At 48.3% G+C, this 70,850-nt stretch overlaps 1 protein-coding gene across 2 annotated transcripts; it reads left to right on the forward strand.

Annotated features, from left to right (window-relative positions):
- Nucleotides 1–3,784: 3,784 nt before the first annotated feature.
- Nucleotides 3,785–48,987, forward strand: FBXO21 (F-box protein 21). 2 transcript variants are annotated; one of them, XM_080821269.1, is made up of 12 exons: nt 3,785–4,043; nt 4,930–5,065; nt 7,136–7,230; nt 14,158–14,279; nt 17,145–17,291; nt 17,585–17,721; nt 18,663–18,799; nt 27,307–27,486; nt 28,578–28,710; nt 36,119–36,330; nt 37,817–37,974; nt 46,572–48,987. In XM_080821269.1, exons 1-12 carry the CDS (start codon nt 3,805–3,807, stop codon nt 46,757–46,759), a joined length of 1,884 nt encoding a protein of 627 aa, XP_080677395.1. In that variant the 5' UTR covers nt 3,785–3,804; the 3' UTR covers nt 46,760–48,987. The 2 variants fall into 2 exon arrangements, with proteins under 2 accessions (XP_080677395.1, XP_080677396.1); XM_080821270.1 differs by having other exon boundaries at nt 36,140–36,330.
- Nucleotides 48,988–70,850: the final 21,863 nt, after the last annotated feature.

The following is a 70,850-nucleotide window of genomic DNA, read 5'->3' on the forward strand; positions in this document are numbered from 1 at the left end:
CAAAGTCTGAGTGTTATTGGGGCTGATTTCACATTCTCTGAGCCAGGGAGAAAGCCAGGGGAACATTCAGGGGACACGCCGGGGACATGGATGGGGACCGTGGCTAAGGAAACGGAAAGAGACAGATTGATAACTATTAGGAGTGATGTTTGAGAGAAGAAAATTGCTTCCTTATTCAAAAAAAAAGAAACAAAAGAAATTTTTTCAAAGAAACTGAGGCAGAGAGAACATAACCTCTGTTTGGGCATTTAAGTAGGGAGAGGGCTTCCCAGCACACTTAAGATCCCGACCCCTTTTTCAAGCACTGCAGGATCTGACAGAGGTAAGTACACTTAGTGTTTGAGAGCATGGAATCTGGAACCACCGCCCCGTTCCAATGCAGAGCTGCCCAGCTAAGACCTTCCCCATTCCTGGTCCACAAAATCCAGAGCATAAAAACAAGGTGGTTTTAATGCTGCTAGGTGTTGGGTTTATTTGTTATGTGGCCCAAAGTAACTGACAAATATGCATTGTTTCATTTAATAGGAAGATCTGTTGTTATCCCCGTTTTATAGAGGAGGAAACCGAGGCACAGGAAATTAACCTCTGTTGGGCATTCAGATGTAGATGGTGAGGGAGAAGGAGGCGCCAAGGATAGTCACACAAGTTCTAGTTTTGCAGAGATGGATGGATGGCCAGCCGTTCCTAAGGCAGGAACCACTGGGAGAGGACAAGTTGCTGGAGGATGTGCGTTTTCTCCTGGACACAGTGAGTTTTAGGGACCCAAAGGGGATGTCAGGTGAGCAGGTAGGTCAGCAAGTCTAGATCTCAGAGGAGTGAACTGGGCTGCAGAGAGAGTGTGAACATTTAAAGTAGGTTTGGATCGTCACTCAAGGTGTAGACAGGGTGAGAGAGTGGAAGGAGGGGACTGTGGCTGAGGTCCCAAGGTACCCCTCCTTCTCCCACACCCCCCCAACAGGCAGCCACCCAGAGGGAGAACCAGGAGAAGGTGAGGAGCCTGCATTTCCAGAAGAGGCTTGGTGAACAGTGTCCACCTCTGCCACTGGATTTTCAGGAGGGAGGCCCAGATTCTCTCCCAGATTTGCCACACTCCAGGGGCTGCTCTAAACCTCTCCGTTTTCATGACTGTGGTAGCAGCAACAGCTGCAGCATTCCCTACCCCCCAGACTCCTACGTTGAAGCCCTAACCCTTCAAGACCTCAGAGTACGACTGTATCTTTGGGACACCTGGCTGGCTCGGTAGGTAGAGCACACGACTCTTGATCTCAGGGTTGTGAGTTCAAGCCCCATGGTGTGTGTAGAGATGACTTTAAAATAATAATAAACCCACTTAAATCAATGAAGAGAGGGGCTTTAAAGTCATCAGGGTGGCCCCGTAATCTAACAGGACTGGCATCCTTCTAAGAGGAGATGAGGACACAGGGAGGGCCATGTGGGGACACAGGAAGCAGGTGGCCATCTACAAGACATGGAGACCGGCCTCAGAAGACACTAACCCTGCCTGCACTCTGATCTCAAACTTCTAGCCTCTAGAACTGTGGAAAGATAAATTTCTGTCAAGCCAATCTGGGCTGCTTTGTTATGCTGTGCTAGCAGACTAATACAAGCAGTAACACCCTTTTGAACAAATTTATTGAGGTGAAATTCACACAACATTCAATTAAATGTTTTAGTTCATTTTAAAAAAATATTTTATTTATTTATTTGACAGAGATCACAAGTAGGCAGAGAGGCAGGCAGAGAGAGAGGAGGAAGCAGGCTCCCTGCCAAGCAGAGAGCCCGATGTGGGACTCGATTCCAGGACCCTGAGATCATGACCTGAGCCAAAGGCAGAGGCTTAACCCACTGAGCCACCCAGGTGCCCCCATTCATTTTTTTTTTTTTTTAAGTGAGCTCTATGCCCAACGCAGGGCTCAAACCCACAACCCAGAGATCAAGAGTCCCACGCTCTTCTGACTAAGCCTGCCAGGTGCTCCTAAAATTAAACACTTTAAAATGAACGATTCGGTGGCATTTAGTACATTCACAATGTTGTGCAACCACCTCCTCCATCTAGTTCCAAAAATATTGCCATCTCTCCAAAATAAAACCTGTACCCAGGAAGCAGTATCTCCCGATTCCCCCGGGACACCCTTTTACCCAGCACTTTCCCTGTGTCAGGCTCTGTGCTATGCACTTTACGTCAGTGTACTCACTGAATTCTCATGACCATCCCAGGAGGCCAGCATTCTTCTTATTATCCCTATTTTACAGATGAGAAGCTGTCCCTCGGAAACTCTGACCTGCTCTAGCTAAACAGCTGGTTGGACAATTGCAAATAACAGGTAATTATTGAGGATCTGCTATGTAGGGGGCCTGAGCCAAGTCACGCGACACCCACCCGTGAATCAAATACAGTCCTGATGCTAAAGTTGCTTTTGATCTAGCAGGAAAAACTAAGGTGGAACAGTTATATGTTAATTCAGTAAGTAACGATAAGACTGAAAAGTGCTGGGAAGGAATCCTATCTGGGGCAGCAGGGCTGAGGTGAGGGAAAGGAAGTCATCAGGAGAGGTTAAACCAAGGCCTGGAGGAAGAGGAGAAGTAACTAGAAGGAGGACATTTTAGCACAAAATATATTCCAGGCATACATGTGAAGGCCAGAAGTGGAAGGAAAGAGACCAGGCTGGCTGGGGTGTGACTAGTGAAGGAAAGAATGGCCTCAAATAGATAAGGAGAGGTAAACTGGGGACTACCCCTTTGCAACAACGTTAGGAATTTCGGGTTCATTTCTGAGGCCAGCAGGTGGGCCTCCAAGGACTGACAGCAGACCATACTATACCTTCGTTCCCCCTGCCCCCAACTGGACTTTGAGCTCCCATGAGGCAAGGGCACCATCTTACTCACATCTGTACCCCCAAGGCACACAACACAGGGCTCCAGTTAAAAATATTTATTTGATATTTAATAATAACAATTATATTATAATGATAATTATATTTAATAATTTTATATATTTAATAATAAATATTATAATAATAGGATCACTGCTGATCCATCCTGCATGCTTCTAATAATAATAATCATCATTATTAGTATTAGTATTGGTGCAGGCACTGAATTATCTGGATGGTAATTCCTGCTTGAAGGGTTCAAAGCCAGGATCTATCACTTTCTGGATCTGTGACTCTGAACCAGAGACTCCCACCTTTATGAGCCTTGGTTTCCGTATTCGTAGAATAGGTTTAATTACAGCATCCAACAGCGAGGGCTCTACTAGAGGAGAAAGAAATGTAAAATGCTCGGCACAGCACCCACTCAAGAATATTAAATTGGCTGTTATTACAGCATACTGGTTTAGAGCACAGTCAAGCAGAAGTCAAGTGGCTCTGAATTAACATCTAGTACACGGGATTCTGAGCAAGTCCCTTTAGCTCCCTGAACCTCAGTTTCCCCATGTGTAACTCGCGGAGGTAAGATTTGATGGGGTTATTGGGAAGGACCGCTGAGCTCATGCACAGCAAGCGCTCCGGCCACACAAGATGGAGGCTGCTACGACCCCCTCAGCCCCCCAACCCCCCACCCCCGAGCCCCTCCCCACCCCGGTTCGCCGCTCCCGGACCCACCGCACAGTTGACAAAAACGGGTTTCCCTCCGCGGGCCGTAGCCTGCAGCCCGCAGCCCGCAGCCGGCAGCTCGGGCCGAGAGGGTGTGGCCAAGGGCGTGGGCGGGGCGATCCGTGCGCCCGCCCCTCGAGGCGGGTGGGCGGGGCGAAAGAGGCGCCCTGGCGCGCGCGCGCGCGACGGGCCCAGGTACGCGGACAAGATGGCGGCAGCAGTGGTCGACAGCGCTATGGAGGTGGTGCCGGCGCTGGCAGAGGAGGCCGCGCCGGAGGCGACGGGCCTCAGCTGCCTCGTCAACCTGCCCGGCGAGGTGCTGGAGTACATCCTGTGCAGCGGCTCGCTGACGGCCGCCGACATCGGCCGCGTCTCCAGCACCTGCCGGCGGCTGCGCGAGCTGTGCCAGAGTAGCGGGAAGGTGTGGAAGGAGCAGTTCCGGGTGAGGTGAGCCCGCCGCCCCGCCACCCAGCCGCCCGCGCCCCGCCCCGCGACCCCCGGGCCCGGGCCTGGCCGGCCAGAGCCGCCGCCTCCCAGCCCGCGCGCGGACCCCCTTCCCGGAGGCCACCCCCGGACCCCTGCCCGCGGAGCGACAGACAAAGGCCTCCAGGCCGCCGGCTCCCCGGGCCCCTGAGGTCCACGCCGCGCGGACCGGCCGCTGCCCAAATTCGCATCGGGAAGCGCCCGGCGGCCGGGGCCCGCCATAGAGGGTGACGACGGTAGGATCGCTGCTGATCCATCCTGCGCGCTTCTTTGTGCCCGACTCCGAGCTAAAATGTTTACATGGCTCTGGCGATGCAGTGATCCTAGCAGCCCTTGGAGGAAGCGGACGCAGCATTCCCGGGTTGCGGACTGAGAGCACAGATTTCGGTGTGGGGACCCCGGATAAATCTGGCCCTGGCACACTTGCCTTATGACCTTGGTGGGGTGGGTAGCGACTTCCCTTTCTTTTGAGCCTCATTCATCGACTTTCTACGGTGATAATCAGACCTACCTTTCACTGTGGTTATTAAATGAGATGATGTGTAAGGAGCATTTACGCAGGGCCTGGCCCTTGGGAGGCGCGCGATCAATGTTAGCCCTTGTCGTCCCTGTTATTGTTGCTGCAACTGTCCCCATTTTACTGATGGGGAGTGAAGACAGAGCCATTCCTCTTGCTCCGCCAAGGTCACGCCACGAGCTGCGTGCCGGGTGGAGATTTGAACGAGGGCCACCGCCGAGGCCCGTGGTGCCACTAAACCATAGTGTTTGCCCTGTTTCTCAAGGCTGCCTTTGATTCCTGTGTCTGCCTTTGAGTCTCTGTTAAGCTGAGAGGGTTTTTCTCTCCTTGTAGGTGGCCTTCCCTTATGAAACACTACAGCCCCACCGACTACGTCAATTGGTTGGAGGAGTATAAAGTTCGGCAAAAAGCTGGGTTAGAAGCCCGGAAGATTGTAGCCTCATTCTCAAAGAGGTTCTTTTCAGAGCACGTAAGGATCCGTTGATGTAGCTCCCCGCTTTTGCCTGCTAGTGGTGTCTGGGTCTGGGTCTGTAGGCATTAGCTCATCTAGCTCTTTCTGATACTCCTTTTTCAGTTCTCTCACAATCCCTGACTCACTTAGATGGCCGCGAGAGTCATTGTGTCCTTCTTCTCCCATCCAACAACACGAAGCCATTTGTCCCTGCCAGCTTTACTTTTCTAAAGCCAGAGAGAGAATGGGGAGTGGAGAGGGAGGGAGGGACCCGCCGCACAATGTAGAGGGAATCCAGATCAGCATTATTTCTCCTCCAGGAGGTTAAACGTATTTTTCACAGCCTCCGCTTGAGTTAGGAGATCACCAGTGATCGAACACTACAGATTTTGCCCAGTTGTTTTCCCAGAAGGGTTGACGAAATTCATACGGTTTTTCTTCTCTGGCTTTGCAGGTTCTAACTGACCAGTAGTGAGTAGCATTGTTTCTTTCTTAAGGTAACAAGAGGATTAGAAGCTGTCTGCAAATCAGAATTATTACTCCCTCGGTTAAATTATCTTGCATTCATTATCCCTGAAAAGTTTTTTGTTTTTTTATTATTGCTGAAATGCATGTTTTTTTTGTAGTTGTTTTTGTTTTCACACAAAGTGTTTCAGAAGTTTATTAGGTCATGATTCTTTTCGTAATTCTGGGACATAGTTCACGTTCCTATTTTAAATTTATTTATTTTTAAAAAGATTTTATTTATTTATTTGACAGAACCAGAGAGCACAAGCAGATAGTGAATGGCAGAGGGAGAGGGAGAAGCAGGCTCCCCACTGAGCAGGGTGCCCCATGTGGGGCTCAATCCCAGGACCCTGGGATCATGACCTGAGCCAAAGGCAGAGGCTTAACAGTCTGAGCCACCCAGGCACCCCATAAATTTATTTCTGATTGAGGGCCTAGAAGTAAAGCCAGTCTGATTTATTTATTTTGGGGGCTTGCAGTTTTTTTGTTTGTTTGTTTGTTTTAAGTAAACTGTATGCCCAGTGTGGAGCTTGAACTCGGGACTCTGAGGTCAAGAGTCACATGCTCTACTGAGTGAGCCAGTCAGGTGCCCCTGATTTATTTTACTACCCTGGTTTACTGAAGATTAATTCCTCTTTTCTTATTCTCTTCCTTTCTTTTTAAGCGTTTCTGCACTCAGTGTTTGTTGATACTAAGGTGGACAGAATTTATGTTCTATTCTGGATACGCCTTGCCCTGGCCAAAAGCATTCATATCACATTTTAAAACCGATACAAAATGTTTGTACACACATATTTGGGTGCCAGATGTTTTTGATGCACTTGGTCATGACCTGCTAGTTCAAATCCTCTAATTCTAGTCCAGCTGGTTTTGTGTGCATTTCTAACAGCCTGTGTATTTGTGTAGTAATGATGAATTATTGTGTTTTTTTCCTTAGCTCCCTCTTTCCCTGTACGATTGCCTAATTAGAAATATGTCAAGGACTTTGAACATAGCAGGAATAGACTTAAGATTGATCTGTGGGCAGATGATTACTTTGGCTCAGGACCCTTATATTCTTGCGTGCACACAGGTTGATATGAAATTTCCTGCCTACTTTCAAACAAAGTGGGAGAAGTAATAGAATTTTAAAGCTCATTGGTACCACCACCTCAATTTACCTAGGAGAAAATAGGCCCAGTGGGTTAAGTGAATTGCCAAGGTACTAGGCTTCTCTCTGGCCCGTTGCTCCAATTTGAGTACAACATAAATTGCATGAAATCACTGTTGTAAATTACGATATTTTGTATTTCTAATCCTTGTTTCAGAGCTGGTTTTCCTCACATTAGTACTCTGAGTAATTTCAGGAATTCCAGACTATGAAAATATAATTAATTTACAACTGGCAGTAAGATCTGAACAAATTATTGTTACTCTCCATGTCACTTTCCACCCATGGTGGGTGGTGCAAGCTAGTGTAGGACAGCTGTTACTGCTTCCACGCACTTGAGCATCTCTGTTTGCAACTCAGAATTGTGTGTGAGAGTGACAGATCATTCATTGCCTGTTATTGAGGCCTGTTTGTATATGTCTCCTTCATAGGTCCCTTGTAACGGTTTTAGTGACATTGAGAATCTTGAGGGACCCGAGATATTTTTTGAGGATGAATTGGTGTGTATCCTAAATATGGAAGGAAGGTAAGTCATGGTTTTAGCAGGGATTGTTTTTTGTTTGTTCATTCTAATAATGCCCAGAATTAACTGCTATAATTTGTATGTGGCTGAACCCTGGGATATGTTTTCCAAATATTTCATGTCTTACCATAGTTATATTTTTTAAAAAAATTCTGTATAAATAATGTAAATACACTGAGACAATTGATATTTAAAGAAACCTTGCAGAAATCCTTTTGGGAGGAAAAGAGAATTAGTGTTTATTCCTGCTATGGGTTAAATACTATGCTCGGCACTCATATCTATTATGTCATTTAGTAATATAAACTACCCTTCCTTTATGATCGCTCCACCTACCATCACCAAATTTGTCTGTTACGGATTTTTTCTGATTTCTTAGGCATGTTTTAATTTAATGGAGGATTTTTTTTTTATGATTTCTGAATTTCATTAAGAAATAATCTTACTTTGGCCATGAACATTGTTGGCATCTGATTGAACCTCTCTCTCCCCTGATCAAGAAGAATCCATCATCTTTTGTTTGTTGTTTAAAATTTTTTATGCCTCATATTTTTTGCTGCAAAGGTTGTTTTCCAATTTACCTAAAAGATGACTTGGCTTCCAGTTTAACATACCTATGAAAAAGATTTTCTGCTCTGAAAGTTCTGGAAACTATTAGTGATAGAAGATAAGAAGGCTAGCTTAGCATCTTCCTTAGAGCTTACTGTGCAGTATCTCACAAACAAGTTGTAGGATATGTTCCTTGTTCTTTTTAAAGGGGTTTATGAGAGAGAGCTATCTATCAGTGGAACAACTGTAGGGGAGAGGTAAGATGTGCCACTATTCTAGGCCTTGGATGAGTTCAGATGCACAGGTCATTTTTCCGTTTCTATTTTGGTTTATCTATAAATGAATTGAAGTATGATCTAATAGTCAGTATTGTGCAGCCTTAAAAATAAAAGCTGACCTGTCTTTTTTACATATATATGAGTATACTTTCAAATACATAAATGTAATGTCAAATATATTAAATTTATTGGTTTAGTTTTGATTTGATGTTGAGTGCAGACTTTGTTTTTTCTTGCTTACACTGTTTCTCTTTCCCCCCCACTCCCTCCATTTGCATTGGCTTTCCCTGTCCCACCCCTGTAGTTAATGAGGACAGCTTAGCCTATGTTCTGACGTGCTCATACACATCAATATATATGGGAATGGAGGGAGATGATTTATTTCACAGAACTGTGATCATAAAATAGGTGCTTTTCTGTATCTTTTTTTTATTCAGCATTACCTTGTGGAAATCTAATCAACTGATAAAAAGTCAAATTCACTTTATTAATGGCTGTATACTGTTTTACAGCACACACTGTAACTTATTTAACTATCCCACTGTTGATGACCAACCACTTTCTTCTCCATCTTATCTTATTGTGGAGGGTGATGGTTTTGTGGTCTAATTTCTAAGTAATAGGCTCCTGGGAATGAGTGTCCAAGGTCAGACTATAGAATGTTATGAAAATCATAAAAGATAGCATGTCCTTGACTGGGGAGACTTACCGTTACAAAAATGTCAGTTCTTCTAAAATTAACACATAACCCTGGTGCCATTCCAATTAGGATCCAAAAAGAGTTTTTTTGTTTTAATTGGATAATATGCTGAGAAGAATAAATTCACTAGACAAGCCGAAAAAAATTTTTTAAAATAATCACATTGTAAATTTTGCATCACTAGGTAATAGGACATAGATGAAGCTCGCTATAACCAAAACAGTGTTTAAATAGAAGTTGAGAGCTACATCAGTGACAAAGAAGAATTCAGAAACGTGTCCCAGCATAGAAGATAATTTAATATATTTAAAGGCAGAGGGGGAAAGGTGCCATATTTAATGATTGTTATTGGAAGTAACTGAATATTCATCTAGAAGAAAGTAAAACTGCTATCATATATAAAAATTAAGTTCCAAAAGATTAAATAACCTAAATTTAAAAATTATCACCATGAAAATTCCTCAATAAAATAACAGACTTTGTGTCTAATCTGGGGAGACCTACTTAACTAAGACCAATGATACAGAAACAATACAAGAATATAGACAGGGTTTTTTGTTTTTTTCTTAAGATTTTTACTTTTTTTTTTTTGACAGAGACACAGTGAGAGAGGGAACACAAGCAGGGGGAGTGGGAGAGGGAGAACAGGCTTCCTGTAGAGCAGGGAGCCTGATGCAGGGCTCGATCCCAGGACCCTGGGATCATGACCTGAGCCAAAAGCAGATGCTTAAGGACTGAGCCACCCACGCACCCCTAGACAAAGAGTTTTGCAATAAAAAATAAACTTCCTTTTGACCAAAGAAACCATTAAGAAGTCAGTAGAATTCTTAAAATTTCTTTTTTTTTTTTTTTTTTAAGATTTTATTTATTTATTTGACAGAGAGAGACAGCGCGAGAGAGGGGATACAAGCAGGGGAAGTAGGAGAGGGAGAAGCAGGCTTCCCGCTGAGCAGGGAGCCCATGTGGCACTGAATCCCAGGACCCCGGGATCGTGACCTGAGCCGAAGCCAGACGCTTAATGACTGAGCCATGCAGGTGCCCCAAATTCTTAAAATTTCTAAGAAGAAATTGAAAAAGGTACAAAAGAGGAGGACATTCACAGAAGAGCAGATCCAAAGGGCTGAGAATCCTGTAGATGTTTAAATTCACTCTGCAAGGAAATCTTAAATAACAACGAAATACTGACTTTTTTACTTAGAAGACTGGCAAACATGACTAAACATGTGCAGCCAGCTAAAAAGCACAGTTACGGTCTTTTTAGAAGTGAGTGTCATAGATATGTCACCTCTTGTCCTGACACATATTTTGAGCCTAAAATGGTTATTTTTAAATAAGAGGGAATACTCACATTTTAAAATATTTTCGGATGCTGGTTTTGTTGAAGGACTGTGTTTGTATTCATTCCTGGCAAGTGCTTATTGTGCAAATATGGAAAGCATCGGAAGGAAGGATAGTTTTCCATAAATGCTGAAGCACCAATCTCGATATTTGAAAACAATTTGCATTTATGGTGTTCTGTGTGATCTTTAAAAAGAGTACATCTACAGTAAAGATTTGAAACAACCTATTAAAAATGGCATATGCTGTGCCTGAGGAAATGACCCAGAGTGACCATCACTGAGACATATTTCAGTAAACCTACTGGATTTTAAAGACAGAAAAGTCTTTTGGGCATCCAACCAAAAAAAATGAAGTCACTTACAAGGTTAAGAGAATCAGAGTATCATCAGACTTCTCAACAATTGCTCTGTGTCAGAGGAAAAAAGAGTAATGTATTTAAGGTGCCGAAGGATCAGAAATGTCAGCAAGGATTTTTATATCCAGCCAAACTGACTTCAAGTACAAAGGCTGCAGACAAACTTAACCAACTTGCGGGGACTTGGGGACTTTTGAGTCCTTCAGGAGAAATGTGCTAGAGAATGAGCTTCAAACAACCAAAACAACCAGAGAGACACTGGCACAAGAACTAATGGTGAGCATTAAATATATATTTGCTTTTAGAATTCAATCCAAGTGACAGTTAATAGGTAGAAAGTATTGTATGTAATGGCCATAAGCCTTTTCAGTATAGATCCAGTACAGTTGTTTAAAGAAATTAGCAGAGAATAGGGGAGAATGGAAACAAATATTTAGCTGTTTTTAGTACTCATCAAGGTGATGAAAATATTGGTCTTGTTATTCTGAGGCTGGGCATGTGTTTGCTTCTAAGCTGTGGAATAAAGCAAACGAGTACCTGGGTAATATTCTAATTCATCCCTGGTGTTCTGGAGAAGCAGGATATTCCTGGAAGAAAAAAAGTTAGAGGCACAAAACAGAAGATGTTTAGTTCTGAATTTGATTTAGAAGTGTCGGCATGAATTCATGAGATATATTTAAAAATATGTAGGAGTGTGTATGTGGATACACACACATAGATACACTAGACTTCCTATTTCTGTCTGTTGGAAAGGTCTAGAAACAATAACCAATCTAAGTAGAAATGATGATCCCTAGTACCCAGAAGGCGATCTTGATACACCCTTTCCCATCAAAAGAAGCCATGGTTTTGGGGAAAGGGCTGATTCTAGGTCTGATTCCAGGTCATTGTAAAAAGATGAGGCTGGAGCATCTTGGAAGTCTGGAACCAGATAGCAGTAGAAGTACCAGTATTTCATGTTGTAAGTGTTCAGGGGCCAACATGGAGAGGCTTCCATTGGCCAGAGATGTGATTTGAGCAGCAGTGTGAATAATAACTGGGATGGGTTGGATCACACCAACTGTGTATAGCTCTGTTAGTTCATAATAATACTCAGGAACAACTAATTGTTCATCTTTGGAGGATAATAAGAATCCAAATTATTTTGAAAAACAAAAGGAAAGACATGACCATTTATCCTACCTTTCCTAAATACTGTGCCACTGGGGGAATCAAATAGTGGATGAGGGGAAATTATTCCTTATAGAAATGCTCCAGCTAATAAATGAAGAAAGGATGGTGGAATTAGAATATCACCACTTTGCAACTTCTAATGAATTAATGGACCTGGGCACTAATGAATTAATGGACCTGGGCATTGAGGAGCAGTGGCTGCTAACATCACCGAAAGGGCCAGCCAAGGCATGATTGCCTCCTGATGGAAGGACTTCACTACCACCTGTGAAGTAGTCTTGCCAAATAAATGGAATCTGAATCTGATCAAGCATCTACATCCAATTTACAGGAAATTCTGAAGACAGAAGATCATGTGAAACCATACCTTGTGGAAGCAATCAACCAATTCCAGACTGTGGGAAACTGCAGGTCACACAACCAGGTTTCTTCAACAAATCAAGTGCAAGGGAAAGAAAAGATGGAGGGGGATCCTGTGCATTAAGAGACTTGAATGACCTCAAAATGGGCTAGACTATAGTGTTCGGGGATATACGTTTGGTGAGGCAATGATGAGCATGGAGGTGTGGGTTGTGATGGTTGTAGATGGGAGAGAGGGCCCTGGAGGGCTCTGGGGGGTCTGCGAAGTCGTTTCTTAGCCTGATGGGTGGATATAAGGATGTTTGTCTTATAATCACGCGTTGAGCTTAATTCATGAAGCTGCTTGTTTGTTTCATGCAGTTTTCTAGATTGGCATACCTTACAACTCAAAGGTTAAAAGACTAGTAGAACCTAGCTCTTCTGACTTTCATTTACTAACTGAAGAGTGAGAGTTCGTTCTTTCTTTTCTTTTTAAGATTTCATTTTTTTGAAAGCGATCCAGAGAGAAAGCAGAAGCAGGTGGCGGGGGGAGGGGCAGCACAGAGGGAGAGGGAGAAGCAGGCTCCCCACTGAGCAGGGAGCCCAGTGTGGGTCTCAATCCCGGGACCTGGAGATCATGACCCGAGCCGAAGGCAGTTGCTTAACCGACTGAGCAAGCGAGGCGCCCCATAGAGTTCTCTGTTTCTGAAGCCACACTGATAAACTAATCAGTCTCCCTCCTATTTCCCATGATCCATGTGTGCATTTGGAATATCTGGTGAAGCATTTCATTTACTTAGCAAGTATTAAGCATCTGCTGTGTACCAGGCTCTATCTCAGGCACTGAGAATACGCTCATGAACAACACAAAAAGCCCTGTCTTCATTGGGCTTCCATTCTTAGTGGGGGAGATAGTCACTAACCAAGTTAAGATGATTGATTACATTAGAAGATGCGAATTGCTGTAAACAAATACTAATCAAGGAGGGATATTTGGCTTGGTGGTGAGAGGAGAAGACCTAACTCGAGATGACATTTGAATGAAAACCTGAAGGAGGCGAGGGTGCAGACTGCAGATCCCCAGGGAAGGAGTGTTGTAGTCAAGGAGCTGAGAGTGCTGAGGCCTGAGGTGAGCACCACCAGGTGTGGTGAAGGAACGACCGGGAAGCCGGTGTGGCCAGAGGCCTGGAGGAAGCAGGGAAGACCAGAAATTGAGGTCAGAGGGGCCATGGGGCAGAGTTTAAAGGACCTCTTAGGTCATCGTTAGGAGTGAGGCTTTTACTTTGAGAAAAGTGGAAAACCCATGCTGTGACCTGTGCTGTGACTTACCATGCTAAATGAGGCATTTGGACTGCCATGTGGAGGGGAGACTATGAAGGGGCAGGGTTGAAGCTGGGAGCTCAACTCAGGTGCTTTTATAACACAGACAGAAGATGTTGGGGACTTAGTTGAGTGAGTGAGAAGTGTTCACATGTCTGGTAGACTTTGAAGATAGAACAAATAGCACGGGTGGATGGGTTAGATGTGGCCTCTGAGAGCAAGCGAGCAAGGAGCTCAGGAGAACTGCAAGGTTTTTGGCCTAATTGCAGTGGCAGAGTTGCCTTTACCTGAGGGGGATGACTGGGAGGGGACGCATGCATAAGGAGTTCACCAGACACCCTTGTGGGGATGTGGAGTAGCAGTTGGATATACACGTCTGGGGTTTAGAGCAGAAATGCATACTGGAAAATAAACTGAGGGCTGTCAGTGGAAATAACATTTGAAACCGTGAGATGGGATGAGATCACCATGGAATAAGCGTAGAAAGAGAAAAGCGTTAGCCCAAGGCCTGAGTTCCCTAAGGCAGGTGCCCAGGGGCCAGCAAAGGATTCCAGACACCTCACCCCTGGTTTGTGAGCCTCAGCCAGCTGCCCCGGCTTTCAGGTTTCTCCTGGATTTCTTTTTAGTAAATCTGAAGCCAAACAGGTCAGTGTTTCTTGGATCTCAGCACGAATAATCTAGTGTTGGTGACATATGCAGAGTCGTAAATTGTGCTGTCTGCCTCCATGATAACAAGTGCTGTGTGATCACGAAGCAATTATATTTTTCTTGTTAAGTAGGCTCTTTACATCCTTTGATCAGTGTGAAATAAAAAATAAGGTAATCAAGGTGTTAGTATCTTGATTCTCATTGACTTATTTTTGTTTGTTTTCCAGAAAAGCTTTGACCTGGAAATACTACGCTAAAAAAATTCTCTACTACCTACGCCAACAGAAAATTTTAAATAACCTTAAGGCATTTCTTCAGCAGCCTGATGACTATGAATCGTATCTTGAAGGTGAGGCTCTGGCGGTGATCTTTCGACTGGCAGCTGAATTGTCGCTCAGTACAGTAGTGGAGACTGTCCTTGAGGGCGTGCTTATACGGTCTGATCAGTTAGACAGGCAGAACTGCTAAACGCAGAGCTAAGATTTTGCCAGAGTGTTTGGCTGTCAGCTGAAGAGACAGTTTTCTAAAGATGTACCGTCAGTTCAAAGCACGAGGCTGACAATTGAACTAATGAGGTTAAATTCCCATTTTCTGAGCTTTGAAGCATCATTTCCAAATCAGAAATAAACTTGTCCAGTTTTGTCTCCGTGTGACCTCGGGCAGATCCCTTCAGCTCCCCTCCCTGGTTGGAGTTTAATGAGGACCCAGTGTTCTTGTGCATCAGTGAGTCTGCTTGTCCATGACAAGAAGTGAGGAGAAAGAAGTTGAGTGGACAGACACGATGAACAGAATGACTTCGTTCCTGCTAAGTCAGACAAGAACAAAATGTGACTTCATTTTTTTAAACTAATTTAAATTTCTAGCGTATTGCATAAGCCCTGCTATAAATTACGGTTATGAAGTACAGATACGACTGTTCATTCACTTTCATTCCCTGCTCCCTATGACTTACCCTGTTCATCAGTTTTCTTTCTTATCAGTGCTGGCATGGTTGTGTCCCCATTTTATTCCTGTGGTCATGCAGGCTGTCACCGCCTCTCCCAGCAGCCGCTTTCTAAGCGGCACTTGCTTTCCTGAGCCTCAAGGCCGCTGAGACCTAGCGTCAGTCCTTCCTGAAACTTGGCCTTTTTTTTTTTTTTTTTTTTTAAATTAACTCTGCCTGCTTTTTAGTGCCTGCCATAATCTGGGATCCCTCCTCCAAACCCCGCCAAAGCCCAAACCTTTGCCTGTTAGTCTCCAGAACACCCCCTTTGCTCCAGCCAGGTCATTGTCTTCCCATCTTCATTAGTGGTATTCATTTTTCTTAGAATTCCCTCTTAAGTCCTGCTCGCCCACAGGAGTGCAGTTCAAATTTAACTTCCATTCTGCTGATTACTGCAACGCTTGCAGATTTACTCACCTTAGGAGGCGTGCGTGCAGTAGCACTGACTAGTAGACCATGGCATGGTGTGTTTCCAGTGTGTGGATTTTGTTCTCCAGCTCATCATGAAGTTTCTTGTGTCCCTTGACCTTAACATTGTTCTGATCACTGTGTGATCCACAGTGCCTAGTGCAGATTCTTGTTGATGGTGTAAAATCTCATCATCCAGAAGGAAGTGAAAAATCTGTTCCAGTTGATGAAACTCCAACAGCCTCACCACCCCAGAATCTTCTCCTGTGCGTCTTGTAGTGGAGAGTCACCCTACCTGTTTTTTCCCAGTGAGGAATGACTTGATAGGTTTTGTTTTCTGTAGCTTATTTATGAAGACGATGATTTCTTTTTCATCTTCCAAATATAAAGTCATAGTACGATTTTCAGTAACTCATCCAGATCAGTGCTATAGGCACTGGGTAGCCATTGGAGGTTTTTGAGCAAGTAGTTGAGCAAGTGGAAGTTAGCTCCAGGGTTTTGATCCTTGGAGACTAACAAGAATAATCTGATAGGACTAATGCAGTCTAGGAATCATAGCATCAGGATGGATTGGACTTCAGCCAGCAGGTGAAGAAACCATCCCAAGAAAGCCCAGGAGTCTGTCACTAGCTAAGGGGCAAAACTGGGACTGGGGTCCGGCTCTCTTGATGCCTGCTTTCAGCTCCTTGCAATGTAAGTAGGGGGTCAAGAACCTGACCCCTTGAATTTAAAATGACTCCCCCCAAAAAAGTCGTAAGTGCAGCTTCTCAAGTGAAAAGGTCTTATAACCAAATGATCAAGTTAGCCCTTTGGCATCTAGTTAGAAAATGCCCGGGCGCCTGGGTGGCTCAGTGGGTTAGAGCCTCTGCCTTGGGCTCGGGTCGTGATCCCAGGGTTCTGGGATCGAGTCCCGCATCGGGCTCTCTGCTCAGCAGGGAGCCTGCTTCCTCCTCTCTCTCTCTGTCTGCCTCTCTGCCTACTTGTGGTCTCTGCCTGTCAAATAAATAAAAATTTAAAAAAAAAAAAAAAAAAAGAAAATGCCCCAAGGCAGTAGAGAACCAAGCTGGATTCCAGAGACCGTGTCTCTGGTCTACTTTGTCTAAGTCTTCAGCAGCAGGTTGGCCGAGTGTCACTATTTCTCTGATTTGAAAGTACAGTCTCCTCTCCAAAGTTCATTCACTGTCTCATCTTTGAGGGGTACACATTGTAGAAATCCCTCATTGAGGGTTTCAACTTTTTAAAATTTTTTAAAGATTTTATTTATTCATTTGAGAGAGAAAGAGGGAGAAAGAGCGCACAAGCGGGGGGAGAGGCAGGGGGAGAGGGAGAGGCAGATTCCCTGCTGAGCTGGGAATCTAATGCGGGGCTCGATCCCAGGACCCCAAAGAATGTGACCTGAGCCAAAGGCAGACACTTAACCATCAAGCCAGGTGCCCCTCAACTTTTTTTTTTTTTTTTTTTTTTAAGTAAAGTGATTGTCTTATGCCATTATGTTTTCAGACTTCCTGAAATGAGCTCCTTTATAGCGTTTATTTTTCTTTGTAATAGAATATGGGAATATGATTTGTCTCATGCCCATTTTTGAGTCCATAACCTTTGAGAGAGGATTTGGTTTATTTTTTTAAAATAAAGTGTTTAAACTCCTTTGTTGTGAGAATGTGACTCCTTCTCCGTGTACTAGCAGCAAGGTCTGTCCTCCACGAATGAAGCTTACCTGGGGAGATGATGCAAAGAACTGTGGCCCCAGGTGCCTGGGCTGAATGAGCAACTGAGAGGGAAAGGGTAAAAATAGGAACTTATTCAATAATCCCTGTTCATTTTCAGGTGCTGTATATATTGACCAGTACTGCAATCCTCTCTCTGACATCAGCCTCAAAGATATCCAGGCCCAGATTGACAGCATCGTGGAGCTCGTTTGCAAAACCCTCCGGGGCATCAACAGCCGGCACCCCAGCTTGGCCTTCAAGGCAGGTGTGGAATTGCTTTTGATCCAGCTGTATTTGCAAAAGAGAACCTAGCAGAGCAATTGGTTGATTTGAGAAGCTCTGCAGGGTGTTGCTGTGAAGCAGTTAGTGACACTATCACGTGCTCACCGGGAGATGCGAAAAGACTTCTGAGTTCATACTCATTTCTCCACCCTGGACTGGCAGTACCTGCTGGGTCCTGTTGGGGCACTGCTAGTGTCTGCATGGTGCGGGTTGTCGGGGACGATGGTCACAGCATGGGGAGTGCTTGTGTCCTCAGAGTAGATCTCTGTGTTTCAGGCGAATCCTCCATGATAATGGAGATAGAACTCCAGAGCCAGGTGTTGGATGCCATGAACTATGTCCTTTATGACCAGCTCAAGTTTAAGGGGAACCGGATGGATTACTATAATGCCCTCAACTTGTACATGCACCAGGTAAATGTGGGCAAATTAAAATGGAACAATACGTATTTTTTAAGCTCATTTCTGGCCAATTGTGTCAGCTTTGAGGGCAAATGTATTGTCTTTTCATCTCTCAATGCCCAGGGAAACTCATTTTTGCCTCTACCATCAGGATATTACTCTGGATTTTTATTTCTTAACTCTGTGTGAAAACCCTTGAGATCATTTCCTGTCTGGAAATAGGTATTTCTCTGACTTTGGTCAGTTTGTATCTTACAAACACAAAACTGTTAAACTAATCAGGTTTTTTTTTTTTTCTGCACTGGCCTTTCAAAGGGTCAGAAGAAGCTTGGCTGGCCATATCATTGATATTTAGTTTTTATGTCCTTTGTCCTTGGCACTGTTTTCAAATCTGTTCTTTTGCCCTCTGTGCTACCCTGATTTTTTTCTTTCCTTGGAATGGCCTTTTATTCTTTTTGGAAGACGAACACCCTAAATCCCAGGTCTGCAAACTTTCTCTGTCAAGGGTCAGAGGTTTTGGCTCTGCAGGCCATATGCCGTGTGTCCTCAATGCTCAGGTCTGCCACTGGAGTTGAAAGGAGGCATGGACAATGCAAAAACAAAAGAGTATGTCTGTGCTCCTATGAAACTTCTGTACGGACACGGAAATTTGAATTTCATGTAATTTTTATGTATCACGAGATAGTATTCTTTTGACTGTCTTTTTTAAACACTAAAAAGTGTTGACACTCTTCTTATGCAGGCCCCATACTGAAACAGGCAGTGGCGTAGATCTGTCCCACAGACTGCAGTTTGCAGACCCCTGATCTAAATAAATCAAATATTCCTCCACTTAAGCCACAAAAACCTAGTGTCATTCCCAATGCACAGCGGGTGCCCCATAGCACTTACATTGTAGGAACGATGAGGTGTGGTTCCTTTCCATGAAGCTGAAGGATTTTTTTCTCCTTTAGGTTTTGATTCGCAGAACAGGAATCCCGATCAGCATGTCCCTGCTCTACTTGACAATTGCCCGGCAGTTGGGGGTCCCACTGGAGCCTGTCAACTTCCCCAGTCACTTCTTGTTAAGGTGGTGCCAAGGTGCAGAAGGGTGAGTCATTAGGCCACGTTGTGACTGGGCCTCAGCATTCACTCCCGCGGTGGTGAGAGGAAGCGCAGGACCTGAACAGAGGTTCACCAGAGCACTGGGGACGGGCCAGCTGTCCGATCCTTGGCCATCCGTGTCAGGATTCCGATGCTGGGAGAAGGGCACTCTGGATCTTTCTGTATTATTTCTTAAAGCTGCACATGAATTTACAAGTCTCTCAAAGTATGTATAAAGAGTAGGACTAGGAGTTCAGCATTTTAGGTGGATCTCCAAGTCCCTTGTTACAAAGCACAACAGATCGAAGAGGTTTTTGTTTTGTTTTAAGGAATTTTGCTTTTTATTTATTTATTTAACAATTTTATTTAAATCCCAGTTAGTTCACATACAGCATACTGTTAGTTTCAGGGGATTTGGCACTTCCTGTAGAATATCCAGAGCTCATCACCATAAGCCTTAATCCCCATCACCTATTTCACCCTTCCTACCACACCCCACCCGCCTCCCCTCTGGTAACCATGAGCTTGTTCTCTGTAGTTAATAGTCTGTTTCTTGGTTTGCACCTCTTCCCCCCCACTTGGCTGTTCTGTTTGTTAAATTCGACATATGGGTGAAATCATATGGTATTTGTCTTTCTCTGACTGACTTATTTTGCTTAGCTTTATACTCGCTAGATCTATCCATATTGTTGCAAGGGGCAAGATTGCATTCTTTTTGATGGCTGAGTAATATTCCATCGTGTATAAGTGTACCACTTCTTTCTCCACTTATCTTTTGATGGACATTTGGGCTGTTTCCATGGTTTGGCTGTTGTAGATAATGCTGCTATAAACATCAGATTGCACGTATCCCTTTGAATTAGTATTTTTATACTAATTTTGTACTAATGCAATTGCTGAGTCGTAGGTTAGTTCTATTTTTAATTTTTTGAGGAACCTCCATGTCGTTTCCCACAGTGGCACCAGTTTGCATTCCCACCAACAGTGCAAGAGGGTTTACCCTTTTTCCACATCCTCACCAATACCTGTTGTTTCCTATGTTACTGAGTTTAGCCATTCTGAGAGGTGTGAGGTGATAGCTCGTTATAGGTTTGATTTGCATTTCCTGGTAATGAGTGATACTGAGCATCTTGTCATGTGTTTGTTGGCCATCTGGATGTCTTCTTTGGGAAAACATCTATTTATGTCTTCTGCCCATCCTGTAGCTGGATCATTTGTTTCTTGGGTGCTGAGTTTTATAAGGTTTTGTTTGTTTGTTTGTTTTTGTATTTAATAATCTCTATACCCAATGTGGGGCTCAAACTCACAACCCCGAGATCAAGAGTCGCACACTTCCCTTTATATTGGTGCCCCAATATAAGTTCTTTGTAGGTTTGGGATCTTACCCCTTTATCAGATTTGTCATTTACAAGTATCTTCTCCCATTCCATAGGTTGTTTTTTGGTTTTGTTGTTTCCTTCACTATACAGAAGCTTTTGATTTTGATGAAATCCCAGTAGTGTGTTTTTGCTTTTGTTTCCCTTGACTCAGGAAACGTATCTAAAAGAAGTTGCTGTGGTTGATGTCAAAGTGGTTACTGCTGTTTTCTCTAGGATTTTAATAGTTTCGTGTCTCACATTTAGGTCTTTCATCCATTTTGAATTTTTATGTTTGATTCTTTTGCATGTTCCTGTCCAGTTTTCCCAACACCATTTGTTGAAGAGACTTTTTCCTCACTGGATATTTTCCTGCTTTATCAAAGTTTAATTGACCATGTAACCGTGGGTTTATTTCTGGATTTTCTGTTCTGTTATATTGATCTACGTGTCTGTTTTTGTGCCAGTGCCATGCTGTTTGGAGATACTACAGCTTTATACTATATTTGAAGTCCGGAATTGTGATGCCTCCAGCTTGGCTTTGCTTTTTCAAGGTTGCTTTGGCTGTTCTTGCCAAATGGATTCTTGCACAGAATGTCTTTTCATTTCTTTGAGTCTTCTTCGATTTCTTTCATCAGTGCTTTATTGTTTTCAGAGGACGGGTCTTTCACTTCTTTGGTTAGGTTTATTCCTAGGTATCTTACTGTTTTGGCACAGTTATAAATGAAATTGATTTTTTTTTTAAAGGAAATTGATTTTTAATTTTCTTTCTGCTGCTTCATTTTTGGTGTATACAAATGCACCAGATATCCGTAGGTGGATTTTGTATCCTGTGACTTTATTTAGTGGAATCTTTTGGGTTTTCTATATAGAGTCTTGTGTCATCTGCAGATGGTGAAAGTTTGACTTCTTGCCTCTTTGGATGGCTTTTATTTTCGTTGTCTGATTGCTGTGGCTAGGACTTCAGTACTGTGTTAAATGACAGTGGTGAGAGTGGACATCCTTGTCTTATTCCTGACCATAGAGGAAAAGCGCTCTGTTTTTTCCCACTGAAGATCGGTTTTTTTGTATATGGCCTTTGTATTATGTTGCGGTATGTTTCCTCTAAACCTACTTTGTTGAGTGTTTTTATCATGAGTGGATGCTGTACTTTCTTAAATGCTTTTTCTGCATCTGTTGAAGTGATCATCTGGTTCTGTTCTTTTATTACTGTGGTGTATCACGTTGATTGATTGTGAATATTGAACCACCCTTGCAACCCAGGAATAAATCCCACTTGATTATGGTGAATGATTCTCCTAATGTGTTGTTGGATTCAGTTTGCTAGTATTTTGTTGAGAATTTTTGCATCCATGTTCATCAGGGATATTGGCCTGTAGTTCTGTTTTTGTTTTTGTTTTAAAATTTTATTTATTTGAGAGCGTGCACATGCATGCACTAGTGTGGGGGGGGGCAGGAGAGGAGGGAGAAGGACAGGCAGACTCCGTGCTGAGTGTGGAGCCCAACTCAGGGCTCAGTCTCACAACTGTGTGATCATAACCCCAGCCAAAGTCGAGTCTGATGCTCAACTGACGGAGCCCCCCAGGCACCCCTGTAGTTCTCTTTTTCAGTGGAGTTTTTATCTGGTTTTGGAATAAAGGCAATGCTGGCCTCATAGGAGGAGTTTGGAAGTTTTCCTTTCTTTTCTATTTTTTGCAACAGTTTAAGAATAGTAGGTAGTAACTTCTCTAAATGTTTGGTGGAATTTACCTGTGAAGCCATCTGGCCCTGGACTTTTGTTTGTTGGGAGATTTATTTTTATTACTGATTCAGTTTCTTCGCTGGTTATTGCTCGTTCAAATTTTCTTTTTCTGTTTGTTTTTTGGTACTTTGTTTCTAGGAATTTATCCATTTCTTCTAGATTGTCTGATTTGGTGACATAGTCTTTCATACTATTCTCTTATAACTGGATGTATTTCTGTGGTGTTGGTTGTTACTTCTCCTGTCTCGTTTGTGATTTTATTTTTGGGGGGTCCTTTCTCTTTGCTTTTTGATAAGTCTGGCTAGAGGCTTATCAGTTTTATTAATTTTTCAAAGAACTAGTTACTTGGTTTCATTAATCTGTTCTATTGGGGTTTTGTTTTGCTTTTCTATATCATTTACTTTTCTTATTTCCCTTCTTCTGCTGACTTAAGGTTTCATTTCTTGTTCTTTTTCTAGTTCCTTTAGGAGTAAGGTTGGATTGTTTGAGATTTTTTCTTGCTTCTAATGTATTGTATCACTGTATTGCTATATACTTCCCTTTAATGACCACCTTTGCTGCAACCCAGAGGTTTTGGACAGTTCTGTTTCCATTTTCATTTATTTCCATGTATTTTTAAATTTCTTCTCTGATTTCCTGGTTGACCCATTCATTGTTTAGTAACATGTTTAATGTCCACATATTTGTGGTCTCTCCACATTTTTTCTTGTGGTTGGTCAGAAAAGATTCATGGTATGATCTCAGTCTTTTTGTATTTGTTGAGGCCTGATTTGTGACCCGGTACGTGATATATTCTGGAGAATGTCCCATGTACTTGAAAAGAATGTGTATTCTGCCGTTTTAGGATGAAATGTTCTGATATATCTGTGAAATCCATCTAGATCAAAGAGTTCTTAAAGTCTTGCTTTGTAGTCTTCCATAAAATCTCCCCCCCCCTTCAACAGAGAGAGGAGGAGGAAGAGGGGGAGGGCAAGGAGGGAGGTGGGGGAGAGGACAGGGTGGCCACGTTCTCACTCATGTGCAAAGCAAATGCTTGATTTCTTATCAGCTGGAGCTTGGCTTTTCTGAAAGAAACAGTTCATCAAATAGGCAGAACTATCTTCTCATTGAATGTGCCATTTATTTATTTATTTTTTTAAAAAGATTTTATTTATTTATTTGAAAGACAGAGATCACAAGCAGGCAGAAAGCCAGGCAGAGGGAGAGGAAGGGAAGCAGGCTCCCTGCTGAGCAGAGAGGCTAATGCAGGGCTCCATCCCAGAACCCTGGGATCATGACCCAAGCCAAAGGCAGAGGCTTTAACCCACTGAGACACCCAGGCGCCCCTGAGTGTGCCATTTAGAGGAAAAAGAAACATTATTTAATCATATCCTGTTCTTTGGATGACTATGATATCCTTTGGTGAATGGAATAATAGAAAATACCTGAGCTTTGAAGTCGGGCAGGGTTCAGACCTGCTTCCTCTGAGTCTCAGCTTTTTACTCTGTGAAAATGGGGCACGTGTTTTTCAAATGGTTTGGAGGATTGAGATGACCCAGTGCTTCTACGCACCTAGTAGAATTGTGAGACCTACCTAGAAGAAAGTTATAACTTATTTCTGTGTTTCTTTTTTTTTTTTTTTTAAGATTTATTTATTAGAGAGCATGCATGCATAAGTTTGGGGAAGGGCGGAGGGCAAGGGAGAGAGAGAACCTCAAGCAGACTCCACGCTCAGCACGGAGCCTGACTCGGGGCTCCATCCCAGGACCCTGAGATTATGACCTGAGCCGAAGTCAAGAGTCAGACATCTGCTCAGCCAGCTGAGCCCCCTGGGTGCCCCACTCATCTCTATTTCTACACCTTGTTCAAGAAGTAAAACACGTATTGTTGGAACCTTCTGGGTATCCTTCCTTATCCCCTTCTTCCCCCCTGCTCTGCAGAGATATCCACCAGTTATCTGGAAGTTTTCTTACTTCCCTGCAAATTTTTATAGTTCATCACATACGTATATTTCCTTAAATGGTATGTATGGGCTTCCTTTCTTTTCCAATATCTATTTCTAAAAATGTGTTGCATGACTTCTTTTTTGGATAACAGACACCCATTTTCCGTTACTGTAAATGGGAAGTATGCTTTTTCAGCCCATTCTCTCTCCCTAAATAACCCAACCAATTTCCCCAAATACCTCATAAATGCTCTTAAATGGCCATGTAATAATCCACCAAGGATCTCTGCATGATATAAAGCATTTAAAACTAATTACCATGTTATTTGCCATAGTAACTTATTGCTGGGTACAGTTGTGCGTGGTAACTGTCATTTTTCCTTAGGCTGCAGCAAATGCACACTAGCAATGCAGCCGAACAGTGAAGTAATTTGTTAGCACCGAGGCACCTGGCAGAAGTAAATACTGAGCCTCCTGGCTGGGTCCTCAGGAAAGAGAGGAAGCTGGTGAGAGTAGTGGGGGGCACACCGCCTCTGAAGCACGCACAGGGCTGCAGGCCCTCCAGGTCCTCACTTCCACCCATGTTCCTTGTTAATCTGGTCTCCGCTCTGTCCTGGCACCAAGACCAAATAGTCTACTTACTGTACCTCTGTCATTAACTAGTATCTGCTGGCCAGACCCCCATCGAGTTCTTCAAAATTCTCTTGGCTATTCTTAGCCTTTTGCTCTTCTATAGTTCTAGAATCCATTTAGCAGGGGTGCCTGGGTGGCTCAGTTGGCTGAGCGTCTGCCTTTGGCTCTGGTCTTGATCCCAGAATCCTGGGATCGGGGCCCGCATCGGGCTCCCTGCTCAGCGAGAGCTTGCTTCTCCCTCTCTTCCCTACTTGTTCTCTCTCACACTATCTCCGTCACTATGTCTCTCAAATAAATGGAAAAAAAAAATCCATTTACCAGACTCCTTCAGAAGCCCATACGGATATTGACTGGCACTAGAGCTTATCTTGGATTGGAGTCATAGATGAATATGAGCGGTATCGTCAGTGTTTCACCAATGAGTCTGTGAACACGATACCTCCCTAAACATTGGTCTTTAATGTCCTCAAGAAGGATTTATTTATTTACTTACTTACTTATTTTCAGAGAGGGAAGGGGGGAGAGGGGAAGAGAATCGTAAGCAGGCTCCATGCTCAGCTCAGAGCCCAACGCAGAGCTCAGGCTCATGACTCTGAGGTGACCTGAGTCGAAATCAGGTTAGACACTCAACTGAATGAGTCAGGTGCCCCCTTAAAAAGATTTTATTGTGTTCTTCATGGAGTTCTTTGGCTTTTTGCTAGTTTTACTCATTAAGAACCTTAAATTTTTGTTGCTATTATAAATGGTAGTTTTTAAAAATTACATTTACTAAGTGTTGATGTATAGGGACATGATTGATATTTAGGTATAGATCTGGTAATCCGCCCCCCCTTTTTTCTAAGATTTTTATTTACTTATTTGACAGAGATCACAAGCAGGTAGAGAGGCAGGCAGAGAGAGGGAGGAGGAAGCAGGCCTCCCACCGAGCAGAGAGCCCGATGTGGGGCTTGATCCCAGGACCCTGAGACCATGACCTGAGCTGAAGGCAGAGGCTTTAACCCACTAAGCCACCCAGGCGCCCCCGATAATCCCTTTGCTGAAGAAATTATTGGAGCTGATTGTCAACTCTTGGGTTTTCTGTGTAGAGCATCATATTGCCCGTGAATCATGACAGTTTTGTTTCTTTTCTTTCTAGCCCTTGTACGTTGTTTCTTGTACTTACTGTGCTGACTGGGTCCTCTTGCACAAAATTGAGTAGAAACAGTGATAGCGGGTACCCTTGTCTTAGGCAGGACTTTCGGTAGAATGCCTTTCTTCACTTATTTATTTTAAAAGATTTTACCCATTCAGGGGCACCTGGGTGGCTGCCTTTGGCTCCGGTCATGATCCCGGGTTCCTGGGATTGATCCCTTCATTGGGGTCCTTGCTTGGCGTGGATCCTGCTTCTCCCTCTGCCTGCTATTCCCCTGCTTGTGCTCTCTCTCTCTCTGACAAATAAATAAATAAAAGCTTAAAAAAAAAGATTTTATGTATTCATTTGAGAGAGTGAGCACAAGCAGGGGGAATAGCAGAGGAAGAGGGGGAAGCAGGCTCCCTGCTGAGCAGGGGGCCTGATGTGGGGCTCGATCCCAGGACCTGGAATCATGACCCGAGCCAAAGGCAGATGCTTAATATACTGAACCACCCAAGCACCCCTAGGTGGAATGCTTTTAAAATTTCATCATCAAGCATGATGTTTGGGGTATTTTCTTCCATTGGGATTATCCCAGCTGCCTTCTAAATTTATAGTTTGCTTCAGTTTTATTAAAAAATGGGCATTAGATTTTTTTTTTCCAAAATATCCATTCTGTGTCTGATATAATCATGTAGTTTTCTCTTTTAGACTGTGTGCTGAAATAGATTTTTAACGTTCAGTTCTCCTTTCATTCTTGGGGTATATCTGTCTTAATCATACGGATTTTTAAAAACACATTGTTGTATGATTTGCTCGTGCTTTATTTAGGATTTTTGCCTATAAATTTGTGTGTATATGCGTGGTTCTCCTAGACTCATAATAAGAGTTGAAGAGCCTTCCTTGTTTCTGGAACATTCCATCTGTCTTGCCACAGAAGGGATATTGGTAGGACTCTAGGAAGAAATCTGACTGGGCTTTTTAAAGAAGCCAAAGAGAAAATCTCTTAACATGGTTTGCAGTGGGCATAAGATCAAAGTGGAACAGTCGCTCAAGAAAAAAAAACAACTATCTCTGAAACAAAGACCCACTGAATCTCTCAGGAATCCTCATAGAATGTTCTTGGTAATGTGGGAAGGACTTGCTTTGTGTGACCTCCTCCCACTGCTCCACTCAGCGTGGGCCACCCTGTTCGAGAGCATGGTTCACAGGAGGAACGGTGTGGTTGAGTGCCAGGGCCCTGCTCTCTGGTCTGGCGCAGGCTCCCAAGCCGAGCTGACCGCCTGAATGTGTCTGCAGACTTAGGGGCAGGGCTCCATAACTTTCCTCACAGCCCCAAGCCTCAGAGCCCACAGACACTGTGCCAACTGCGGGGTGCACAGAGGGCCTCGGCCTTCCGTCAGTATTGGTCTCAGGCAAACATTGGATTGAGTGTCTTATAGACCACGTCAGTGAATTCTAGTTTGTTCTCAAACTTAGTTTAATCTGGCCTAATTGCCCCCCAAACTGTATTTGATGCCATACATCAGTGCTGTTCCTTAAACGTCTGTGTCTTGCAGTCTTAGCACAGCAGGGCAGGTAGATTTTGAACTTTAGACAAGGCTCTAATACTTGTAACACTGCTGTGTTCGTACTCAGACTCTAATTTCAGCTACTGAAATTAGAGGTGGGGGGGGTGGGCGGTGGTTAGATAAATGCCTTGTTCATCTCTGACCCGAGATCTGGCTGACTACGTGTGCCGTTCACATAGGGCGAGCCTGGACATCTTTGACTACATCTACATAGACGCCTTTGGGAAGGGGAAGCAGCTGACCGTGAAGGAGTGTGAATACTTGATTGGCCAGCACGTGACAGCGGCGCTGTACGGGGTGGTCAACGTGAAGAAAGTGTTACAGCGCATGGTGGGAAACCTGTTAAGCCTGGGAAAGCGGTAAGGTTTTCTTGGTTTTCCAGCACTTGTGCCGAGTGCATGTCTTTGGAGGCGTGGATGGCCTTACAGAGGATTTTATTCGATGCGCAAATGGTGGATTTGGCGAAGCCGTGGATGCTGTGGGGCACAGCTGGGATTATCTATAGCTGTCAACCCACTGCGGGAAGAAACTCATCCCCGTGACACGGTGCCGTCCAGTTTAAGATGTGCTAAGTGATTCTTTGACACCTTCGCAGTCCGCTCGTGCAAGCTGTCCATAATACTGAAAGCATTCTTGAGTAACAAGGGTATTTTAGATGGGTGAAGGTTATTTTTCGGGGGCAAGATGTTCTCACGTCCAAGTGCTTTGTCAAGTCCCTTGATTTATACATTTCTATCACTTAGATAAGAAAAGTATGAAACTATTTTGCTTCTGAGTCAAAGGAAATTTGTCTTACAGGGAAAATAGAAGGTTGTTGAAGTCATAGTTTTGTTTCTTTTTAAATAGATTTTATTTTTTTAGAGCAATTTTAGGTTCATAACAAAATGAAGCAGAAAGTACAGAGTTTTCATATCGCCCCTGGCCCTTCTCCCTGCCACAGACTCTCCCACTGTCACTGTCCCCCATCAGAGCGGGACGTTAGTTGTGGTTGATGAACCTCCAAGGCCAGGTCATTAACAGAGTTTATGGTTCACATTCGCCTTCACTCTTGTAGTGTGCCTTCTGTGGGTTTGAATAAATGCATCATGACATGTGTCCACCATTGTGGTATCGTACAGAACAGTTTTCCTGTCGCATAAGAGTCCTCTGGGCTCTATCTATTCAGAATTTATTTTTAATTATGTACAAGGTCACTGAGGTGATTGTGTAGGGAATGCGATTGTGAGTTTAGTTTAATGCCCATCACCAAAGCAGGGTACAAAAGTTCTGTTTCTTTGGGGACTATCATTATTACTAAAATCATTGTAGCGACGTGCTGAACAGAAAGGAAGTTCTAGAATTAGAAAAGGTGTGGCATTTGTGTCCATTACTTTTATAACCCGGGCCTTGAAATGGAGGGTCTCAGCTCAGAAGCAAGCAGAGTAAGACGGTGATTTATGTCCCCTGCCAGGGAAGGCATCGACCAGTCCTACCAGCTCCTGAGAGACTCGTTGGATCTCTATCTGGCCATGTACCCGGACCAGGTGCAGCTCCTCCTCCTTCAAGCCAGGCTCTACTTCCACCTGGGAATCTGGCCAGAGAAGGTAATTATTTGACTTTGCTGCTTTGCTCTTACCTTAGAGAGGGAAATTCTAGCTTGAAAAGGCGGCTCTGGGAAGTTTATCCTGTATCAGCCTGGGGGGTAATAAACATAAATTGATTCACTCTCCCAATCTTGGCCCCTCAGTTAAATCTTTTTTGTCTCCTTTATTCTAAAACAATTGCATATGCTGCTAGGAGTTGCCTCTTCTCTTTGTGGTCCGTGCCTTAAGCCCCTAGAATCACCAGGCCTCAGCTCTGCGTCTCACCTGCTCTTGCCCAAACGTGTTTGCCCCAGGTCACCCCGGCTCCACAAAGGGAAGCAAAACTCTAAATGTTCCCCATCCAGCTGTGCCGGTAGTCCAGAAAGGGACCGCACATAAACACCCCTGTTTGACAAGGAGAAAATGGATCTTCCATGTATTCGGGTCCCTCTGCTGGCCTTGAAGGACTGGCTCTGTCTTTGAAAGCTGTTGAATTTTGAGCCGGGCCCACTTGGGCTTCTCCGTGTTCTAACAGCCCCTGTGGCCAGTGGCAAGCCCTTGGAAAGGACCACGCCGTCTGCGATCGGAAACACTCCTCAGCGAGCTGGGGGTGCAGCAGGGAGGGGGCCCGGTGGCTGCAGCATGGGAGCAGCTGCGCATTTCCATCATGCCCTGGCTTGGCCGTGGGAATGTGCTAGTAATCCATTTTGTTTGTGTAGAGCAGCCTGCCGAGAGAATTCTCGTACTGAGTGGTCACAGGGACGTTGCCATAAAATCATCTGCTCATGTTATTAGAGAGCAGTACATAGTCCAACTCCACATTGCATGGAATTAAACTGGCTTATTTATTCCCCACTTCAGTGGTCTAACATAGTTCTAAGAAAGGGCACATTAGTAGGAAAATCCCAAGGGATCTATCTTAAAATGCCATGTTGTCCAGCTAACAGATGTCCTCTCAGAACATCCCATGATCTGGTAGAACTAGATTCTCTGCTGAAGTGACCGTCCACTTCCCAAAACCCCCTTGTCCAGAGTTCAGTTGTTTTTTTTATTTTTTCACTTTATTTTTGAGACTGGGGTCTACGTAACTTGTTCCTGTCACTTTTTTCTTTAAGGAATTTTGTGATAATTTATAGAATGCAGAGACCCTCTCAAAGCGTGGTTTTTTATAAGTGAATTCTGTACTTTAATTACACATGAGCCATAGAAGGGGTAAGGTGAAACTCGGCTCTGGGGGAGAGTCTGCAGGAGCTCTCACATCCTTAACCTTTGATGACGGACTCAGTGTAGTGCTCACATTGCCCACTGGGGAGGTAACTTCGTATCCTCCTTGGACGGTCCAGGAACGCCATCCTGCCAAGCAAATGTCACAAAAACAAGTTCCAGATTGCTTGTGCACAGAAAATTTTTCCCACCATGACCATTCATTTGCTTTTGGGCTCAAGCACTTAGATGCCCCCTAATTTGGGAATCAGGAGTGCAAAGTAGCTCATTCTCTGCTCCGGTGACTCCCCTCCGTATGTGTGTCCTTGAGCTAGGGGAGCGACCTGAGACGGAGCAACAAAACTGGGGCTCCTGTGTGGGAAGTATTTGGGGGACACTGAAGCAGTTAGAAAAGGCTCCTCTCCAGAACAAGGGTTTGAGTTGGACCTTGGAGGGTGGGAAACTGTTTCAGAGGACAGAAAAGTAGGTTATTTCCACCTATCTGTGGCACAGAGGTGGGCCAGCTCGGTGCCACAGGCCCAACTGATGAGGGTTTATACACATAAACATATGCATATGAACGTGAGTGTGTGTGTGTGTGTGTGTGTGTGTGTAAAATTTTTTAGATCAGTTTCTGGAGGACTTGGAATTAGTTTGGCCTTTTTTTTTTTTTTAAGATTTTATTTATTTATTAGACAGAGAACACAAGTAGGCAGAGAGGCAGGCAGAGAGAGAGGAAGGGAAGCAGGCTCCCCGCTGAGCAGAGAGCCCGATGCGGGGCTCGATCCCAGGACCCTGAGATCATGACCTGAGCCGAAGGCAGAAGCTTTAACCCACTGAGCCACCCAGGCGCCCCTTAGTTTGGCCTTTTTAGGTAAAAGGGAAGTATTTCCAAACTGGGAAGACGGGAAAGTCACCTTGTGTTCATTTGAAGTAAATCAGGAAGAGCTAAGAAACACAGGTCCACTGGGTCACTGTGGCCAAGATCCAGGGCTACTGTGGCCATGATGGGAAGAGAGAGTGTAGGATGGTCACATTTTGAAAAGTCGCTGGTGCTTATCAGACACATCATTCCAACCCTGTGGGATGGATGCTGGGGTTTTGCCATTCTATAAATGATGAAACCGAGGCAGCAGAAGTCGGGTAACCTGCTGAGGCCACCTGCACAGGCTCAGGAGTTGTGGGAGAGCAGTTTGGTGCCTAAGCCCACCCTTATGCCTCACCCCTGTGCGCCAGCAGGCTCAGGGGAGAGGGTAAAGCCTGTGCCTAGGCAAATTCTGCTTTCTGCTGCCGGACTTCCTGCTTATTTCGACCCCTGGCCCTGCCTTCCCCTTTCTTCCTCTACATCTCGCTGGAAAAGATGTCCTTCCAGTTTTCCAAGGCAACCATCTGTGCCCTGGATCCCACTCTGTTTTCCTCTGTCTACAACTCCTGTTTCTGCTCTCTGCCATCAGGATTCTACTGATTCGAGTATCTCTCATCCTTGGAGAAGAAAACAAAAAGCACTCCCATGACAGCCCTGCTGGCATTCCCCTGCGGCTGCCTCCTTATCTCTCTCCTCCCCCGCAGGGCTCAAGCCCTGGCCGGCTGTGCCTACGTGAGACCGTGCGGAGGGATGGCCACCTGCCTTGCCTCCTTCGCGTGCGCCAGAACACGGTGATCATTCCCCCTTCACACACACTGCTCTTGCCAAGGGAGCCAATGACCCCTTCTTACTGAGACCATTCTTGTTGCCAGATCCACAGATAACTTGTCTTTCCTTATCTCTCTTGATCACTGGGGCTGCTCCTGCTCAGAACGCTCTGTTCCTTTGACTCTGTGGCCCACGGTTCTCAGGCTCTTGCTAGTTCCTTGTCCCGTGTTTCTTCCCTAGAGGCTCCTCACTGCGGGCTAGTTTCTTAGACTTCTGCTGACTCTACTCCTTTCCCCAAAGTGATGCCGCTGGGCCTCCTTGCTTCAGTTACCATCTGTAGGCTGACCGCTCCTGACCGACGTCTTGCCTAGACCCTGGGCTCCAGACCCACACCCCCCATGTGTGCTGCACATCTGCACATGGCTCTGTCTCCTAGAGTATTGCAGAGGCTGCCTGACTGCTCTTCCCTCTGCCCTTAGACCCTTTGAACCCGTTTAACACACTGTAGCCAGAGTCTTCCTTCCTCAAGTGCTCAGAGCCCTCTGAGTGGCTACCCCAGTGCCTTGCAGATCCGGCTCATTGTCTTCAGTACGGCTTACTAGTTTCTTGGGGGTCTGGCCCTGCCAGCCTGAGCTTCTCAGCTCTCACAGTTGCCCCTTTGGTGCTACACTGCCCAGCCATGTCCTCCATTCGTCCCTGTTCTCTTGCCTTGATCCTTGGCGTGGCCCACAGCACTGCCTAAAACACCTTTCCTTAGTCCTCAGTCCCATGTGTCGGCTACTTTTGCCAAACTTCACCTTCACCTCTGAAAGCTCTTCCTTGGCCCCTCCATGGCAGTCAGCTTCCCCTGGCCCAACAACCACGTGCTCGTCCTTTTGAAGAACTTTCTGTAAGCATACCTTGGCTGTTTGTTTACTGTGCCTTCGCCGTGGACTAGGCTCTCTAAGGACAAGGACCACGCTTTGTTCTTCACCATAGCTACTTCCCTTGCTTTTAGCACTACGGTGAAGTGAGGTGTTCCCTTGCTCCCACAACATGATAGGCGCTCAAGAAAGATGCTGGAATGAGTGATTAAGAAGTGACAGAACTGGGCGCCTGGGTGGCTCAGTTGGTTGAGCGACTGCCTTCGGCTCGGGTCATGATCCTGGACTTCCGGGATTGAGTCCCGCATCGGGCTCCCAGCTCCTTAGGGAGTCTGCTTCTCCCTCTGACCTTCTCCTCTCTCATGCTCTCTCTCATTCATTCTCTCTCAAAATAAATAAATAAAATCTTTAAAAAAAAAAAAGAAAAGAAGTGACAGAACTTCGGGATGCCTGGGTGGCTCAGTCAGTTAAGTGACTGCCTTCAACTCAGGTCATGGTCTCTGGGTCCTGGGATTGAACCCCGCAGTAGGCTCCCTGCTCAGCGGGGAGTCTGCTTCTCTCTCTCTCTCTCTCTTCTTCAAATAAATAAATAAAATCTTTTTTTTTTTTTTAAGATTTTATTTATTTGGGGCGCCTGGGTGGCTCAGTGGGTTAAAGCCTCTGCCTTCGGCTCAGGTCGTGATCTCAGGGTCCTGGGATCGAGCCCCGCGTCGGGCTCTCTGCTCGGCGGGGAGCCTGCTTCCTCCTCCCTCTCTCTCTCTCTCTGCCTCTCTGCCTGCTTGTGATCTCTGTCAAATAAATAAATAAAATCTTTTTAAAATTTTTATTTATTTATTTATTTGACAAAGAGGGAGACAGCGAGAGAGAGCACACAAGCAGGCGGAGTGGCACAGGGAGAAACAAGCTTCCCACCAAGCAGAGAGCCCAATGTGGGGCTCCATCCCAGGACCCCGGGATCATGACCTGAGCCAAAGGCAGCTGCCTAACAACTGAGCCACCCAGGGGCCCCAAATAAATAAAATCTTTAAAAAAAAAAAAAAGTGACAGAACTTCATTAGATAATGAGGGAGAGGATGTCCAGCTTTTCCACAATGTTTGGCCACATAAAGAGTGAGTGTTTGGAGAGCAGACTTGTTTCAGAGACAGGAGAAGGTGTCCAGTTTGGGGCATGCTGGATTTGATACAGTCTGGGGCCATCGAGGGCAGCTGAGGGCATTCGGCAGGGGCTCCTCATATCAGCACCCGGTGGCCGAAGCCCCAGAAGCAGCAGAGGCCACAGGCAAATGGATATCTGAGGCCTGGAGCCAGGCGCATCATAGAGAGTCTTGGGGGAAACCTGTAGTTATGAGAACAGAATAGGGCTGGCAGACTCTGCTACCTGGCTTTGTCACGTTTCTTCAAAGGCATATCTCGTAGAAGGCCCATTTGTTTACTCTCCGTCTCTGGCTGCTTTCCAGCCGCAAGGGGCAAAGAAGAGTAGTAGGGTCGTAGACCATATGGCCCACAAAGCCTGAAGTATTTGTTCTCTGGCTCTTTACAGTAAGGGTTGCCAAATGTGAGTGATAGACACTTCCACCCCTCGTTCTAAGATCTCTACCCCCAAATCTGTGGGCTCCTGGGATTATTGGCCTAGACATTTGGTTGGAGACGTCACGGCAGCTCACCGTCACTGCTGTTCTTCAGGAGCGCGCCAGGGCCCCAGCCCGCTCTCTTTTCTGTTTCTGCCCTCTCCCTTCACCCTGTCATCCACACATCAGGAGAAGGAGGCCGTAATTACCCCTGGATCGTATCTCCTGATCCTCCACGTGAGTCTTAGAAGACTTACATCTGTTCCACTTATCTGCCGGGGAGGGGCTGCTAGTTTGGGAGGGGAGCTGTGTCTGCAGAATGTCACGGAAGTGCAGTTAAAAGTAACTGTAGTCGACCCTTGTGCAACCCGGGGGGTTGGGGTGCTGGCCCCCGATGTGGTTAAAAATCCACATACAACTTGACTTCCCCAGAACTTAACCAGGAGCCTGCTCTCGACCAGAGGCCTTACTGATAGCAAGTAGTTGATGAACACATACACGCTATATGAAAGCCTACTGTGTTCTTACAATAAAGTAAGCTAGAGGAAAGAAAATATTACTAAAAAAATCACAAAGAAAAAATAGATTTGCAGCCCTGTACTAGAAACAATCGTCACGTAAGTGGACCCACACAGTTCAAACCCAAGGGTCCGCTGTGCTTGGAACTGCATGTGGGAACACAAGGGAAGCCATAATGCACACAGAGGAAATAGAAGCTCACCATTCAAATCCCATGCTTTTAGCTAAAAAGTATACATATTGTCCGTGTCCCCCCCTATTAGAGGTGGGATGTGGGAGGAAACTGGCACTCAGGTGCTACTTGTTGAAACTGGATTTGAGGTGCTTAGGGTTGTACCATCTGGTCCATTTTCCTAACAGTGAATTAAAATGCTCCTTGTCTCGCTTTGGTAAGATGGTGGTTGAGACCTGATACTGAAAGTCAGCTTGGGGTCCACACCTCCCTCCCCTCACAGCCCGGGGACCTCAGGCAAGTTCCTTAACTTCATAGTGCCTGACTCCTCTTCTGGAAGTCCTCGCTGATCGTACTGCTGACCTTCAGCTTGGGAGGAGTAAATGAAGTAAGACGTGGTGGGCTGGGCACAGTGATCAGCGGAGAAGCAGCATTCAGTAAATACTGAGATCCTGGAAGTCTCGATCTGGAAGACAAGATCAGGTTTCGGAGTAACATCCTTCATTGTGAAAAACTAGTCTTCACAACACTTTTACTGGGTCAAAATGTATCAGGAAATAGGACAGTTATTAATCATCTTTTGGTAAGTGAATAAACTAGACGTAGAAACAGCCAGTTTGATGGATCTGGGACTAGAATCCAGGTCATTCTGTCTGCTCGAATGCTCTGTCTCACGACTCCGTAAAGAGGAAGAGCTCCTGTTCCCCCAGGAGGAGCACGTCCGAGAGCCTCTGCTGAATGCCGTAGAACAGGCACTGGATGATTGTGTGTGTGTGTGTGTAAAGCTTCATTTGAATCTGCAGTTTTCCTTAGAGGCACTGTGTACAGTAGGAGGAACCGTGACCTTGGAGTCAGACGGTTCTGCTGCTAGTGGCTTAGTGATTTCTATTCCACAGAGATGTGGTCTCTCCTTGCCCCTCAAGTACAGCGTTCCGCTGGGAGTTACAGTAATTGAAGCGATGCGTATGCTTCCAGAACCCGAGACCCGTTTTCATCAGCTCGGCTCATTCGCATCACTCGGGTGTCTTCTCTGTCGCCCCTTGTGCAGCAAAGGCAGCTCTGTCCCCTTGAGCTGGACCAAAGCAGCTTAGCAACTCTCTTACCCCCCCAGTTGACAAGTGGCAGATTATAATTGTCTCCTTTCGGTGTATGAAAAACTGAATCCCCACACTGACCAAGACTGTTAGAACCTTTTAGAGTTCCATAATCCAGATGTGCCCGTGGGTGGCCGGCCCGGGCCTCCTCCCCCGTGCTTACTGCAGCACACTTGAGTTTCTGAGTCACTCCTCTGTTCCTGCTGGTCGGATTTGAAGGTCTGGGGCCAGTGCCCAGCCTTTGAAGGGCGACCAGCAGCTCACAGACCGCGGGGGCCATCAGCACAGCCCCGCCTTGCCGTCCTTCGCCAGGTTATGTAGCTCTAAATCCCGTGCCGTGAAAAAGAAAAGGCCTAAATGAAAATATTATCTCCTAGTCTTTCTGTCTTGTCTTGAAGGTGCTTGACATCCTCCAGCACATTCAGACCCTAGACCCCGGGCAGCACGGGGCGGTGGGCTATCTGGTGCAGCACACATTAGAGCACATTGAGCGCAAGAAGGAGGAGGTGGGCGTGGAGGTGAAGCTGCGCTCCCACGAGAAGCACAGAGACGTCTGCTACTCCATTGGGCTCATTATGAAGCATAAGAGGTGAGTGCCTGTGCCGCCCATCCCCCGCGCCTGCAGAGGACGCCCGGCGTGCCCCCGGAGCATGCTTCTCAGGAGCCACTGCGTCTGAGTGTCCACCACGAAAACCACCGAAGGCTGAACTGGTCTGAACCGGATCCACTCTTTTTGTTCAGTCAGGAGGATCTGTAAGCCGCAGGGTTCTTTTCCCTCTCATTTCCTCATTGTTCTGATGCTGCTTTTCATCTCCATCCCCTTGCGTCTGAGTCGTGGGTAGGGTTTGCTGGGTAGTAGGGCATGCGGTGCTGGAGTACTAGGCGAGATGCAAGTGTCTCCACGGCAACTGTGCTGAATGCCCCCCTACCCCCTGCTGGCTGGGAGGGAGGGTGCCCGTTCTCACTGGCCTGTGTTCTTGCCACACTGTTGAGAATGCACTTACTTACGTAGTAAATGGCAAATAATATTTCACTGTGGTTTTCGTGTGCATTTCCCAGATTGCAGTCTGATTATGCAGAGTGACTCGTAAATGTACAAAAAGAAGCTTCTTCAGGTTTCCTTTTATGAAGCATCTCTTCTGGTATTCTTACTTTTCACCTGAGTCATTTGCCTTTCTTGTTGGTTCGTAGCCATGTGCCCTGCTGCTAGCGTCTCTTTGTGTGTACGTGGCAAATACCTTTGCCTGGTGTGGTGCTAGCATTCTTCATTCTTTTATTACTTTTTTTTTTTCAACTTCATTATGGAAATTTCAGACATACACCTGTGGAGATGGTGTAGCAAACCGGGGCATGTGCTCCCATACCCAGCCTCAGCCGTTGTGAGGGTTCGCCCTCACTGTTCCTCCCCCAGCCCCACCACACACCCACCTCCCCAGGCCCGTACCAGACGTCATTCCCTCTGTAGCTGTTGAATTTCGTGTCCCTAAAAGGTAAAGGCTTGCTCTGTTGCTTAGAAGTACATTTACCATCCTCTTGTCACACCTAAGGAAGGACAGTTCCTTCACCTCGTCACGTCAGTCTGGTCAGAGCTCCTGTTGCCCGGTGGCCTGTACGTGTTTTAACAGTCTGTTTGGATCTGGCGCCTGTAATACTATTGAATGGATTGAGACTCTACCCTTAGGGACTGAATTGTTCCTACCTGGCTTGAGGAATCTTAAACCCGTCCTGTGTCATGAAGCTATCTTAAGAATTCTACATTTTATATCTAGGCCTTCGTCCTGCTAATATTGTGCATTGCTCTCAGTCCTGAGTCTTGATACCCCTTCCATTCGGATAACCAGTTGTCCCATGACGGTTGGTTGAAGTTTTTTCTTTTCCAACTGCGGTGCTATGTTGATAATAAGAGTGGCTTACAAAGGGGGCCAAGAGTGTCGTGAAAAATGCTTAACAGGGATAAACGCAGGTAAGTTTGTAAGGACATGAACTTAGGAGAACCAAGCCATTATTTATACATCCCATAGTCACCGTGACAGGGTCCCGGGGAACTGATTTGCCATTGCTCTTATGTTAATTAGGTATGGCTATAACTGTGTGATCTATGGTTGGGACCCCACCTGCATGATGGGACACGAGTGGATCCGAAACATGAACGTCCACAGCCTGCCTCATGGCCATCATCAGCCTTTCTATAATGTTCTGGTGGAAGATGGTTCTTGTAGATATGCAGCCCAAGGTAAGTACTTAGTTCTTTGTGTACCTGTAATGACACGCAGGGCATCTTTTTTTTTTTTTTTAAGATTTTATTTATTTATTTGACAGAGATCACAAGTAGGCAGAGCAGCAGGCAGAGAGAGAGGGGGAAGCAGGCTCCCTGCTGAGCAGAGAGCCTGATGCGGGGCTCAATTCCAGGACCCTGAGATCATGACCTGAGCTGAAGGCAGAGGCTTAACCCACTGAGCCACCCAGGTGCCCCAGGCAGACGCATCTTAAGCACACATTTGAGCACTCTGATATTGTGGGCACAGCCATCAGTGTTATTTAGAGATGACAGTTGACAGTTGTCTGATGGCTAACCTCATCAGGGCCGATACCCTGCTAAACATGGATAGGTGTGCCCTAGTATGGCCATGCCATGGGTTAATTAGTCACTGCTCCCAGATCCCCCAGATTCTCCCCTCCGTCACCACCACACCCAGACCCTCTTCCAGGGCTGTTGCCAACCTCTGTTCTGATTGGTCATTACCTTTGCCAATCAAATTCCTGAAAGTCTTGGTTGCCAGGCCTTATAATTGGTTCCCTCCAGGCAGAGAGGGCCAGCCTGTGCCATGTGCTTATGGCCTGTCTGAGCTGGAGGGCAATGAGTGGATACTGTTGGGGGGTCTACCCTAGCAGCCTCTGGCACCCTGAGACTGGCCTCCGGTTGTGCTCCACCCCCTCCCCCGCCCCTGTGGAGACTCCCTCAAGTGGCCATGATGGGAACTGCAGTCCACAGCTGTTGCAAAAGGCAGTAACAGATACTGGGTGTGTAAAAATCTCAGAAGTATCAAAACACTACGAAGTTTCCTGTTCGTGTTGATTCATCAGAAGCTGAGAGAGAGTTGTATACAGAATCAAGAGAAAGTCTGTTCGTTGAGGCTGGAAGTCACTTAACCTCCATCAGTGTAACGGGGCACTTGTAGGAGAGTGTGTGTGCCCGTGTCAGAGCAAGGGGCCCACAGGAAGGTTATCTGACTTTGAAGTCGTGCCATATAAAAAAAGAAAATCACATAGGGGCTCCTGGGTGGCTCAGTCAGTTAAGCGTCTCGCTTCGGGCTTGGGTTATGATCCCAGCATCCTGGGATTGAGCCCCACATGGGGCTCCCTGCTCAACGGGGAGCCAGCGGGAACCCTCTCCCACTCTCCCTGCTTGTGTTCCCTCTCTCACTATCTCTCTCTGTCATAAATAAATAAAATCTTTTAAAGAACTTTTTAAAAATGAAAAAATAACATAAAATGAAATAGGCTTTTCAGAGTCGATTAAACTGGGTATTTGGTTTTAGGTGTTCTGAATTTGGTGTCTGTTGAAGATTCAGGAATTCGTCTCTAACAGATCTAAGTAAACATGCAATGTAAAATTTAGAGTTATGATATGGTAATGACTTTGCAAAAAAAATAGTACACTTGATATCTGGTTGCAGTTTTACATCCTAAAACTGAGATTGAGTGAAGTGATTGTGGGTAATGTCAGCAAGTTGCCTTTTTTAGTTTTAAATTCTGAGACTTTCAGAACATTTTTGACGTGAACAGCTGGAATTCCCCTGTGAGAGCGGACTGTCTTCTCCCAGGGTTCCCATCGGCCTGCGGTTTCCCAGGAGTCTGCTGCGTGCCAGGTCGGTGCAGCATCGCGGGTCCAGGCAGCACCGTGGTCCTGTGCACTTGGACGTGCTCAGGGGTGTCTCAGGGGTCTTGAGTTCTTGTGGCAGCATCTCTGACTTCTCTGTCTCTCCCCCTGCTCCGTGGTCCCGGTAGTCCACAGATGACACCAACTCCATCTCCTGAATGTCTGTCACTCGTGTTTCCATCCACTAGTGGCTATTCCTGGCACCTCTTCCCCCAGGGCTACAGGTATTCCTGGCGTGCACCATTCCAACTTTCTCAGTGGTATCCCCCCCAGACTCCCCTGCAGGGCCCAGAGGTGACCTGGACCCTCCCTCACAGCCTCATCTCTGTTCCCAGCCCTTCAACCTTTGTGGTTCCTTGAGACCATCCTACTTGCAGGTTTTCACACAGGTGATTGTCCCTTGCGAACAGGCTCTTTTCTCCCCGCTACCACTCCCCCAGAGGCTCAGATCCGGTCATCTGCCCCTGCTCTGAGCTCGCTGACACCCTGCCCCTTCTGAGTCCTCACACCTTTGGGAGAGTTGCAGTGTTTCCCGTCGAACCATCTGGCTCTCAGTCCAGTAAGCTCTGTGAGTGCAGAGCCAGAGCCCAGTCTGCCTGTCCCATGATGAGTCCCTGTAGATGTTCACATCTTTGACAGAGCAGCCTACAAATGGAAGTGCATGATAATGAGATGCGTGTAAGTAGCAGGTCACTAATCAGGTGCTAGCTTTTTTTACGACTTTGTTGAAGTTAAGCATATTTGAAAAATATGGTTAAAACATCAAATACCCCATACACCTTCCATTAGATTCAATAGCTAGTATTTAGCATCTGTGTTTTATCTGTACGTAGAGATTTCAGGTTTTTGCTGAACCATTTAAGACTCTTGCAGACATCAGGACTTAAATGCTGAATCACGCATCTTCTAAGAATAAGACTCTTCTCTGCGTTACTGTAGTTACATCACCACACGTAGCAAGTAACAGTGACCTCCTGTCTCATCCTGGGTCAGTGGTCACATCCCTGGTTGTCACAGCGTAACTTTGATAGCTGTTGGTTTGTTTTCACACCATGATCCAGCCAGGATTCACACAAATGATTCCGCACTTGGTTTCTGTTGTCTCTCTAAAGGCGTAGTCCTCTCTTAATAAAACCAGTTAGTTCCTTATTCCTCACCTTGTTTTCTTCCTTTTTCATGTGACTTTCATTTTCTGAACTCTCCAGGCCGGTTGCCATAGAAATTGCCTAACATTCTGGATCTGTCTCACTGTTTCCTTATCTGTATTATCTGTAAACCGGAAGCCAATCAGGTCTGAGGCTTGATTAGATCAGGTTAATATTTTTGGGCTAGAATGCTTCCTGTCAGATGCGTGTCTGTCACGTGCATCTTCTCCAGAGCCCCCGCTGATGTCCCACTGTCAGTAGGTGGAGTTTGGCCAGTTGGCTAAGATCCGTGTAAGGGAGTTTTCCCTTTGCAACTAACACTGATGTCCTTGCCTAAATTATTATAGGAGAGCTGCAGAATGATGATTTTTACTGCTGTTTTCCCTGCTTCTGTAAACAAGAGCTTTCCTGCCTTCTGTCCCCTCATCCCCTTCCCCTTTCTCCCTCCCCACTTATCCCTCTACTTTCTGTCTCTGTGCCTCTCCTCCCATAAATTCCTAGATTTTTATTTAGTCAATGTGTTAAAATCATTTGGGACAATTTATGCTCAGATTAACCCATGTTTAGCCAAACGTAAACCTTGAGAGGCTAAATTTCAATTTAAAAAATACTGGGGCACCTGGCTGGCTCAGTTGCTAATGCAGCTCTTGACCTCGGGGTCCTGAGTTCGAGCCCCATGTCGGGTATAAAGATTACTTAAAAATAAATATTTTTAAAAAACCAACTTACTTCAGTATGTTTTTGAACATTTCTGGGTTAATTTATTTACATCAGATTATTTTGCTTTTAAATTTTTTCTTGATTTAAATTTTCAGCCTGTGACTCAGGTACTCCTTTTAACTTGGGTAGAGCCCACTGATGAATGCCTCCCTAATTATGCCCTTCACAGAGAGTTGAGAGAGTGAATTATAAGCCACGTGCATGCATGAGATCCTCAAATAGTTTTAGTCTACATAATTAAGAGAATTTTTCTCCCAATATGTTAGATTGTACTTAAGTCCAAATGGGGTGGTAGACAGCATCTTGCATGTGTTTAACTTTTGTTCCCACTAGGGGGCATGCTTTAGTACTTTGGACACCACGGGGGAGCAGCGCGTCCTTTCTCAGCTTCCCTCTGTACTTCTTAGATACTGCAGAAAGTGAACATCACAGGTGGTCAGAACCAAGTCAGCTGCCCATATCGGAAGACCAGTCATTCCCTGCAATTTGAGAACCCAGTTCTTACGTGTGTCTTGTGTAAGAATGAGCACGCGCCTCAAGAGGATGCTTGGTGCACGGTAGGCCTCGCCAAGCGTCAGCTCCCCTTTCTGTCATTCGTCTTATGCTTCAGAACGAGTTTCCACCCACGAGCAGTCCGTGGTAGTCTGCACGTGCTGGCGTGCGGGTGGAGTATACATTTCCAGCCACTGCCGAGCGGGGTATGGCTGTTTGTTTTAAACGGTGACTATCTCGAGTGCCCATTCTGCCGTGTCCCAGCAGTTCCACCCCGGGTCCGTCCACTGGGGACACAGTGACACAGGTCTGTGTGTTCTTGTTATACTAGGACAAAGGTGTCATTCGTGCGATGCCCCTGGTCCAAACTCTGGAATGCTAAGCTGCAGTCAGTCCGTTGCTGGTAAATGCTTACAGTGTGGTATACATACTGCACACACACACATGCGTACATGTATGCAGTTATGCTGTACACCGAAAACAATGCCACATTCTCTTTATATGTAGTTATGTTTAGCTTCTTCTGTCTGTGTTCACAGAAGAGGATCTGGAAGGACACACTCACAGTGGGTGGTTTCTTCTCAGGAGGGGATGATTCCACGTGGTATTGCCATAGTTGTATAGAACTATATTTGTGTACCCGGGTGGCCGAAGTTTTTTATTTTATTTTTTCTTAAGTAGGCTCCATGCCCAGCGTGGGGCTCGAACTCATGACCCTGAGATTGAGTTGCATGCTCTACCAACTGAGTCAGCCAGCCACCCCTGGGGTAGCTGAATATTTAAAATAAGATAAGCAGACGCATTTCCGTAAAAATGTCAAGGAAATTGGGAAGGACTTAGGATTTCTCCAGGACTTTTAAGTAGGCCCTGTTTGATATTTTCTCATGGAAGTTTTATATTGCTTAGTTTTTTCAGTCCCCTTCAGGTAAATTTTTTTTTAAACTTTATTTAGTGGATATCCCCCTGTTAATACATAGTCGCCATCTTCATTATCTTTTTTTCTCAGAAATGTTTTTATCAAGGCACCTGGGTGGCTCAGTCAGTTAAACATCCAACTCTTGATTTCATCTCAGGTCGTGATTTCAGGGTTCTGGGATTGAACCCCGCATTGGGCTCTGCAGTCAGCGAAGAGTCTACTTAAGACTCTCTCTCCCTCTCTGTTTCCCTCTGCTACTCCCCTTGCCCCCGCTCATGCTCTCTTGCTCTCTAAAAAATCTTTTTCTTTTTAAGATTTTATTTATTCATTTGAGACAGAGAGAGAGAGAGAAGGAGCAGCAGGGAGAGGCAGAGGTAGAGGGAGAAGCAGACTCCCTGCTGAGCTGGGAGCCTGATGTGGGGCTTGATCCCAGGACCCTGAGATCATAACCTGAGCCGAAGGCAGAGGCTTAATCATCTAAGCCACCCAGGCACCCCCCAAATAAATCATTTTTTAAATGTTTTTATTGGGGCACCTGGGTGGCTCAATGAGTTAAGCCTCTGCCTTCGGCTCAGGTCATGATCTCAGGGTACTGGAATCGAGCCCTACGTCGGGCTCTCTGCTCAGCAGGAAGCCTGCTTTCCCCCCTCTCTCTGCCTGCCTCTCTGCCTACTTGTGATCTCTGTCAAATAAATAAAATCTTAAAAATAAATAAATAAATAATGTTTTCATTAATATTTCTTTCCTGTTTTGCTAGTAACCTGGGCAGGTAAATAAATGCACAGAACCCAGCCCCTGTCCCTCTTATCGGCCAGGCATGGGGCCACGACCACTGCCTTGGGCTGCCGCTGACCCCTCACGTGACTTGCCAGACGATCTGTCTGTGCTTCCCTTGCCTCTCGGGCCCACACACAGAATCCTGCACAGCCACTACTGGCTCACATTATCCTTCCAGATCCATGATCAAAATCTGACCTTGACCTTTCTCTCCTCCCAGTACTCGAGCTGCTACTTAATACACACAAAAACGGGGAGGGAGAGACAATGCTAAAACATACGTCTGAATTCTTTTGAACGGTTGCTGTCAGCATGTTGGTCTAGACAGTTCTTTGTGGTGGGGACCGTTCTGTGCATTTCTTTCGCAGTGACCCTAGCCTCTTCCACCTGATGTCAGTGGCTGCCCCCAGTGGTGACAACCAGATCTGGCTTCAGATTTTTCTTTGTTCTGCTAGGGACAGACTAGCCCCCTGTTGAGAGAACCACTGCTCTCCATAAACTGGCAACAGAGCCGTTGTTCTGAATTACTGACTTGAGTTCTTTTTAAATGTTTCCATCCTGCCTGCTGATGACAGGTAATGGTAGCGCCTCCAGAAACTTGAGCCCACCCCCCCATACTTCTTCGTCCCTCTGCAGGGGACCCTGAGGCCCTCGGCAGCTGCCCTGGCTCCGGCACCGGCCGTGGTTCCACCCCGTGCGCCTGCAGTGCTGCCCTCAGGGAGGGGCACCAGGGGCAAATGCGGGAAGGTTAGAAACCTGTAACCCCTAAGTGAGGAGCTCAAGTTCTCTACAGAGATCTCGTCGTCAGCAATAGCGGTCAGGGTTGCAGGCTACTCCATCTCCCTTTTGAAGAACCTCGGGCTTCTGTGTCCACAGAGCACCGTCAGTCAGAGCCTGCCCTGCCAGGACCACGGCGGGCCCTCAAGTCAGTCCCCTCTCCTTCGTCCCTGCCGCTGCTCTGGTGCGTCTCCTACTCTGATGCCCTCAGCTCTGGCCTCGGGCTGTCGGGATTCGAGTCCCGGCCGCCTCCTGGGCCAGGGCTTTTGGTCCGTGTCACAGTTCACTCAGTTGGCAGGGACCCCGTGGGGAAGGCCGCGTGTGTGCGTGCACTGGGAGCTGGAGCCCGGTAGGCTGCCGCAGTGGCCGATGGGGCGGGAGCCCCCCGACCCCGGGCAAACCCCGCGGGCGATCTGTAGCTGTGCTGCGGACGGGGCGGCCCCAGCGTGTGGCCTCCATGCTCACCGTCCAGCAGCGCGGCACGTTACTGCCCCTTCCCTCTCAGCGTGTGGGAAACCGGTCACTTGTTCTTTTGGCTGTCTCGTCTTCCGAGGAGTGCATTTGCCGTTGTGAGCCCCGGGAACTGCATTGGGCAGTCCGACCGCTCTCACACACGCTCTCCTAAGTGAGGGTAAGGCGGTCGCGCGGCGCTCTTCTTTGCACCAGGTTCATGTGCATCTCCCTCAGGAGCGCCCGGAATACCTGAGCAGGTTCCACGACCCGCAGTCTCTTAGCACAAAATGTCTGCAAATCCCTCCCCGTCCTGTGGGGAAAAAAGTTAGATTGAGTCATGCAACTCCTTCCCGCTGTCCCAACACCAGGGCAAGTCAGTGCTCCCAAAAGATGTTCCTGTGGTGACTGGGGACACATGGCCTCTGGGTAGATGGGGCTGTGCCCTGGACTGGCATGTGAGCAGGTTTAACCAAGCCGTCGAGGGCTGCACTGCGTGCGTTAGGCTCGCTGGAATGAACCCAAGTGAAGGGCTGTGTGGGGTGTGGCTGTATGTTGGCCAGAACCGACACCGCCCTGGTCCCCGGTCAGAGCAGGAGGATCTGCCTAGTCTGGCTCCTCCTGGTGCCAGGTCATGGGGGACGTGGCTGAGTGACTCCTGGGTCGGGGGCTCAAGACATTATCCTTTCATTGGGCCTTTGGGGGAGCTGTTTTTCTTTTCTTTTCTTTTTTTTTTTTTTAAGATTTTATTGATTTATTTGACAGATCACAAGTAGGCAGAGAGGCAGGCAGAGAGAGAGGAGGAAGCAGGCTCCCTGCTGAGCAGAGAGACTAATGCGGGGCTCCATCCCAGGACCCTGAGGTCAGGACCTGAGCCGAAGGCAGAGGCTTTAACCCACTGAGCCACCTAGGCGCCCCGAGGGGGAGCTGTTTTTCAAAGTTTTGCAGGGGAGAAGTGATGTGAAAGGATTCCAGCCTTTTAAATACCTTGCCTGTATTGTCATCTGTTTGTTGTAATCATTGCATTTTAGAGGAGTCTTGCTGTTTCTCTGGTGGCAGAATGGCTAGCAGGGAGAGGAGGTAGCATGGTTTCCTAGGAGACCGGACAAGTAGTGAGAAGCCACATCCATGCACAGGTTGGAGGTGCGAGCCGCTCGTCAGCTCCTCCCACGGGCTCTCAACATGGCCAGTATTGAAGGGAGCCAGGGGGAGGAGTGCCGTCTGTGTGGGAGCACTCCATTAGCAGACAAGAACGGTGGCAGGTGCGAGACTTGGAGCCACACAGTGTGGAGGCTTCCCAGGTCGAACCTCTGGTGGACGAAGGGCAGGCTCAGATGCCCTCGTCCCATACGCTTGGCTGTCGGCGCGATCAAGTCAGAGGAACATGATGAATCTGTAGTTCGCTGGCCCCCCAGAGACAGCTGGAGATTTGCTGGGGCCAAACTCTTGCTCAGAGAATAGGAGAACGTTCTGTTCAGTGTGGAGCTGCGGGGGCCCATCCCACCATCCGCAGCCGCCCCCGCTGCCATTGTCCTCTTACCTCTTCCAGATTCCGTAAACATGCTCTCCTTTTCCTCCATGTCAAAATGCCACATGAAAGGGGTGAGAGATAGGAAGACGCTGCAGCCATGTCCGTTTTAACAGCAATTGTCCATGTGCCTCTTTACCAACAGAAAACTTGGAGTATAACGTGGAGCCTCAAGAAATCTCACACCCCGATGTTGGACGCTATTTCTCAGAGTTTACCGGCACGCACTACATCCCGAACGCAGAGCTAGAAATCCGGTATCCAGAGGATCTGGAGTCTGTGTATGAGACGGTGCAGAATATTTACAGTGCAAAGAAGGAGGACGCAGAGTAACGTCTGCTAGAGGACACTGCACCTTTGCCGCTGCTGCTGTCCTCCAGGAGAACAGGATTCCGGAAGAAGACGTCTCCACGGATCCCTCTGGATTCACACCACCAGGAAAGCCACTTAACCAGTAGTGCTGGTTGCCTCCTACCAAGTCTAAATAACGTGTGCTCTCCTCCAGCTGCAAAGACAATGTTGCTCTCCGCCTACACTAGTGAATTCATTTGACGGCACTGTGTTCAGTGGCATGGCTTGTGTGCTTGTCCTGTGGTGACAGTTCGTGACATTCTGTCTTCATGAGGTCTCACAGTCGACGCTCTTAGAGTCATTCTTCCTGCTCACTTCCCATACGTCTGTCTCCCACCTGTCTCAGAACATTTCATTTGCCAGGCAGGAAGGGGGGGTCCTGTGTTGGCAGTACTTTCTCTCTGATTTCTCTGTGGAACACCGGGGCTGCTTGTCTTTTCACCGTGAATTTAGTTGCTTGTTCAGAGGGGAAGCGGTGAGTGATTGTGGCAGCATCTGAGAGTTGGGGACATTAACGGACTAATGGTAATCAGAGTCATCGCATTTATTTTTTCTAATATTTGAAACAGATTTCAGGCATTTTATCTTCTCCCTGATTTGACTTGGGAGAATGGCATAGCTTTTCCTTCTGTGTTCCTCTCACACTTATGCTCATCTCTCTGTGAATTCTTAGTTTTCTGTTCCATTACATAAAATCTTCTAAAGAAAGTGCATAATAATGGCCTTTATAGATGGGTTTTCCCACATTCATCTACTGTTCCTCCCTTTAAAATAACTACTTTTTGTTTCCTTTTAATTTTAAGAATTGTTCCAGTATCATGACTAGATCTTAAGTCAGTGATGGGTTCTCTTTATTGTAGGAAGTATTAATCTGGTGTTAAAATGTTTGCTTTTAGAAATCACACACGGTGGTCTCCAAAGACCTAAAAAGGAGGTTTCACTTTTGTAACTGGAAAAAAGAAATAATGAACCTTATATGTTTTTTAAAAAGGAAAGAGGAGGTTCCATGCCCCCTGTCATCTGTAAGAATCACTCTAAGACCCTTTTGAGTGTGGCGGGGTGAAAATAAGTAAAACATCTTAAAGATTGTCCGATCCGTGGGGAAGGAAGCGGGGTGTCCTTCTGCTTTCTCGAAGCACTGCTGTCCCGAAGATACCACTGGCTCTTGCTCCGTGCCCTCCGTCCCTGAGCGTGAGGGCACTGGGTCCCTGCGCAGCTCCAAACGCCGAGCTCTCCACCTGCCTGTTCTCAAGCGAGCTAGCTAATTCGTAGTTAACCAGTAGAAGCTAACTTCTGGAGTTAGGACCTAGTTACTTTCCTCTCTGAGTTGAGAAGAACCCAGTTGCTCTGGTGAGTGAGGCTCCGGGGGCTGGGATCCGGCCCCGCCTCGCCGCCCATCCGTGCATTTGCATGCTGTTTTTCCACGCCGTGTTTGATGACTGCCTCTTGTTCGCCCTTGGAAGCCCTGGGATGACTGAGGTTTGGGGAAGCCACCTGAGACCATGTAGTGGTACCTGGTGGCTGGTAAGCAGTTACTAGAGGTGAGGGTCTGGCGGGCCGGCTCCTGCCAGCCTGAGTTAGCGCTCGCCAGTGTCGGCGTCCCTCGGCAGTCAGATCTAGAGCCCGATGGGTTAGATCTGCCGGGGCAACGTGACCACTCACAGCACCCTGCCTGCTGAGGCCGGGGGTCTAACACTACTCTCGTTTAAAGGTGAGAAACTAGTTAATCCGGAGGTAATACTAACCAGATGCGTTACTAAGAAACTGTGGAGCATGCTGAGTTATAACCGTTGGTTTTCTGGTTTGATTTCCTTTTTTTCTTAGAGTAACATCGAAGCCAAGAAGGATGGTTTTACTTTTACTGACCCAATGTAAATATGTATGTAGACCGTTTTTAAATGTGTTTCTTCATGAATGCTTCATTCGGCTCCAGGAAGCCTGTGTCACCTGTGTAAGTTGGTATTTGGGCACTTTATATTTTTCTAAAAACGTGTTTTGGATCTCCTGTACTCTAATAAATCATAAGTTTCTTTTTAAAATTTTTTCCAAAAGTTTTCTCCGTTTTAAAAAGCCCTGTTACAACAAAGTAGGACTTTCACGATGTTAAAAATATTAAATATTTGGATATAGTCACTTCTTTTCTCTTCAAATGAATGCCAAGATTTTTTTGTACAATGATTAATAAAATGGAACTTACCCAGAGAAACCACACAAGCGGCCTGCCCAATTTCGTTTCGGAACAGAAAGTCCGGCCTTGACAACAGCAGAATGTCCCTGGCTTCTCTTCTGCTCCAAACATCCAAACATTTGCTCTACCGAATTTTTCCTAACGTTGGTGAGTGCAACAGGGCACCTTTATTCCACCGGCTCCTCCCAGACGCCAGTTGCCGTCAGCCGGCTAGGAGTGGCGAGAGCACGTGGTTGTCACGCGAACGGCGCAGCTTGTCTGATGTTACAGTCTGTGTTGTGCAACGGGGAGGACAGGTGCTTCGGGACGTGCGGGTTCTCCGTGTGTTGTTAGCATTGGTGTGATAGCTGCGGGATGCGGGGCGCCCGTCCCCCAGGTGATGCACTGTGTGCTATGCAGAGAGGACCGGGCACAGGCCAGTCCCCAGCATGTGCGCTGTGGGGGGTCTCAGACCTGGAACGTACTGTCGTGCGTTGTGACTTTGTGAGAGGAGAATGTCATGTGCTGTGTCTTACCTACTTCTTAGCCCCTAGAACCTTCCTCCCCAACACACACACACACACACACACACACACACACACACACACACAGCAGCCCCGAGGTCCAGTGTTTGTGGACGTACTTTGGGAAACACTGTGTCATCAGTTATGTCCAAAACTAGTCTCCATTTGCCTCAGACCAATTTGGCCAAGGGTCTTGTTTGAACAACTTCCATCTAATCGGATTTCAGACGGCTGGCTTCATGTTGTCTCCACCTGAACCTCATGACAGATCTCATTATAAGTGCATTTACACGGCAAAATTGTTTTATCATGAAACCAGCATTAATACTGTTGCTACGTCAGTTTTACATTTTCTAATATCTACTCAAAGTCTTGTTCTAATTTTAAAATGTCTCAGTCTTTCTTAACGTACTAAATTGAGTCCAACGTTCATGTTCTAGGCCTGCTTCTACCATCAGAAGGCGAAATGCTGTTTTTCTTCCTCCATATTCCAAGTAACTAAAACTGGATTACCAGCAACTTTTTAATTTAGAGGTATCCTGTGGCCATAATAATCAAGATGTAGCTCTTCATGTCTTTCTGTTTGTTTTTTTGGAGGAAAGGAGAGAATGTTCACCTAGACAAAATGCAGCATTTGGCTGTGTGCCGGTTTCTTTCTGGAGACGTCGGCGGCTGTGTTGCGTGTTGCTTTTGTATTCAAGCTTCCTTGGAGCCGGCACTGGCTTCAGCTAGACTCTTCACAGCAACCCTCTAAGGCAGGGCCAGGTAGTCAGTGTTTCTGTGGGCCACGGAAGGTCACATGTTCTTTGTTTTCAAAAACGTAGAAGACCTTCTCAGCTTGAGGGCTGTAAAGAAACAGGCCGTGGGCTGGGTCTGGCCCATGGGCCACAGTTTGCCAACCCCCGCCGAGGTGTAGGCCTGCCAGCATCCAGCCGGGAGGTCGGGAGCGCACCGCTTGGAGGCGGCACGGCTGGTGGGACGCCCAGGTGTGTGACCTCCGAGCTCCCGCTCTTGGCGAGCTCACTACTGCCAACTTGAGCAACTACCTCGCACTGGTTTGATCTTTTGCCTTGCAGCCAATTTAACTTCTAAACGTTTCAGTTCTTTAACACTTAGACGCTTGAGAGGAAAGGACATTCCTTTGGTGAATAAAATTCTGTGCAATTATAGAACAAATGTATTATGGCCATTTAGCGATGATTGTATTAAGGGTAATGCTAGTTCTGTAATAAATAGACCCAAAAATATCCTGTGGCTCCAACACAAAAGAACTTTCTTGCTCACCTGCCACCAGGCAGGGGAATGGGGTTGGGGGGAGACGGCTGTCTGTCTGCTGGAAGCTGTGTGGCCCTGAAGGGGAGCGAGCATGGAGGGACTCGTCTGGGAGGGTTCGATGCACGGAGGCGGGGGGCGGCCCTTGGCACTGCCACTCACATCTCACAAAGAAAGCTGGGAATGAAGACACAGAAACACAGAGGCCAGTCCACTCTGGGTATGCTCTCCTCGCAGCAGGACGTACCCCCTTCCCAGGGAGACAGCCTCTGTGAGGTCAAGCTGTGACAGCAAACATTGCCTGCGTCAGTGGCTCAGTCCAGAAACATACTGCTTGCTCCTGCCACACCACGGCCCCCAGGTGGTGGGAGTGAGTCCTCACAGGTCCCGCCGCTAGCCACCATCCATAGTCACTGCAGCAGATGACCGTGGGAGGGAAAGAGGTCCCAGGCCAAGCCACATATGTCATTTCTGCCTCGGTAACCAGACAAGTCACAGACCCACAACCTAATTCCAGATGAGGCCGGGGAATGGCCTCCCATGTGCCCAGGAGGAAAAGGAAGGGTTGGGGGCTCAGCCTGGTCTTTGCCTCTCACCCCAAGCCTCTCCTACCCACTTCCTGCATCCTACCCAGGGTCAGTCTAGCATGGCTCCTTGGGGACCAGCCCCATGACCCAGAAGTTTTGACCCAACCCCCAGTACCCATTCAGTGGGGATGTGGAGGCCTGGTAGCAGCAATGATGAGATCCAGCAGCCGCAGTGATGAGATCCTGCTGGGCAGGCACTATGAAGACACTCCCCACCCCCACCTCCGTCCTGGCAGGGGTGGGGAGAGTGGTTGCTACGTCCCCCCACTAGGACGGGTTGGGGGTGCATCCTCCCTGGGAGGTGGGCAACTTGCACAGTGTACTGCTGCCTGCTGCAGGGTTTGGGGGCCAGCCCCAGACTTCTGTTTATCTTTACAAGCTTGTGAATCTTCCTGCAATGATTCCTTCGGACACTTAGCAGGCTACTAACCTATCTGCCTATGATCGTAGCCCAAGTTCTTTTCCAGGACTTGAACGGGTCTGCTTTATTTCCTTCGCGGCTCTGCCCCATGCCTGTCCCCACCCCATGTCGTACCTTGCTGTAAGCCGCAAAGGGCAACCAGCACACTGTATCCTCTCCCTCTTCACCTGCTTCCCCTAGACCAGCTGCAGCACCAGCTGATCCACCTTGCAGACCGTAAGCCCACATTTTACCCCGTGCAGCCCCAAACACAGCCCTCCCACCTCCCAGCCTGCTGTCTGTGCGCCCGGCTGCCAAGCGGACTCTGTACAGTCTAGGTTTTTGTTACGGCAATTCCTTTCCAGGGGTTTTTGTTGTGGCCAGGGTGGTGGGGAGGGTGGTTGAGTTTGAAGTGGGCTAATGTTTCCATGGGAAGTTCTCCTTCTTTGTTGGGCTGTGCAAAAAAAAAAAAAGAAAAAGAAAAAGAAAAGGACAATGATGGCAGGTTTTCTGGGGACAGGAAAGAGCTAAAAGCAAGTTGTTTAGTGAACTTAAGGAGTTGACAGAATAAAGGAAAGAAATTTGGGGGAGAACCAGTGGGAATAGCATGCATTACAGAATCCTTGCATGGTCAGATTTTCCATCTACTTCCCTTAGAATGACAGAAATCTTGGGGCGTCTGGATGTACAACTCGGGGTGCCTGGGGGGCTCAGTCATTGGATATCTGCCTTCGGCTCCGGTCATGATCCCACGGTCCTGGGATCGAGCCCTGCATCAGGCACCCTGCTTGGTGGGGAGCCTGCTTCTCCCTCTGCCCCTCCCTCCCTCCTGCTCATGCACACACTGTCTCTTTCTCTCTCTCAATAAATAAAAAAAATTTTTAAATTAAATAAAATAAAAATAAGCTTAAATAAAATTTTTAAAATGATTTTATTTTAATTTCAGTAAAATTTTTAAATAAAAAACATACTTGAGAGAGAGCACGAGCAGGGTGAGGGGCAGAGGGAGAAGCGGACTCCCTGCCGAGCAGGGAGTGGGGCTCCATCCCAGGACCCTGGGATCATGACCTGAGCCAAATGCAGACGCTTAACCAACTGAGCCACCTATGTGCCCTCTTGAGTGTCCTTTCATGTGCCCACCTTAGTGCCAGGAGCTGTGCCAGGAGACGTACGTTTCTGTCCCCTGTAAGTGCTAATCTGTATATTCTCAAGGCCTTTCTGGGTACGTATTACACAGTCTTTGCCCTCATTTGCCTCTTACAAATATGGAATAAAAGAAAGTACAGTTGCCAGATATTCTGGGTAATAGCTACCTTTGTATGAAACTATTCCCACAGGATTAGAGCATTTGAAGGCTAAAGGCCTCCTGAACAGTTAGCTAGTGTTAGACCATTGTTCCCTACGTTCTACAAAAGGAAATAATGAGGCCCGTGGAGGTTACGTACCTTGATCCGGCAGGTGGCTCCGAGCAGGTACTCGAGCCTGGGCCTTTGGACGTGACTGCGCTGCTGTTTCTCTCACCCCCAAATTGCTTCCTCTGAGGGTTTTCCCTGCCCTACAGAGAGTCTCGCTAATAACATCAGCCCTTATTCCTCAGCATTCAAAACCTTGTTATTTCTCCACGGCTGTGCTGTGGCAACCTCCCAGCCAGCGGCAAACATCCTCTGACCTCATACATTTACTTTGACAGAAAACGAGCAAGTGTTCTTTATCCCTCACCTTTTCAGCAATTTGTCCTCTTGAAGTTTGGGGAGATATTCAAAACCCACGAAGACTTTTTAATTAATCAATTAATTATTTTTTTAAGGTTCCACCTATTTATTTGACAGACAGAGATCACAAGTAGGCAGAGAAGCAGACAGAGAAAGAGAGGGGGAAGCAGGCTCCCTGCTGAGCAGAGAGCCCGATGTGGGGCTCGATCCCAGGACCCCGAGATCATGACCTGAGCTGACTGCAGAGGCTTTAACCCACTGAGCCACCCAGGCGGCGCCCCCTGCAAAGACTTTGTAAAGGAAGTTGCTTTCTCCCCCTCCAGCTTTATGGAGGTGTAGTTGATCTCGGAATCTTACTCATCTGGTGTAACTGTAATTTATTATATGATCTCTCCTCAAGCGTGGGTTGGCAGACTTCTGGAAAGGGCCAGGGAGTAAGTATTTTGGATTTTTCGGCTCTTCGAGACCACTCAGGCCTGCCATTGTAGCAGGGAAAGCAGCCATAGGCAATTGGTGAACAAGGGAACATGGCTGTGTGCCAATAAAACTTTATTTACAAAAACAAGTGTGGCCTGGGTTAGGCCCACGGGCTGTCTCTTGTTGACCCTACTGCACAGTCCACTTGGCCGGTTTTGTTTAAACCAAAGTCTAAGCAGAAGCCACTTCAAAAAGTTGAAGCAGGGGGCGCCTGGGTGGCTCAGTGGGTTAAAGCCTCTGCTTTCGGCTCGGGTCATGATCCCAGGGTCCTGGGATCGAGCCCCGCATCGGGCTCCCTGCTGGGAGCCTGCTTCCTCATCTCTCTCTGCCTGCCTCTCTGCCTACTTGTGCTGTCTGTCAAATAAATAAATAAAATCTTTAAAAAAAAAAAAAAAAAAAAAAGTTGAAGCAGGGGGGTGCCTGGGTGGCTCAGTGGGTTAAGCCTCTGCCTTCAGCTCAGGTCATGATCCCAGGGTCATGGGATCGAGCCCCGCATCGGGCTCTCTGCTCAGCGGGGAGCCTGCTTCCTCCTCTCTCTCTGCCTGCCTCTCTGCCTACTTGTGATCTCTGTCTGTCAAATGAATAAATAAAATCTTAAAAAAAAAAAAAAAGTTGAAGCAGGGTAGGGGAGCCTGGCTGGCTCAGTCGGAAAAGCGTGTGACTCTTGATCTCAGGGTGGTGAGTTCAAGCTCCGTGATGGGCATAGAGATGACTACAAAATAAATTAACTTAAAAAAAAAAAAGGTGAAAAAGGGTAATGGAAACCCATATAACCCCGCACCAAGTTTCAACATTTGCTGTGTTTTATTTCCTTCCCTCTCCACTTTTTCCTCCTGAACCATATGAAGGTGCCTCAGACAACCCGGAGCCTCTCCCTTAAATTCTTCCGGTGTGTCTTTCCTAAGAATGAGAGCAGTTTCCTCCACGACCACAGTGCCACGAGTACCTAAAAAAGATGAACAGTCGTGATGTGATGATCAGGGCGCCTGGGTGACTCCGTTGCTTAAGGATCTGACTGATGTTACGGCTCAGGTTGTGATCTCAGGGTCATGAGATCAAATCCCTCCCTGGGCTCTGCACCGAGCGTGGCGTCTGCTTAAAATTCTCTCTCTCCCTCTCTTAAAAAAGAGAAGAAACAAACTATCCCATCCTCAAGATGATGAGACTGGACCTTGAGGACCAGCCCATGTCACCACTTGGGTTTCCTGTGGAGCACCCTGGCCTGCAGCTCGAGCCGGTAGGTAGAGGTTCTTAAAGAGAAACAGTTAAAAATCGCTCCCCGATTGCCCCAGGTGACCCTGACAGCAAAGTAACTGTAAGCTTAGGCTCTGAAAGGTTCTTTGACTAAGGGGTATAAAATTCAGTGGAAACAGGGTTTTTTGTGTGTGTGTGTGTTTTTTTAAGCGTTTGCACATTTAGCAGGTAGGTGTGCCACCCCCAGAGGGATGGTGTTGCTGATGGTGTCTGGTCCCGGCAAGGGTCAGTGGAGCTGTGTCCTCTAGCCTCAGCCGGAAAGCTCTGCGGACCGCAGGGGGCAGAGTTCCCTTCTAAAGGCAGCCCATTCACTACCTTGTGGCTTGCTTATTCCATTAGCTGCCGCTAAGACCCTGCTTCCGTGGACTGCGTTGGCTAAGAGCAACGATCCGGGCCGGAGCCTAAGAACATGACCCATCTAATGCCGGTCTGGGGGCTGTGCCCTCTTTCTGGGCGGGACAGCGGGGTTCTCAGCAATTCCATTTGCAGACACAGAGAACCTGACAGCCTGTCGTCTTCTGAGTCAGCCCATCATGTGAATGAGCCAGTGAGGCACTGACATTCCCACGTTCTTGCCTCTTACCTCTCCTGGGCTTTCAGTTTCTACCCTTCTCGGTGTACTCGGGATGTACTGCCGTTGGTATGGTCCCGCCGATGGCTGTTTTTTTCTAAGCAAGTCCCCCAGTTATGTCTTCCACGCCCCTCCGTCTTCAAATGCGTCTTTAGCACAACTCCCCTCACTTGTCCTCTTCCAGACTTGGAGGTTTTGGTTTTTCTGAGCCCTGGGTAATAGAGATGGTCTTCGACAAAGGGAGGGCTTCCGGATTTTAGAGACCTCACAGCATTCATCTTGAGAGGTCCAGCCCAGAGTCTTGTGAGAACTGGAGATACTGCGTGTGCTGGGGCTCAGCCAAGCCCCTTGGTCTAAGCGGATATTATTCCCGAAACCTCCACCTTTGCTCACGCACGCCTGCACCCAGCTGGGCCACTTGTCTCCTAGTGCTTGGCGTGGGTGGCTGGGCACGGGGCCACTGTCCTCCTCGGTGAGTCTCTTCATCTGCCTTCAGGGCCTGGACTCATGATGTGGAAGATAGAGCCAGCAGAGGTTCAAACTTGATGGGACCGTCCTCCCAAACCTGGAATGACCTGGTTTGGGGTGTGGGTGATTTAGACTCACAGTGGCCCCAGGTGCACTGTCCTAGCTGTGTAGACCACACCTGCCTCTGGGGAGCAGGGGCTCCATTCAGCCCAGGCTGGCTGGCATCTTTCCTCCCACTGTGCAGGGAAGCAGCCTGTCCTTCTGCTTGGGCAGGGAGCAGAGACCTCACTGGGGTGTCAAGCATGAGCTCCTGACGCCCTTTCACACTGACTCCCGTCTGTGTCCGCAGCGGCCAACACACCTGGCAAGCAAATGCTTCGAGACCGTTTGCCGAAGTCCCTTTACCTTCCCGTGATAGAGCACTCTTTGCACAAACATCCCACCTGTCAAAGCTCATGCTCTTTGGAACCTTGATTCTGCGCCACGCCTGGGTGTCCTTGGAATGACCCCAGTTTCACGCACAAGAAACTAAGGCTCAGCGAAGTTGAGTAACTCGTCCAAGACGGCGCAGCTCCTGAGGGACGGGGCTCACATCCCATCCCAGCTCTGCTGACCAGAGAACCCAGCGTGCCCCTTGCAGCCCCCACTGACGGAATGTTTGAGTCTCTCCCATCAAGTCTGTGTGTTGAAACATGAACCTCGGTGTGATGGTATTTGCAGGCGAGGACTTCGGGAGGTGACTAGGTGACGAAGGGACTAGTGGCCTGATAAAGGGGACCCCAGAGAGTTCCCTCACCCCTTCCGCCAAGCGAAGACCCAGCGGGAAGACCTCATCTGTGAACCCAGACGCAGCTCCCACCAGACACCCAATCTGCAGGCACCTTGACCTTGGACTCCCAGCCTCCAGCACGTGAGAAATTAGTGTTTTCTGTGTCAGCCCCCACATCCCAGTCTGTGGTATTTTGGTGTAGCAGCCTGAACGGATTAAGATAACTACCCTCCCACCCCGTAGAGCTTAATTCCTTATCCTCCCGGAAACACATAGAATAAGGCAACCCTCTTGTATAAAAATGTCTACTACAGCTTTCCATGAAATGGTGACAAAATCGCCGTGAGTACGGTTTGGCTGAGTTAGTTTAACTCCCAAGGGCAGACTCCGGGCGTGCTTCGGGACCTATGTCTTTTTGCCTTTCCAGGGATTAGAAGCTGCCACCCAGAGGTGTTCAGAGGACCACCTGTTGATTTCCTGTTTTCTCAAGATGCCACCGCGTCCTCTATGAATATGGGGATGTTACTTTTCAGCGGCTCAGGTTCCCTCTATGTGGTGTTAGGACTTCTGCCTGCCTTTTCTCTTAGGTATCCACTGAGATGGCCGGGGCATCACTTGGTGTCACTGTCCTCTTGGGGCAGGGCGGGTTTGGGGGTGCACAGCGGACATGCTACCACCAAGCAGAAGGGCCGGTTCCCAGTCTCAGATCCGCCAGTCTGTGGTGCGTGGAGCTGCAGTGCCGCAGGCCACGGGGCGGGGCGGCGCGGCAGAAGTCTCCCAGCAGTGTTGTGCACGTAGTAATAGAGACAAACAGATGGTTCCATGGTGAGGGGGCCCAGCCTGTGTAGTTTCCTCTGGTCCTGACAAACTCTGCAAAGTGTCACTGTCCAGGCCAGGTGCATTCAGCATGAGTCACCCCTGCCAAGCAGCGGCCCACAACAATCAGCATCACTAACTTTAAGATCCCGTGGAGGGTTCTGGCATGTTGAGACCTGCCAGGAGAGGACTGCTGAACAGGGAGCACCCGGAGAGCCAGAAAGGGGCCAGCCACCGCACACGATGGCCCCGTGTCCTGCCAGCTGGTCGCACACCCCAGGCTCTGCCAGCCCCTCCAGAGAACCTGTGTTCCCATTTGGGAAGGAGAGAGAGGGAGACCGGGAGTGTTCCATGTTCTTGCCCTGGGTGACTCAGAAGAAAACCAGATCGGTTCCCAGCTTGTTTCACTCCTTCCGTCGTTTCTCTGGGGGAGTCGTGCAGATCAAAGGCTGGGAGAGCTTTGTCTGCCCCGACTCTACCTTCTGACCACAAGTTCTCCCCATGATCTGCTTCCTTCTCCCATCTTCAGGTGCCCCCAGCTGCCAGAGGGCCACCCGCTTGCCTGGCTGTGCCATCTCTCTGTCCTCATTTTATTTTAGATGAAGATGCCATCAGCCCTTGGTGGCCTGGGGACACTCAGGAGGCTCCGCTGTGAGGTTTGGGCCGTGCATCGCTGCCTCTGTGGAATGCACTCCAGATGCACAAGAACGCAGCAGGCTGGGAGGAGTCGCAGGAGAGAGGCCGGGCCTTTGGATATGCCGTCTTGGGGGTGGGTTTGCTGAGCAAACCGGGACTCCATCGGCTCTAGCAAGTGACTCAGAGACTCAGGACACTGTTCCGCTCCTCCCGTCCTCTACGGACCAAGACTGGCTGTTTCTCACCTAGGCCTGGAACCATCCAGGTGCTGGAAATGACTTGCCATGTCCCCATCAGGGGCTGTCTCGGGCACACAGAGGCCATTCAGTCGCTGAGTAAATCAGAGGGGTCTCAGGAGGGACATCCTGTCCTGTCTCCCACCCTGTGTTGGTGAAGAGCTATGCGGGGACTCGGACCCTCCTTTTCAGGAAGGGTCCGCTGAGTCCTGAAATGGATGGAAAACTCACACCCCTGTCTCCGCCACGTGTCATCCAACGCCACGTCCTGCCCAGGGGACCACGTGTCCTGTGTACGTCCCCACTGCTGCCACCCTGGTCCAGGCCTCCACCGCCTCTGCCTTAAGCAAGTTCAACCCTGTCCGACCTGGTCTTTCTGAAAAGTGTATCTCCTGGAGTTGCTGCTTTGCTTGATGGCTTCCCCGTTGCCTGCAGGATAAGGTCCCAGCTCCCGAGTTCAGGCAACTTACCTTCCTCCAGCGCACAGACCCTGCAGCGGCCCTAAATCACAGGCTCCCTGATGTCCCTATAAGCCCCCGCCTCGGGGCCACTCATGGGCTGTTTCTCTGCCAGGAACCCCCTACCTCCAACATCACCAACCTCAGGGCGTCTTCAACCTCACAGTTTCACGTTCTCCTGCTGACTCCACTCCACGTTACCCCGCGCCCTCTGACCCCGCTGGGCAGGGCACATCTACGCTCCCGTGGCATCCTGAGCCTAAACCCGTCGGGGCACCTGCAGGAAATTTTGTCTCTTGCCTGCGGGCCCCAAAATGCTTTTGAGCTCCTTACGGGCAGACAGAAGGGCTGGATCCCCGTTTTCTGTGCATTCCCTGCTGCTTGGCATTTGCTACACTGAGTGGGGAATGCCTTCATGATTTGGAAGAAGCTGGCGTCAGGTGGAAGACATAATTTTAGAAGAAAAAGGGAAGAAGCTATCCATCCCAGGAGGGGCCCCCAAACTGTTGCAGACACAGAGACTGTAGTGATGGGGGGTGTCTCCTGTTCCCTCTCCTTGCGCATGAAATCTTCCCGGCCAGAGGGGCGCCACCCTGAGGGCCGGCACGCCTCTGAATTTTATCTCATTATTTTATTTATTTAAGAGAGAGAGAGAGAGAGGGAGTGTGTGTGAGCGAGCGGGGGTGGGGAGCAGGGGGAGGGAATGAGAACCTCAAGCCAACTGTGTGCTGAGGCCAGAGCCCAGCAGGGAGCTGGATCCCAGGACCCGGAGATCATGATCTGCACCGAAACCAAGAGTCAAGACACTTAACCGACCACGCCACCCAGGCGTATGCCTCTGCATTTTACATAATGAGGTTTGTCACGATAAGGCATGGACTGACTGATGTTTTCTGTAAAGGAATGGCCGGAGAGTAAATATGGTAGACTTCACAGGCCTGAGCACCTCTGTCGCAGCTCCTCAGCTCTGCTGTTGTAGGATGGAAACAGCCAGAGACCCCGACACAAACGGGCATAGCTGTGTCCCAGGAAACCTTGATTTACAAGCACAGGGGCCAGCTGTGCGCTGCCCACACCTGCAGTGATGACACACCCGGTCACGTGGGCCGCTTCCAGTCCCTCCCGTTCCCAGGTTGTCGCCATGTGCTTCGCACAATGCCCAGGGTGTACCAGACACTCGGGAGAGAGTTGGTGGTTGGTTAAAAGTACATCGCATGAAACCAAGGATCCAGTGGAACTCCCGGGACAGTTCACACGTCGCTCCCTGCTCGACAGATGATTTCTGCTTCATTCTTACAAACAGAACCCAAACTTTGTTCTGGCAGCAGTGTCCCTCGCTCCCCTCCTTGGATGTGCACTCACTATGGGCAGTTAGAGCCAAGTACGGGTAACCCAGTTGCCAGCAGTTGGTCTGGGAGAGGGCGTGGGTCTCAGTCCGACACAGTTCCCGTCTGTAAGAGAATTTGGTAAGACATTGCTCCCTCATGATAGGAGCTTTTCTTTCTGCTTCCTCCCTTCCTGATTTGAATACCAATTTGAGAGGATGTGATGTCCTGTACTGCGGCAGCCACATTGCAGCCGTGAGGGGAGGGCCCAAAGAATTTACAGAAGTACCAGCCCAGAGCCCCAACTTTTCTGGGCTTCTGTACCAACCCTGGAAATGCTCATCTCCAGCTTCTTGATAAGAGAGGTCGTATTTGTCTGTGATGTTTATACTAAGCAAGCGTTCTTCACTTGGCAGCCTTCCCAGGTAGGTCCTAAATAACAGAAATAATGCATTTTTACTATATCAATAAATGTTCATTCCTACAAAGAGAAGGCAGCTTAATACATTTCCTCCTACTCTGGCTGCCCAATCTTGAATCTTTCCCTGTTCACTTTCCAACCAAATGTGCAGCATCCCCAAGGAGAAGTTTTGTGGCAAAAACCTAGACACCAGGGGCCCAACAAGCCCCAGCTGGGGAGAGCCATCTGTGTCCTCCCATCAGTCTCAGAGAAGCCCGTCTCACACAATCCCTCTGCGTTAAGCTCCAAGAACTGGTTGAACCAAGCATGGCAGGAGCCACGGGGGAGGCAAGACCCAAGAGCAGTCGGGGACGAAAACTCCGGTGCTCTCTTCTGAGTGACCTCGAGCAGGCCCCGGAGCCCACCACGTCCCCACCCTCACCGGGCTGACGGCCACACCCGCAGAACGGGAGTCCCTAATCTGGCAAGCCACCTTCCAAGGGACTCTTCCCTCCGACGATGAGCTGATCGTTAACTTTGCGTCTCGTGTCCCCTGCGGCAGGCACGAGGCTTATGGGCTTGTGGCCCTGCGTTCCTCAGCATCCTGTATGGGGGGGCTGATTAGCCCCGCCCTGTGGACCAGACCGGGGCTGGCGCTCTCACCAGGCCACCCTTTCCGTTCACTCAGCATGCCGCCGAGAATCCGTAATCCCACATCTCCACAAGCCGCGAGTGGGGAAACGGCACAGACGGGGCAGCCTCGCCGTCTCCTGTCACGAGGCACCTCCATTTCCCTCCCCTTCATGGAGAAAGCAGTCCCTGAGACCAGCCGCTTTCCGCGCGGCCACTTGGGTTGGTGGATAAGTAGCGCCCCCATAAGCAAGCCCTTGATTGTTCCTAGTATATGGGGAGGGGACAGTCAGCGTCGCTGACATCAGTATTTCTTGAGTACCTACTGTGTGCACAGCACTATGCTAGGTGCACAGAGGACATAGAAGGCACCCGGGGTTTGGGGTCATGTTGGAATCCTCTGTACCATACTCTGCAAGCCCACCGTGACCCTCCCGGACCTTACCCTGTAGGGGCAGCACTGACCTGTTCTTCTCGTCCTAGAGCCAGGAGAATCAAGGCCGAAAGAACAGTGGTAAAAAGCTAAGAGAAGGGTGAGCAGCTGAGGGCGCAGGCGCCGGGCCTCTCTGGCTGGGTATCGTGTGGATCTAGCGAGATGGGTCTCAAAGTCCCGTCCCCCGACCAGCAGCCTCAGCACCCCCTGGGTTAGAAATGCAGGGTTTGGGGCACCAGACCCACTGAGTCAGGAACTCCGCATCTGAACGGGCCTCCCGAGGGGTTTCGAGGCACACTCGAGTTAGGGAACCTCTATGCAAGGAGATATTTTATGCACAAACAGCTTGAGGGCTGCAAAGCGCTCTGTCAACATGGCATCTTGAAAGCCTTTTGTGAAAGGTTATTCAGAGACCTCTTGGTTGGTGTTTGTTTTTTTTCAATTAATATTCTATTTATTACAACTACAAATTCAAAACACAGTTCTTACCTAAAATTTTGTGTTGAATTTATGAATCTCAGTATTTTGCTTATAAAATTGCCTGTATTTTACAATCACTTTTAAAGTGTTTTTTTTTTAAATTTAATTGATTTCCCATAAATACCTTAAGTGCAGTAATGAATTTAATATATTTCATTTCCTCTTAAACACATTTCAGAACCTTCCAAGTCTTTCATGAATTCTTAGGCAGCCACTAAGTTGAACTTTTAAATATGGCAACTCTCAGTCCTCTTAAACAGTAGCGTACTGCTTGAAAACTTAGTAAAATCCTCTTATAACTTTCAAATTAAAAATCTGTCCAGTACAACAATGTGAGTGTACTTAACACCACTGAACCGTGCACTTAAAAAATGGTTAAGACGATCAGTTTTACGTTAATGGGTATTTTACCACATTTAGGAAAAAAGGATCTGGCTACAATGGATTACGCAGTACATTTAAAAATGGGAATCACAGGGGTGCCTGGGTGGCTCAGTGGGTTAAAACCTCTGCCTTCAGCCTGGGTCATCATCCCAGGGTCCTGGGATCGAGCCCCACACAGGGCTCTCTGCTCCGTGGAGAGCCTGCTTTCTCCTCTCTCTCTGCCTGCCTCTCTGCCTACTTGTGATCTCTGTCTGTCAAATAAATAAATAAAATCTTAAAAAAAAAAATGAGAATCACAAAGCCTTCCTGTTTGAGGATGCCAAATTCTCTTAAACGTTTCAAGCACTTGAAATACAAAATATACATAGGGTAGGAACGCCTGGCTGGCTCAGTGGGTAAAGCCCCTGCCTTCAGCTCAGGTGATGATCTCAGGGTCCTGGGATCGAGCTCCACATCCGGGCTTCCTGCTCAGCGGGGAGCCTGCTCCCCACCGCCCCCCCCCGCCTCTGCCTACTCGTGATCTCTGTCTGTCAAATAAATAAATAAAATCTTTAAATAAGTAAATATATGTGTGTGTGTGTGTGTGTGTGTGTGTATACACACACACACACACACACACACATACACACATACATAGGGGCGCCTGGCTGGCCCAGTGGTAGAGCATGTGACTCTTCATCTCAGGGTTGTGAGTTCAAGCCCCACTTTGGGCGTGGAGCCTACTTAAAATATACATAGATTACATTCCAATATAATATAGGAGAAAACAAACACAAACCGACCACAGCTTTGCTTTACTTCACCCTCTCTGTACCAAGCAGTAACCCTTCTGGGGCGTTAAGACCCCAACAAGGAGAGTGCCATGCCATCGGCAGCAAGCTGGTGCTCCCCAGCTAGGAAAGGACCCTACACAGTGCTCTTTGGCCAGGAAGAAGGAATTGATTTTTTTCCAGGGACTGTAGCTGCATCCTAATTGTAGTCACTCTGCCAATGGAAGATTCCAGGTCCCCTTCACTCTCCACACGGGGTGGTGGTCTCAAAGCCTGGATTCCCTGCATCCAACGGCGGATACCCTAAAATTCACCCCCCCATTCGAATCTCCAACACCCCCCCCCCCAGATCCGTCAATACAGCTTCCTCTCTTACTGAATTCTTCCCACCTGCCAGGGTCACGACTCTACTGGGAGCTTTCAACGCACTCTGCTGATTCTGCACCCTGGGCTCCTCCTGACTCTCCTGTAGATTTCCAGAGAGGGGAGAGGATGGCATGAGTCAAGGGCAGCACAGGAGGATTTTCCAGAAGGGAGAACTGACAACCGGTCTTTGGACAATGAGCCGCCAAGAGAAGGAAAGCTCATGAGGTGAGGGGAATGCATGCTAGTCTGATAAGCAAAATATCAGCTGGGCACACTCTTTCCTTACCCCCACCTTGGTGTTTTTTGTTTTTTGTTTTTTTTAAGATTTTATTTATTTATTTGACAGATAGAGATCACAAGTAAGCAGAGAGGCAGGCAGAGAGAGAGGAGGAAGCAGGCTCCCTGCTGAACAGAGAGCCTGATGCAGGACTCGATCCCAGGACCTTGGGATCATGACCTGAGCCAAAGGCAGAGGCTTTAACCACTGAGCCACCCAGGTGCCCCTCCTCACCCCCACCTTGTGAACAGGGCTTTGTTCCCACCGAGTGCATCACCTTGAGGCACCCCCTCTTCCATCAGTCTGATGGAGGGGGAGCTGCTAGCAAGGGACTGGCAAAGCTAGGAACGAGGTGAGCAGCCCTTTGCTCATTGAGCCGGCCCCGCTGGAGGGGGCTGGGGAAGGCGCTGCACCCTGGGGGTCCTGTCACCATGCCCTGTGGGTGCAGGAGGGGCACTGGCCTTGCGGTGTTCCATCACAAATGTGGAAGAATGTGGGCAAGCCTAGAGCAAGTCACCAGATGGTGCTTCACCGCGCAAAGTGAGCTAGTACGTAATGCCCCGGGGGGCGGGTGGTGAGTGGGAGCAGGTGGGGAAGCAGCCTCACTCTGATTTTCCTGGGCACCTGCTCCCTGCCAAGGACATCAGCAGGACCTCCGGGTCCACCAAGGGAGATGCTGACACCCGCAAACGACCAACGCAGGTCCCCAGGATCCGTACTGAAGAGGAAGCCCCGAAAAGTCTCTAGGAAGATGTCGAGGGATACCGGAACATGCCAGCCTTCAAGCATCTTGGAGGTCAGTTGGTCTTGCCGGGGGGGGCTGGCCTATCCAGGAAGCTGAAGAGGGTCCCCCCTCCCGCCAAAGTCCTCATGTTCCTGTGCAGAGTGGATTCTACTAACATAAACCCATTCTATAGATGGAGAAGCTGAGGCTCAGTGGGGAGTACTGAGTTGTCCAAAGGTCTCAAGGGGAAAGGAACAGATCGGGAGTTCCTCCCCCAACTACACTTGGTCGGGTCTGATTCCGCCTCCTGCCCTAGGGGGCAGCAGCACTTCATAACTGACTGTGTGCCTCAGCCCCAGGTTCAAATCCGACTTCTGTAAATAACCGAGCAAGTGTGGGCAAGTCATGTAATCTGCAGGCAGGGGTCTCTGTCTCCTGTGTGCGAACGGGGAGAATCGTCCCTCCTTCTAGGAGCAACACAGACCCTCAGAGGTCTTCCCCTCTGGGGCTCCAAGCGCCGCTGTGTGTTCCGGTTCTTGTCGTCGGCACAGCAGCCCTGCCTCCTGGTTTCACAGATGCAGACACGGGAGGCAAAGGGACTCGAAGGGGCTTTCCCAGGTCCCATGCCCCATGAGCGGCGGAGTTGGGATTGGAACCCAGGTCATCGGGCTGACCAGAACTGCCTCCAGGGGCTCAGGGCTTCCCCAGGTCTCTGCTGGGCACACAGCGCCCCCCTCGGTTAGCCCTCAGTCCTGCCGGGGTAGCTCCACGCTGAGCACAGTGGGAGGGAGCAGTCCTGATACACGCACGATATTTACCAGGGGTGCAGGTTGCGGAGTTGGTGCCCCCCACGCAGACTCTCGGAACATCTTGCAGAAAAGAAGTAAGTACTTAACTGGTGGGGGCCCAGCACACTACAAGTTTCTAAGTTATTTATAAAAGGCAGCTGAAATCTAGAGACTTCTAACGGGCGGAGGTGTGTTCTGCAGACTAAGAATAGCTGACAGGAGAAGCTTTCTGGTGACGTCAGAGCACAGCAGTAGCTTGGGGGTGGGGGCTGTGGTTGTCTCCAGCTCAGCAACAGTGCCCCGTGCAGGCTCACCCTGTCCTCCAGAGAGAGCTGGACAGAGGGGCTGCAAAAGGGGCCTGGTGACCCTGGAGGCAAGCAGGGTTTCCATCGGCCTGGGGGTTTGTAGTGTTTCCCTGTCTCCCCTCCCTCACCATCCTGCTGTGGCCAGACCAGCAGGATGGGGGCAAAGAGTGGGGAGCAGCAGGGGAGGGCACAGGGCAGGTCCCTGGAGGGTCCTTGGATTTGGACCACAGGCTCCTCCCTCCTCACCCCTGCCTGTCCATCCTCCCTGGGGGCTTCTAACACAGAAGGACCCAGGCCCCCACCTCCGCCCACTGCACCAGATGCTTCTTCTCAATGCACACCTGAGCTTGGAACTTACTCCAAGCCCCAGCGGGGTGACCACTCACTTTTTCTGAAGTCAAAGTAAATTCTGGGGATAGAGTACAAAGATGAAGCTAACCCAAGGTTAAACTGTGGTTCCCCTTGCCAGGAGCTGGGAGTTTTACTGGAGGTATTGGAGGGCTTGGGGGACCTGGGGGAGAGGAAGGAGAAAGGAACAGTTTTAACAAGACTTAACACACTGTCGCAGACTATGCCTGGCCATTTGCAAGTTCTCGGTCAGGGCCCCACTGGAATTCCTGGTTTCGGTTGATACATGATGCGTACTTACTACACAGGGCTGGGGCCTGATGCTGTCATGGTCCTTAGGGGGATTTTCAAGAGTGATTGTGGCTGCATGTGACTCTGACCTTCCAGGCTCCCCGCAATTTAGCCCCCAAGCCTCAGTTTCCCCTTCACCAGTGTGGTTTTGCTTTCTTGACATCATCTTTTCAAAACTCAACACATCTGACTTTGAGAGAGCTCAAAGTGTTCACCCACCCTTCCAGGAAGGACAAAGGGGGATTTTCTTTTATCTTTCCTTTTCTTCTTTCTTTTTCTTTTAAGATTTTATTTATTTATTTGACAGAGATCACAAGTAGGCAGAGAGGCAGGCGGAGAGAGGAGGAAGCAGGCTCCCCACTGAGCAGAGAGCCTGATGCGGGGCTCGATCCCAGGATCCTGGGATCATGACCTGAGCCTCTATCCCAGGACCCTGGGATCATGACCTGAGCCGAAGGCAGAGGCTTTAACCCACTGAGCCACCCAGGCGCCCCTTATCTTTCCTTTTCCTCCCTCTCCTCCTCCCCCTCCTCCTCCCCCTCCTCCTCCTCCTTCTTCTCCACTCCCTCTTTCTTTCTTTCTTTCTTTTTTTTTTTTTTAAACAAAGGAAACACTAAACAAAGCCTGAGAAGAGAAGCTACTTGCCCAAAGTCACACTGACCTTCTCCCCAGATTCCTCGGGCTCCCTTTACCAGGACTGTCCGTACAGTACAAGCCCCACAGGCTCCCCGAGTGGAAGGATGGGAGGCCACTTGTGAGCTGTCCTGGGTGCGCTGGTCACATAGCCCTCACGGCTGGTGTGCCACTCACCTCTCTGGGATATGGAGTTAATGAGCCCCATTTCAGCACAGCTGCCAAGCAGCTGGTCCAAGGTCACACTACCAGAACTCGCCAAGAAAATTCTCGCACATGCACAGCCATGCACCTGTGGTACCAAGTGGCAGAGGAATCCCACCACTGCGTTGACATGATTTGCGATTCTCCACCCTGGGGGCACCTTATGGAAAACATCAATGCTAAGGCTCCCACCCCTGGAGCTTATTGTTCCGAGCCCCTGGGATGGGGGATGGAGCCTGCCCGCGTTTGCAGAAGAGCTCCCCAGGTGGGTAACTTGCAGCTGGGGAGGGAGGAGACCGAGGTTTTCAAACCCTCCTGTATACTGGAATCATCTGAGGGGTGAAAGCACTGCCCACCCCACCCAGCCTGCTTTAATTGCGGTCTGGGGTGTGGCCTGGGAATTAGAATCTTCACCTGCTCCCCCAGGTGATTCAAATTTGAGAACATTGGTCTGGTTCATTCTGCACCTGGACTCTGGGCCCTACCCCTGCCCCCAAAAGACAAGGCCGCCCTGCCCTTCCCAAGTCCTCCCAAAAGAGATTTTAGTCCCATGTTGCTGCTTATGTATAGATAAGCATCTCCAGAAAATTCTGTTCTTGACTTCTGAATGTCAAGAAACCAATCCAAAGTAATAGGTCTTTTGGCTGTACCTTCCTGAATAGGATATAAATGCTCAGCGTGAGTGGCATGAAAGCTGCCCGGTTCTGCCATGCTTTGTGCACAGAGATAGAAGGAAGGGAGCCTTTGCTGTAATCCGACCCCCAGGCCTCGCTCTTCCTCTCTGGAGGGTCCTGGTTCCTTGGCTCCCGAGTGCACCCTGCAGGATCTGAGCCCACCAGGTTCCCCTGGGTGTTTCCGGGCAGTCCTAGGGCTGTCTCCTTTGTGCTCTCAAATTCTGCCCTGGCCTGTCGGAGGTCCCCGGGGAGGGATGCCTCCTTCTGGATGCCCCTGCTTCTGGGACCCGTTCCTAACATACACATTCCTGTTCCTGTTGACCTGTAAGCCCACAGGGGCCCCCACAGTGCTGAATTCATTCCTGTCTTCACCTGCCTTCCTCTCCCCAGAAAGCCATGGGCCCTCTCTTCTCCCTGTGGCATTTGGTGTCTGGGCTTGGGGCCCAAATTTCATAAAATCCAGGAGGCATGGCCTCTGTGGCCCTACCAATCCTCCCTCCTACCCTCCATGGGACTTAGACCTGCCCCAGGGGATGGGCACCAAAGTGTCCTCCTTATCACCAGCTGAGCACAGCTTCCCTCTGTAAATGCTCCCCAAAGTACACATGTCAGCTCGTACTGGGAGAGATAGCCCCCCCATCCAGTCCCCACCAGCATGCAACCAGGACCAGCAACGGATTGGCCGTGAGCTAGCCCAGTGACCTGCCAATCACTGAGCACTCTCCATGCACCAGCAGGTGTGAACACTTTGCACAAAGTCCCATGTACCCATTTCATGGATGGGGACCAAGGATTCCAGGGGTAAACCATCCCCTAAGGACAAAGACAGGATTTGAACCCATATCTCCAACCCCATCCCCAACCCCTGTAGCAGCGGCTCCCAAGTTTAAGAGTACAGCAAAATCCCAGGAGTCTGCATCTCCAAGAATACAGGGGACCCTGACATAAATGACCCGAGACTAGCCCTTCCTCTACCCTGTTCTGAGTCTCAGGGCTTCTTCTAGGCCCAGCCAGGGTTGACCTTGCTGCATGACCTTGACCTCTCTGAGCTTCCTCTTTGGTGAAAATGAGAGAGTAGAGCTAGCCAGTTGCAGGGAGCTCTTCAGTTCTGCCTTGAGCCCTCCCACTTGGTTCCCATCCAAAGCGACGTTGGGAGGTCGAGGGGGTTCTCTTTCAGGGTCTGTCCCAGCAGACCCCTCTGCCAGGTCAAAACTCTGGACCCTGCCCAGGATTTGCACCTGCCTCCACACATAGTCAGGGACTGGGAAGCCCCCAGAGCACCTGTCTCCACACCCTCCCTCCCCCTGGAGTCCCTGGCACAGGGCAAGTGCCCCATCCCACCCCCGCCCCCTGCATAAAGGGCCTCCCACCCTCCCCTCACACTCATATCCTTCTTTCTCATGAAGCAGGAGAGCCAGATCTGGTTCCCATCTCTGCTCTCTGCAGCCAGCCCCAGGAGAGGTTTAAGAGACAGCCCAGAGTGGACATCTGGGAAGGGTGCCCGGTCAGCAGGAGCAGGCCCTGAGCTCTGCTGAGTCAGCGTGGGAGCGGTGAGGCTCCGGGCCCACCTCCTACCCGCACCTCCCAGCCTGCCTGTGCCCTCCGCCGCCAGCTGCCCAAATGGTAGGTGCCTGCTGCGTCCTTTCCCAAGTAAGCCCCAAATTATTGACTGTGCCAGCTCTGAACCCCAACGTGTATTTATCATCCTGCCTTCCAGGCACTCAGCTGGGGTCTTGCTTGAACATGCAGCTGTCCCAGAGTGCAGGGAAGGGAGGGGGGAAGAGAGGGCTGTATCTGCTCCCCTCCCCCACCCCCTTGCTGGGGAAGCAAGTGGCAGGATCCTGGCCAGTGGTCCTGCCCTGCCGGTCAGCTACTGGTCCCTGAGGTGGCCGGCTCAGCATCCAAGCCCTGCCCTGTCACCCACGAGCACACCAGAGACGGGGACCTGCCTGGAGGCCAGGCAGCCAAGGGGACAGTTGGCAACAGTGGAGAAAGTGCCAGAAGCTAGTTTTCCTCATGGTACAGGGTTTCTTCATGGGTGGTCTTCAGAAACAGCTTGGTGGGGGGTAGGGAGAGCCCTTGTTAAAATGCAGATTCCCAGGCCGGGCCTTTTCCACAAAACCACGTAAGAACCAGCCAGCCATGTGGCAGCCAATGGTTTGGATTCCCCCGAACCCATAGTTCCATGTGCTTCTAATGGGGGAGGAGAGGAATGAAGAATGCGCATCGCACGGTGTTGGCCAAGGATTCAGTGAGGTAATATGATACGGAAAGTGCTTAGCGCTCAGTAAAGGGTATCCCTGGGTCATTACTCAGCAGCAGAGGGAAATTATGGCAGACTGATTCAGCAGATGGGAGAGATAGATGGTCCATTTTTTTTTTCTTCCTTTTTTTGCCAGCTCTGTAACTTCCGGTGGAGACACCTGCAAGAGGTGTCTCTGGGTCATGGGCCAGGGGATCGGACCCACCAGGGCTCTGTCACTAACAAACCATGTGAACTTGAGCATGTGGTTTGAGCCCTATGGAGCCTCAGTTTCCACATCTACAAAATGGGAACGCTGTGGTGGCTAAACGAGGCCCTTGAAGAAAAGCCACACAGTTACTCAACTGTCCCTCCGTGGGTGAATCAATAAATAAAATGCGGTCTACCCCTACAATGTTACGTCGCCTGGCAATTAAAAAGAATGCAGGACT

This window comes from Martes martes (assembly GCF_963455335.1).
Source record: "Martes martes genome assembly, chromosome: 13".
Taxonomy (NCBI): domain Eukaryota; kingdom Metazoa; phylum Chordata; class Mammalia; order Carnivora; family Mustelidae; genus Martes; species Martes martes.

What these genes read in the sequence shown, in the direction of transcription:
- FBXO21 (XM_080821269.1), top strand. Translation starts at nt 3,805, where the DNA reads ATGGCGGCAGCAGTGGTCGACAGCGCTATGGAGGTGGTGCCGGCGCTG. An exon ending in TGGTGCCAAGGTGCAGAAGG is followed by an intron (nt 18,800 to 27,306) that starts GTGAGTCATTAG and finishes CCGTTCACATAG; the next exon opens with GGCGAGCCTGGACATCTTTG. An exon ending in CTGTTAAGCCTGGGAAAGCG is followed by an intron (nt 27,487 to 28,577) that starts GTAAGGTTTTCT and finishes GTCCCCTGCCAG; the next exon opens with GGAAGGCATCGACCAGTCCT.